The sequence below is a fragment of the Onychomys torridus genome, chromosome 7 (genome assembly GCF_903995425.1).
Source record: "Onychomys torridus chromosome 7, mOncTor1.1, whole genome shotgun sequence".
Classification (NCBI taxonomy): Eukaryota; Metazoa; Chordata; class Mammalia; order Rodentia; family Cricetidae; genus Onychomys; species Onychomys torridus.
Genome location: NC_050449.1, coordinates 32,501,749 through 32,571,749, shown reverse-complemented (window position 1 = coordinate 32,571,749; position 70,001 = coordinate 32,501,749). Strand labels below are relative to the sequence as shown.

The following is a 70,001-nucleotide window of genomic DNA, read 5'->3' as shown; positions in this document are numbered from 1 at the left end:
ATCATTCAAAATCCAGATAAGCTTACCAAGTATGTATACAAGGATGATATTTAAGTCTAAGACTCCTAGCACCAGTGGACAAGGTGCCTGAACTGGACTTCTCATGTAATTAATTAGTCACTACCCTAATTGTCATCATAGAACCTACATGCAGTAATTGATGGAAGCAGATGCAGTGATCCACAGCCAAGCACTGGGCTGAGCTCCTGGAAATCAGTTGAAGAGAGAGAAAGAGGGGAAGGGCCATATGAGCAAGGAAGGGTCAAAATCATGATGGAGAAAACCACAGAGACAGCTGACCTGAGTTAGTGGGAACTCAAGGTCTCAGAAATGACAGCTGGGGAAATTGCATGGGACTGAACTAGGCTCTCTGAATGTAGATGATAGATGTGTGGCTTGATCTGTTTGTGGGGCCCCTGGCAGTGAGACTAGGACATATCCTGGGTACAGGAACTGGCTTTTAGAGCTCATTCCCTATGCTCAGCCTTGATGCAGGCAGGAGGGGCTTGGTCCTGCCCAGCTTGGTATGCTAGCCTGTGTTGACTCCTCAAGGGAGGTCTTACCCCCTATGAGAAGTGGATGGGAGTGGGGTAGAGATTTGGAAAGGGATGGAAGAATGGGAGGGGTAGGGAACTGTGGTTGGCATATAAAATGAAAATAATATTTAAATAAAAATTACCATAAAAGGTCATAAAATTTTAAAATAATCAGATATAAAATTCAATCTAAAAATCCACACAAAATCTGATCAACTTGAGAGTTAAACAAGACCAGCGGAGGAACTAGCAAGGTGAGATAGCCGTGGCTTGTTCTGTGTCTCTGATCTTCCAGAGTTCACCCCAATAACTGATCTCAGGTTTGATTTTATTAATAAGACCTTTAAGATTCCTATTACAAACATTTTACACACAGAGATTTCATATTTCTTGAATCTTTGACCTGTACCTTTAACTTCTATTCCTTCCCAGGACCTTATCTTAATGCTTCTTAAAATATTTTGAGCCATTTCCCCCAAAGAAGTCAGATACCAGCTTGAATCAAAAATCTTCAACTTTACCAGAAAAATATGTATCATATGTTTTTTAAAAAAGAAAGAGCTAGCAAACAGTTTTACTGAATAAATATGGCTGCTGCCAAAAAAAAAATTCCTAAGGTGAATTTATAGATCACCATCAAAGAAAATAAGAATACATAAGAAATAAGTCATCATATTTCATTTTAGATGGAGGGTATACTAAACAGGGTGGTAGGTTTGAAATCAAGAGTCCAAATGTTCATGAACTTTAAGAATCTTGTGTCATTATGTAAACTAATAATCTCATGAGCTTCAATATTATATGTTTGTAATAATGTATTTTAACAACAAAATATGCTTGATAATATTTAAAAGGCAAACATCAAACATGTATTAAAACAATGTTCTATGCACCATCAATACACCTGCAATGTACCCACATTAGACAATGGTCAATAAAGAAATATCTACACCTATTAAATACTGGCATTAGAGGTTAATACATTCTTGTCCAGTGGAAGATCGAAATACACAAACACAGAAACACAAAGAGGATCTTATATTTCCTTTCACACTGAAAATATGGCCAGTTCTCTACATATTCATGCAGACAAAACTTAATATTTTAATCAATTTGGGAAAACTGTCCAATAACAGTCTATAATAACAAAAACAGAAGAGAAGAACTACTTAACGAATGTTGTTCTAAAAGAGGTACAAAAGCATCAATTCTACACACAGTGAAAAAACAAAACATATATAAAAGAAAATGATGAAGATAACTTCCAATTTAATGAATATAAAAGGAAGCAAAACTGATGTTAAAATATTTTAAACAAAACATACTAAATATAATATGATAAACCACATTAAATACAAAAATATCATATCAAAAATAGCAAACAGACAGGCTCAGAGAGATTTGGTGTCTGATCAATACATTCTCCTTCTCAAGGTTTTTCTCAGAGCCACTTTAACATCTTTGTTCCTCAAGCTGTAGATTAAAGGGTTCATCATGGGGACCACAATGGTATAAAAAATGGAAGAGAATTTTCCCTCATCCATAGATACAGCTGAGGTAGGTTTGAGATACATGAATGCACCTGATCCAAAGAATAGACAAACAGCAAGTATATGGGAACTGCAGGTGCTGAAGGCCTTAGACCTGCTTTCAGTGGATCTTATTTTGAGGATGCTGGAAAGGATGAAACTGTAAGAGGTAAAGATAATGACTGTGGGCACAATGATGTCTTTTCCTGTTACAATGAACAGCTCTATCTCATTGGCATAGGTGCTGGTGCAGGAGAGCTGCATCAAAGGGAGGACATCACAGAAATAGTGGTTGATGGTGTTTCCATCACAGAAGGTCAGTCTCAGGATGCATCCAGTGTGGATCATGGCACCAGAAAACCCCATCAAATATGAACCAAGCATTAGATAGGAACACACCTTGGGGGACATTGCAATATTATACAAGAGTGGATTGCAGATGGCCACATAGCAATCATAGTCCATTGAAGTCAGCACATAGCACTCAGAAATGACAAAAAAACAAAAGAAGTAGAGCTGGGTCATACATGCCATGTAAGAGATCACATTCTTTTTTTGTATAAAGTTCATCAGCATTTTGGGTGTAATCACAGAAGAATAACAGAGATCAATGCAAGATAAGTTAAACAGGCAAAAGTACATGGGTGTATGGAGGTGAGAATTCAACACAATTAGAATTATCAAGGTCAAATTCCCTAATGCAGTGATCATGTATATTACCAGAAAAAGGAGGAACAATGGTATTTTGAGGACAGGTTGGTCTGTTATCCCCAAGAGAATGAATTCAGTAACCAAAGAATCATTTTCAAAAGCCATTCTTCTCTCAGAGAATCTGTGGAAACAGAAAAATAAGTGAAATTTCAAGGGGAAAAAAGGAATTTAAAAACACATCTGCCCCTTCAAATGTCAGTTTCTTGTTTGAATGTCAAAAAAAAAAAAAAAAAAAAAAAAAAACAAATAGCTTCAAAGTATTTAGCCCACCTTTCAAGCTACCAGAATAAGTAACAGCATTGTCTTCCTCAATTAGCATCTCATGGATACAGTACAGAGTTTCACTAGTACACCTCAGAGTTTAGCCCAGTGACCTAATATGCTAATTTGACAACTTGAAAATTCAAGGGCAAAAGATAAACTCGGTGTACAAGGACATAATTATCCTTCTTTCTTCTAACCCTTTATTTCTTCTGTCTGTTCTTGATACAGGGAAATGTTTCAGCAATCTTGTGGTAATCTATATCCAGATTGGACTTTAGTATACTTAGAATCTTAAGTGATAGTTCCAATATCAAGCAGAAGAAAGTGAGTCTGTGACTGGTTATGATACAGCCAGTGAACACCAAAATTCTTAAGTCTAGAGAAATTGCCATGTGTAATGGAAATGCAGCATATTGAATAAGACACTGCAACTTGTATATCTACAGATTCTGACCATTCTTTGTATAACTAGGACATTTTTCTCCAAATTTCTCTTGAAACTTAAAATTGCTTTTCATAGATAGGAAAGTACATATTATTAATTGGTGGACTCATTTTGATACAATGTTACTATAAAAACATAAAAACAAAAATAATAACAATAGGAAAACCTCACTTTAGAAGAAATACTGCATCATCTCCTCTATTAACATTTATATTCACATAACTGACAGAAAAAAATGTTGATTTCTGGAGCTAGTGGGAAAGAAAAAGACCCCAGTTAAGAAAGTTCAATTTTGCAAAATAAAAAGTGTTTAGGAACCTAATGTTCAACATATTAACATCAATTAATGGTGATTTGGTAAGAAAATTTACCATATCTTCTTATTGTAGGTATAATTACACAAACACACAAATGTGTATCAACATATAGGAGAGGCATATGTGAATCAGCCTCAATAATGCTTGTTTTCATCCAGGATATATGGTCAAAATGAGTATCATAAACCTTTTTACATAATATTTACTTCTCAGTAAATATGTTCAATAAAATTTGTGATTTTAGTATGAATAGATTTTAAAACTTACCCTATTTTAGAGAGAAATCTTATGGACCCCTTTCGTTGGTAAATGTACCTATTATTCAAGAAAGACTGTATCAGGCTCCAAAGTACTCAGTTTTTTTATTCAAAAACAATGCTTCATAAAATTAATTTCTGATGTGCTCTGAACACTTTTTGAATCGCTGTTTATATTTAATAAGTATAGCCATGATCCACTAGAGGCAAATAAGAAAAACTAAACCTCGTTCATTTTTATCATCCTCAACTCTTAAGGAAACACCACACATTTCATATAAGATTGATTCCATAAAGAAATTAGTTATAAGCAAGATAGGGTCTTTCTTAGTGTCTTCCTAAGAAACATATTGCAGATATGAGAAGGAGATGAGGTGATGGCATTTAGATGCTTACCCATGATGGGCCTTTACTTCCCTGGGGACTCAATATATCATTCAGGTGTGCCCTTCTCTTTGGGGATTAGGCATCCTCCATACTTGAGCCAATACTGAACTCCCATCTTCCAGCTACCTTCTCTTCGGGGAAAAGAGTTGTTTTGGTTATTTTCCATTTTTTCACCATGTCTTTAATGTTAATATTTCATAGAGTCTATTCCTGGAGTTTCTTAAACCTTGATGTAATTATTTACATAGTATGTCATTACATGCTTCAGATATTCTTTTTTTTACATTGTAATGCATTCCAATTATTCTTTTTTATATATATTTTTATTATTATATTTGTGTTTTAATTTTACACATCAGCCATGGGTTCCCCTGTCCTCCCCCCTCCTGCCCCTACCCTCACCTTCCCCCCATCCACTCCCCTCCATTCACAAAAGAATGGAAGCACATAAATTATGAACCAAAGTCTGTAGAGCCCCCAGCTGGATCAGGCCCTCTGGATAAGTGAGACAATTGAACAGCTTGAACTGTTTGGGAGGCATTCAGGCTGTGGGACCCAGACCTGTCCTTAGTGCATGAGCTGGCTGTTTGGAACCTTGGGCTTACACAGGGACACTTTGCTCAGCCTGTAAAGAGGGGACTGGACCTGTCTGTACTGCTTCAGATATTCTTACAAGAATTTCTTGCAAATATATTTTTAAACATCTTTCTGCTTGTTTTATTTTTGTTTTTGTTGGTTGGTTGGTTGGTTATAGCACTGTGGATGTATATGCATGTACCTTAGACTAGTTCTGAACCACAGAGCTGCTTTCTTTAGACCTTTAATACTATCAGCTTTCAGGTGGGATAGATTAAGACAAATGCTTAAAACATCTGGGGTGCATAGGAAACACACCTAGGACGCTGTCACTGAAGGGTTAATGACTAAAAGCCTCAGGTAGCCAGGGAATTTCTGGACAGGAAAGTTGACTTCATTAATGACACCTGCGGACTAGTAGGATCCAGGGAGCTTCTCTCCATGGGTATCTATAACTTTGACACTGATGGGAACTGGCCTACAGACAGAGTCTCCCATCACAACCTTTTTCCACTGCATAAAACCCTCAATGTCCTTGTGCCGTGTGCCAGCAGTCACTGCACCTACAGAAAGACTATGGCCCCTAGGTTGTTCTGATTTAAGGAAAATTTCTTTTTCTGTATATGTTTGTCTGTTCTTTTATTTCCAAAATGCTTCCAGGGATGCTGATCTAACAGTCACTGGAGATTTTCATTTTGCTACTTGTGTTCTTAGTGCCTGTGTGCTTGGATACTTGACTTTCACAACATTTGAATGTTTTTTAGGGATTGTATATGATCACCCAGGTCCTCTTAACATTTCAGTGTGTTGTATAAAACATATTAAAATTCCATCAAATTACACAACGTTGTAATGATAATCTTCAAGAGGTTAGGGCCAGAAGATTGTAAGTTTCAGGTCAGCATGGCCAGTCCCGCCACTCCCAGGATAGCCTGAACTATACAATGATACCATAATTATAGAAACATCAAAACATTATTTAAAAAGTAAAATAAATTACAAATTGTGTCAAATGATATTCAACATACCAAATTAAAATTTGTCAAAGTTCTTTTTTCTTTTTTTTTTTTGGCAAAGTATCCAGTTTGTAAATATTTCATACTTTGTGGACCATAGGATGCTGTTGCTATCTTGTGAAGTGTGTGTGTGTGTGTGTGTGTGTGTGTGTGTGTGTGTGTGTGTAAGTGTTTGTGTTTGTGTGTTTAGTAAATAAGAGATAATTCATTCTGGAGCCATGTGTGCTGTGGATCGGTGCCTGGAATCAAAGATTTAGGTCTCAGCAGATACAATTTTATAATGTGGAAGCAGATTCATAGAGTATTTATGGTAACAGAACAAGTTATCATTCAAGGCATTTAAAATATATATTGATAGAAACATTAAATAGATTATAAAAGCAGGCAGAAGAATCTACACTATAAGTCTCATGCGCTAACTGCTGTCATTTTTGGCCCTTGCATCGGTGGAGAGTAGAGTTTTGTTAAGTTAATACATTCCAGGGGTTTTTAAGTTCATCAAGGATGTGTCTAGTGATGGCTCTTTGGGGATCTGAAGATAACCTCAAAGATATTGTAATTAGGCTGTCAGATCAGCAACATTCCAAACTTTCCATAGTCATAGAAGCTTTTATTAGTTTATCAGCTGAGCAGGCAGCTTCTTTGTGGGAGTTCTCCTTTAAGGAGCAGTCAATCACTGGATGGCCTTGAAGCTGCTCATCCCTGTCTAGCTACCTTAAAATCTCAAAAACTAGCTTACATTCTCAAAATCAGCTCTGTTGTGGAATATTTAACTATGTAAATGTGTGTTACAATTGTTTGTGCCTGAAAATATTACTTTTAACTGTGTAAAGGTGTGTTAGCATTTTTTTCTGCTGCCTTTAAGGATATAAAGATGCATTACTTTTGTTGTTGCTGCATTTGTTTAATTATGTAATGTAATGATGTGTTGCATTTGTTTCACCTTGTCTGTGTAAGGCACCTGATTGTTCTGATAAAAAGGTGCATGGCCAATAGCTACAAAGGAGAGGGATAGGTGGGACTAGAAGGCAGAGAGAATTAACAGAAGAAGAAAGGAGGAGATAATGAGGAGAAAGAGAGGGAGATGTTCCAAGACTAGCCAGCCAGCAGACACAGTATGACATATAGAAAGAAAAGGAAAATCCCCAAGGCAAAACATAAAGAGAAACAGATTACAATAAGAGCTAAGAAAAGGCCAAGTATTCATAATTAATAAGTCTCTATGTCTTGATTTGGGAACTGGCTAGTAGTCCAAAAGAAAAAGCCTGGTATGCAGGTCTGTAGCTAGCTCATGAGTCCATAGCTTAACTAACTAGAAAAATCAAGTATTTGTGTATTCTGTACAATTCCTAACATGAGGGAGAGAGAGAGAGAGATTACCATACAGAATATGAATGAAAAATCAGGAATGCAGAAGAGACTGAAGTATGTTTTTTATCAATAAGTGATATAGATAAATTCTCATTAAAATTAGTAGAGGGATGAGGGTATATATTAGTGATATCATGTGTTGATAGACAAGAGGTCCTGAGAAGGAGATCCAGAAGAAAATGAGAGGGCAGAGAGAGAAGGAGAAAAAGAGGAAGAAAAGAGAGAGAGACAGAGAGAAGTGACTTAGACCCAGACACTGTGGCTGCCAGGTATTCATGTAATAATCCTTGTACAAACACCAAGGATTGATGACCGCAATATTCTTTTTATACATATGTCATTGTGAAACGTATTTTCCTGGAAGAAAACTATGTTTTCAAAGGTTCACTGATTGAAACTGCAGTGACTGGTCAGGTTGAAATTAGTAAGCCCAGATGTTAACTACCTTATCTTGGGCTAGCGTTTGTCTCACTCTCCAAAAGACATTCCTTGCCCAGCTCTGTGTAAAAATAACATCATGTGCTTAATAAATAAAAACTGTGGAACTGACTAACTTAGGCAGACCACAAATTTCCACCACCCTAAAAGCTAAGACTGTCATCAGAAACATCTTACGCCTATAGTCCCCCCCCCCCATCTTCTGTAACTGCCTTTCTGATGTACCGACTAACCTTTTCTAAACTCACCTTGATATATGACTTCCTTGGTTCTGTAAACTATAAAACTTCATGAAACTACTCCCACACTGAAAATGGGATTTGATATAACTTCAATCTGTTTTCCCGGAGCATGGTCATTCAAAATGGTTCAAGAATGAAGTCTTTTTTTTCCCTTTAAGGTAAGATAAAGGGAAAAAATGATTTCATTTTATAAGTTGAACTTTTCCAAATTGCATGTGAGATCACTATGGATGTGATTGATGTGGTCTGTCTAAGCACCTTTATCTCTTACTAACAGTTGGATATCACAAGGATAAGACAGCTGTAAAAAATTAAACACTCGAGAGGCAGAGCCAGGTGGATCTCTGTTAGCTTGAGGCCAGCCTGTTCTACAGAGGAAGATGCAGGATAGGCACTAAAACTACACCGAGAAACCCTGTCTCAAAAACAAAAACAAAAACAAAAGGAAAAGAAAAAGAAAGTGTGGTCTTTTTAAGATATACTTGGAAAGATATTTTATTTAAGTTTTATAGTAATCATAAAATGGAAATCTATAGCAAATGTCAAAATGGAAATGGAAAAGATTCAAATGGAATCATCCCTGAGAACTAAAACATTGCCAGAACATAACAATCCTCAAAAGAATATACCAAGTTGAGAAAAAAACTGTCACAAAGCTACAAAATAGAGAAGTGAAACAGCATCAATAGATCCTCAACTATCAATGATCACATAGGAGAAAAATGAACTAATCCTTTTATAAAAGACTTAGGGTGACTCACTGAAGCAAAATAAGAAGCAAACATATTCTATCTACATGAGACTCACTTTAATTTTAAGGAAACACATAATGAAAGTGAGGAGATGGAAAAAGAAATCCTGTGTAAACTTAATATGATGAGAGTATGAATAAGAAAAGTGATATCTGTCAAAATGGATGTTAGGTCAGAAGATGTGAGCTGAAACAAAGAAGACATTATATAGTGAAAAATCTGGCAATTCATTAGGTTTTTACATTTAAAAAAAGACACTATTTTGAAAGGAAGGTGGTGGTACTGGGGGCATTTGTCCAAAGGCAGCTGTGGCAAAGAATGGGAATGTATATTACCAAGATACATTCTATACATTTATACATACTTCAAAACATTTTATTTTAATGTTTTGAATTTCATACAAGAATATTTTATTTAAATTATTTCCACCTGTCCCTTTCCTTTTTTTCTATCTCTCAAGTTCATGACCTTTTACTATTCATTGTTACATACATACATAGGCATATACATACACATACACCTCAATGAATTCATTTATGGTACTCTTATGTTAATGTATTTGTGGAAGAACAATTAGGACAGACTATCAATTGCATTCTCTTTATGTCTGTCCTTCTCTCATCTCTTTCTCTGTCTCTGTCTCTCTCTCTCTCTCTCTGTTTCCCTCATGAACACTGATGCAAAAATACTCAATAAAGTACTGGCAAACAGACTCCAAGAACACATCAAAACAATTATCGATCATGATCAAGTAGGCTTCATGCCACAGATGCAAGGGTGGTCCAACATACAAAAGTCCATCAATGTAATACACCATAAAAAAAAAAACTCAAAGAAAAAAACCACATGATCATCTCACTAGATGCAGAAAAGGCTTTTGACAAAATCCAACACCCCTTCATGAAAAAGGTCTTGGAGCGATCAGGAATACAGAGAACCTACCTAACAATAATAAAGGCAATTTACAGCAAGCCAACAGCCAACATCAAATTAAATGGAGAGAAACTCAAAGTGATTCCACTAAATCAGGAACAAGGCAAGGCTGTTCCCTCTCCCATAATTATTCAATATAGTATTTGAAGTTCTAGCCAGAGCAATTAGACAACATAAGGAGATTAAGGGGATACAAATTGAAAGGAAGAAGTCAAGCTTTCCCTATTTGCAGCTGACATGATAGTATACATGAGTGACCACAAACATTCAACCAAGGAACTGGTACAGCTTATAAACACCTTCAGCAACATAGCAGGATGCAAGATCAACTCAAAAAATCAGTAGCCCTCCTATATACAATAGAAAAAGAGGCTGAGAAGGAAATCAGAGATACATCACCATTTATAATAGCCACAAATGATATAAAATAGCTTGGGGTTACTCTAACTAAGCAAATGAAAGACCTATATGACAAGGACTTTAAGTCCCTGAATAAAGAAATTGAGGAAGATGTCAGAACATGGAAAGATCTCCCATGCTCATGGATAGGCAGGATTAACATAGTAAAAATGGCGGTCTTACCAAAAGCAATCTAAAGATGCAATGCAATCCCCATTAAATTACCAACACAATTCTTCACAGACCTGGAAAGAATAATATTCAACTTCATATGGAAAATCAAAAAACCCAGGATAGCCAAAAGAATCCTGTAAGATAAAACAACCTCTGGAGGCATCACAATCCCCAACTTCAAGCTCTACTATAGAGCTACTGTAATAACTACAACTTCGTACTGGCATAAAAACCAACATGTAGACCAATGGAATCGAATTGAAGACTCTGACATTAACCTGCACACCTATGAACATATAATTTTTGACAAAGAAACCAAAAAAGTACAATGGAAAAAAGAAAGCATCCTCAACAAATGGTGCTGGCATAACAGGATGTCAATGTGTAGAAGGCTGCAAATAGATCCATATATGTCACTGTAAACAAAACTTAAGTCCAAGTGGATCAAAGACCTCAACATAAATCCAGCTACTCTGAACCTGATAGAAGAGTAAGTAGGAAGTAGTCTTGAACACATTGGCACAGGAGATCACTTCCTAAATATAACACCAGTAGCACAGACACTGAGAGAAACAATCAATCAATGGAACCTGTAGAAACTGAGAAGCTTTTGTAGAGCAAAGGACACAGTCAACAAGACAAAGTAACAACCTACAGAATGGGAAAAGGTCTTCACCAACTCCACATCTGACAGAGGGCTGATATCCAGAATATATAAAGAACTCAAGAAATTAAACATCAAAATGCCCAACAGTCCAATTCAGAAATGGGCTATAGTACTAAACAGAGAATTCTTAACAGAGGAAGTTCAAATGGCTGAAAGACATTTAAGGAATTGTTCAACATCACTAGTTATCTGGGAAATGCAAATCAAAACGACTCTGAGATACCACCTTACACCTGTCAGAATGGCTAAGATCAAAAACACAGAAGACAGCTTATGCTGGACAGGATGTGGATCAAGGGGAACACTCCTCCACTGCTGGTGGGAATGCAAGCTTGTACAGCTACTTTGGAAATCAATATGGTGCTTCCTTAGAAAATTGGGAATCCATCTCCCCCAAGACCCAGCTATAGCACTCCTGGGCATATACCCAAGGAATGCTCAATCATACCACAAGGGCTTTGTCTCAGCTCTGTTCGTATCAGCATTGTTTGTAATAGCCAGAACCTAGATGCCCTTCAACTAAAGAATGGATAAAGAAAATATGGTACATATACACAATGGAGTACTACTCAACAGAGAAAAACAATGGCATCATGAGGTTTGCAGGCAAATGGATGGATCTAGGAAAAATCATCCTGAGTGAGGTAACCCAGACTCAGAAAGACAAACATGGTATGTACTCACTCATAGTAGGATACTAGGTGTAAAACAAAGATGACTAGACTGCTACAGAACTCCAGCGAGGCTACCTAGAAAACAGGACACTAGGAAAGACACAGGGATTGCCCAATGACAGAGAAATTGTTGAGATCTACCTGAACAACCTGGACAACAGTGGAAGTAATGAAGGGCAAGGTTTGAGGGATAGAGAGCTTAGGGCAGCAGGAGATCTCAAATGGATCAAGAACAGAAAGAGAGAACAAGGAATAACAGATCATGATAAATGATGACCACATGAGAACATGAAGAGGCAGAGTGCTGGAGAGGTCCCCAGAAATCCACAATGATACATACTATGTAGACTGCTGGCAATGGTCATCAGAAAGCCTGATATGACCTAGTCTGGTGATCAGATGGCCAAACACACTCATCCAATAACTGATGGAAATGGATGCAGAGATCCTGGGTCAGGCCCCAGGTGGAGCTCCAGGAGTCCAATCGGTGAGAAAAAGGAGGGATTGTATGAGCAAGAATTGTTGAGACCAATATTGGAAAAGCACAGAGACAAATAGCCAAACTAATGGAAACACATGAATTATGAACCAAAAGCTGTGCAGCCCCTAGCTAGATCAGGCCCTCTGGAGAAGTGAGACAATTGAATAGCTTGATCTGTTTGGGAGGCACACAGGCAGTGGGACCTGGACCTGTCCTTAGTGCATGAGCTGGCTGTTTGGAACCTTGGGCTTACTTTGCTCAGCCTGGAAGGAGGGGACTGGAGATGCCTGTACTGAATCCACCAGGTTGAATTGAATTTCGAGGGGAGTCTTGGCCCTGGAGAACATGGGAATGGAGGGGAGGTGGAGCTTGGGGAGGGAGGGGGTAGGATGGGGTAACCCATGGCTGATATGTAAAATTAAAACACAAATGTAATAAATAAAAAAAAAATATTTTGGTTATTTTTACTCTCATCACCCACTCTTATTTTACTTCCAACTGTTCTGAAACATTCTTGTTCTCAACAGGTCCCTGTTCTGTTTTCATGTTACTTCCCCCCTAGACTTGAATTTTGTTTGTGACTCACTAAGTTTATGTATAGTTGTTTTATGAACATGGGAAGGGGTTGTTTACTAGAACATGGAAAACTTACCAGTTGCTATACCACTGGAAAAAAAAATGACTCCTCTAACAGCCAATAACTGCCAATTATTCTTCAGGAAGTGGTTGGTTCTCACATTGTCCCCCATTATGATGACAAAATGATGATGAGCCAGTTTTGTTCAGATCATTTGGGGGTCACCATAATTACTGTAAGTTCATGAATGCAATGGTTATGTTGTATCCTGATGACAACACTTCACATCACACCTCTCATCACATGTTTTCCTGACTCTCTTCCATGATGTTTTCTGAGACACGGGGGTAATACAGAGATGAGCACTCAACTCTCTCCTATTCTATGTGTTTTGGCCAATTTTACCTGTCTCTACATTAACTCTGCTACTCACTACTAAGAAAAACTTATCTCTGGGACTAAGAGAACCTAATTTACTGATAGAAGCATGCATTTAAAACTGCAATTTAATATCATGTTCATTAGCAAAATAGAATTAGTTAGTAGGTTTCCCTGCTATGGTTTATGGCCACACATTCCATGGGCTTCTGTGACATAAACATCAAACATATAGTGTTAGGGTACTCCTGGAATAGTCATTCTACTATTGGGCTAATGATTATATTATACCTGACAGAAAGATATTACAGCTTATAGGGTTCACATTGGGGTGAGAGTGTTGATAACTTTTTCAGCCAGCATCCTGCATGACATATTCTGCTGTCAGAAAAGCTAGTCAAAAGGGTAGAAGCTTCTAGCTCAGTTCTAGCCTGATTTATCTGTATCCTATCCTTAAAGTTCATGGTGCATTCAGCAATAGGATCTAGCTTTTGTTGACCAGCAAGAACAACTACAATGCCCTTTATTTTATATCTAACCACAAGTCATAAAGACGTATTGCACAACTGGCAACAATATGTGTTTTTTTTTTTTCTGGAAGTTCTGTTGTCTACTCCTGCATGGTGTCTTACCACAGTTTCTGTTGGTGTAGTAGAATATCATGACTAAAGGCCACTTGAGAAGAAAATGTTTATTTTAGCTTGCATCTCTACAACACAGTCCGTCATTAAAGGGATTCAGAGAAGCACCATGAAGAAGAAACCTAGTGTCAGGAACTGAAGCAGAGGCCATGGAGGAACACTGGCTTCCTGACCCAATTTCATTATAGAATTCAGGACAACCTGCCCATGAGTGGCATTACCCCTACTGGGCTAGGCCATGTAACAACAATCATCAATAACATAAAGGCCCCACAAAACAATCTTATGGATCCATTTTCTCAACTAAGGTTTCCTTTTCCCAGATAACCCTAGCCTAGGTCAATGTTACATAAAAACTAGCCAGCAAAAAGATTGTCTCCATTGAAATTCTCTTTAAATTATATTTTTGAACATATCTTCCTGTTTAGCATACCAAAAAACAGTGAATCTGTTAATATTTGAGAGGAGCAACAATAATGTAGCCATTAATGTACCTTCAGCTACATTATCTTATCTTTATTAGTTTACCAGGAAATTTATAGATTCTCTTAATGGCAAATATTAGTCCACACACTAAATATATTAATTCATGTACACTACAAGCCCTGAACAAATCTAACAACAAGTTATCCATTATCTCCAATGCATCCCATGGGAAATGAGTTGGTGAAGTCATGATAAACAGCAAATTGGAGGTTGTTCAAAAGCTAAAAGTATGTCTACTAAGTGATCTAGCTATCTCACTAAGAGGCATACAGCCAAAGGACAGATGATTTTGAAATTGTGGTATGTAAAAGAAACTCAGTTTGTCTTCAAGAATATATTGTTTTACCAAAACAAAATGATTTCCCCCAATTTTTACAAATGCCATGGAACATACATCAGAGATACAGACATGGGTCCAGGAGGTCATCTTTATTCTTGAAAATCACTACTCTGTAGGAGTCCTGTGACTTTATATTTTCTATTATCTAAAAAAAAAAGAATAATAATATGCTTTTTGAAAATTTCCTTAAGCAAAACAGACCAGCAAATGTAAGTAAAATACATTAAAATACTTAGTGAGTTCATGACCAGCCAAAACTACATAGTAAGCTTAAAAGAAAGAAGAAAGGAAGGAAAGAAGGAAGTAAGGAAGGGAGGGATGAAGGAAGGAAGGAAGGAATCTCAGGTTGCCTTAAGAATCTTCACAACTATATGTGTATCTATCTATCTATCTATCTATCTATCTATCTATCTATCTATCTATCTATCTATCTATCTATTTATTTTTTTGTTTAGCAGCCCAGGGAAAGCTTCCCCTCTCTCTGTTCCTCCTAGTCCTTTCCCACGCCCTTTCTCTGTCCCAACCCCCAACTCCACTCCTCCTCTGTTTCTGTTTAGGAAAGTACAGGATTTCCATGGATATGAGAGGATCAGGACTTCAAGTTATTCTTCATTATCTAGTTTGTGACAATCTGGGATACATGTGATCTTGTCTCCACAGATAAAAGCACAGCAGTAATACAAAAGATACATTGAGGCTGGCAAAACTGGATATCCACATAAAAAGAAACAGAAGTATATCATCTTATCCCATATAAAATTGAAATTCATGGAAAAAGTTTTAATGAAACACTTGAAAGTTTGAAGATACTGTGAAAATATGAGATGAAATACTCCAAGACAGACACAGAGTCAATGAATTTCTGAATCAGAAATTTTACAATCATTTCTTTATTTTTTGAGATTGTAAGAACTCTCTCTCTCTCCCTCTCCCCCCTCTCTCTATATATACATATGTGTGTGTGTCTGTGTGTCTGTGTGTCTGTGTGTCTGTGTCTATGTGTGTGTCTGTGTGTGTATATCTGCCTACAATTTTTCTAGCCATATTATTTTCATTGCAGTTATCTTCCGTTTACTGTCATGAATTTATTCCAAGGTATCTACATTTTGTTGATTATAATAGAATTACATCATTGCCCCCAACCCTTTCCTCTCTCTAAACCCTTCCAAATATTGTTTCTTGCTTCCTTTCCAATTCATGGGGTTCTTTCTTCATTAATAGATATTTAACGATTGGATTATTGGGAAATTAGCATTTTTTAGTCCATTGTCATTATGGCTCAAGGCAGGAAGTGTGGTAGCATGTATCAGACATGGTAATGGAGAAGGAGCTAGGAACTCTACACACTAATTGGCAGGCAGCAGGAAAATACTGTGAGCCACAAGGCAGACTTGAGCTTCTAAGACATCAAAGCCCACCCACCTAGTAAAGCACTTACTCCAACAAAGCCACATGTACTCCAGCTAGTTCACACCTCCTAATAATATCACTTCCTGTGAATCTATGGGGCCATTTCCTTTCAAACCACCACCACAACAACAACAAAAAAAAGATGAATAGGATTGTATCAAAAAAGTGTTTCCCAAGGGGTTGGTGATTTAGCTCAGTGGTAGAATGCTTGCCTAGCAAGCACAAGGCCCTGGGTTCGATCCTCAGCTCTGAAAAAAAAAGTGTTTCCCCACAGCAAAAGAAACATGAATAATAAATAGAGCAATGTGTTAACCAGCTCTTCCTTCAACAAGAACTCAATAACTGGAGTATATTAAAGAACTCAACATGTTAATCACCCAAAGACCCAATATAGTCACTAAATGTGCAAAATAAGCGAATACTTATCACAATAATACATATAAGAGGCACATACACACAATTCAACACCTGTAGCCATCAGAATAGAAAACAAAATTACATTGATCTACCATCACAATCTAACAATGGGTATAATCAAGAAAAATAAATTATAAGCAATAGCAAAGCTGTGATAAAAATAACCCATCTGCCTTGCAGCACAAAATGTAACTGTGGAAATAAGTAGAGAGATTACTCAAAACATAAAAATGCACTAACATGGGTGTTAGATGTTTAAGGAATCAAATTCAGTACACAATATAGTTAGAGACAGATTCATGATTATTATAGCACTATTCACAATAACACATTTTGGCATAGGAATCCATCACTTAAGTTTCAACTACAACTCATTACATTAGCTCCTAGAATTGTCCCCACTCTCCTCCCAAAATAAAAATAGGTCCACATTATTAATCATTCTCCAACCTGATGTTAGATGACATTACTTAAGGATAAAAAATTCTACCAAAGCTTTATAAAGAGTGGAGAGGAAATATAATCCTTACAGTTCTATACTGCACATATATAAAATACATAGCTCATAAAATAGCTGGTTAATATTTATGAAATAAATATAACAGAAATGACGGACATAAAAAGGTCAAATGCATATTATTTATAGTTGCAATGCAGGTTGTATTTAATAGCCAGTTAATAAAAACACATGGATCATGAATCACTTGCCTTTCAAAGGGACACCGTGATGTCCAAGAAAGGAAAAAAATTAATCAAATTCACACTTCATTACATTGACAAATGAGAGCCATCTTGCCACGGGATACATGGACAATGCAGAATTACTTTGTGTAACCATAGACAGATCTTTTTTTTTTTTTTTGATACATTCCATAAAAAGAATGACAAAAGGGGTTTAACTAATTACTGCTATTCTTAATTAAAATGATGAGAGATTTTCCCAATAATAAAAAAAACAAAAGGAAATTTATAATAAAATCATCTGTGAGAGCAAAAATATTCTAATATTCTACAAATGATCAGAATTTTTTCCTGGGGCTTACACAGGGACACTTTGCTCAGCCTGGAAGGAGGGGACTGGACCTGTCTGTACTGAATCCACCAAGTTTAAATGAATCCCCAGGGGAGTCTTGGCCCTGGAGGAGATGGGAATGGAGGGGAGGGGATGGGGGAAAGGTGGGGATGGGGGCAGGAGGGGGGAGGAGAGGGGAACCCATGGCTGATGTGTAAAATTAAAACACAAATATAATTTTAAAAAGGGAAAAAATAATGGATTGGAAAAAAATAGATAAAAAGGTGGTTTTTGATTAAAGCTCCAGAGATACTTATTGACAAAACTGTACTGATAAATGTTTTCATTTGGTCAAAGCCTCCTCCTGCTAAAGGTTTTTCTCAGGGCGACTTTAACATCCTTGTTTCTCAAGCTATAAATTAAAGGGTTCATCATGGGAACCACAATGGTATAAAAGACAGAAGATATTTTTCCCTGATCCATAGATCCAGGTGAAGAGGGTTGAAGATACATAAATGCACATGATCCAAAGAATAGAGAAACAGCAAGAATGTGGGAGCTGCATGTGCTAAAGGCTTTGGCTATGCCTGCAGTGGATCTCATTCGAAGTATGTTAGAGAGAATGAAGCCATAGGAGGTAAAGATAATGACACTGGGCACAATGATATCTTTCCCACCTACAATAAGAATTTCTATTTCATTGATATAAGTGTTGGTGCAGGAGAGCTGCAGCAAAGGGAAAAGGTCACAGAAATAGTGGTTGATGGTGTTCCTGTCACAGAAGGTCAGTCTTAGGATGCATCCAGTGTGGATCATGGCACCAGAAAATCCCATTATGTATGAACCAAGCATAAGATAGGAACATACCTTGGGGGACATAGTAACATTATACAAGAGTGGGTTACAGATAGCCACATAACGGTCATAGGCCATTGACGTCAGAACACAACATTCACAAATGGCAAAAAAACAGAAGAAATACAGCTGGGTCATGCATCCCATGTAGGAGATAACATTCTTCCTTACTAAGAAGTTCATCAGCATTTTGGGTGTAATCACAGAGGAATAACAGAGGTCAATGCAGGACAAGTTTAAAAGGAAAAAGTACATGGGTGTGTGGAGGTGAGAATTCAGCACAATTAAAATGATCAAAGCTGCATTCCCCAGTGCTGTGGTTGTATATATTAGCAGAAAGAGTAAGAAGAGGGGTAACTGGAGATCGGGGTCATTTGTTAATCCCTGTAGAATGAATTCAGTCACCAGAGAACCGTTTTCCAAACCCATTCTTCTTTAAGATAATCTGTAAATACAAAAGTATATTGTGACATTATAAGACCATAAAAAATTACTGCCACTGCTTGTATTACATTTGTAAAGTACATGATGGGAATGCCTACATATATGAGCTCAAGAAATTACTGTCCATGCTATCAGGATGTAGAGTGATATTTACCCATTTAGAACATTAAAAGCTAAATAGAGTAAATTAATCACCAGAAATCTAAAACTCTGTCATCATTGCTCTCACTTGTTATCATAACTACTCAGATATCCAAATAAGAGGAGACAAGACAAGTAGAGAATTCCAATCCCTCATCTCATCATGTTGTCATTGCTTCAGCCCTAGGTAGATACATGGAGAACCTGTTGCAACCTAGAGCTAACCTCAACCAAATATAACTGTGGTGGCATCAAGACCAACATTTTTTTTTTAAATACAAACCTAGTTTAGATTTAGTCAGAGTCTAGGAATGATTATAATCTCATGCTTGCTACTAGAAAAAATATTAATCTAGAAAGATTTGAGATGGTCCTCAAGATGAAACTTTCTGACTTTGACATTGTAATACTCATGTCTTCTGAAACCTTCAACACTCTGTACTGTATTTTCAAGGATTCTCTTTAGGGAATTTCATTGTGTCATAGAATTGCACAATATGAAAGGAAAAGGCACACATGAGATTCTTGGAACTCAATGTCAAGCTACTTCACAAGACTAAAGGCAATGACACTAAATGGAATGCTGTGTCTTCTTTCCAGTTACATTCATGAAAAGAGATTATTCATGACTGGGTCCATGGGATTGGAAATCAAGCAGTGCATGATAATTGCAGCATAGTTCAAGTGAGAAATATAGTTAAGTCTGGAGATATAATTTTCAACAAGTTAAAACAATTAAGAATGGGTATATGCTTCAATTTTCTACAAATGAAAGAGTATTTTAAATTATAATTACCACTATCTCTATATACATTCAAAGCTCAAACAGCAAGCCTATATAGGAAAAATACATGTATGAATAATCTCAATTTAAGAGAATGTTACAATTAATAAATGTTTCAAAGCATTTATAAAATGTAACTTTATTGAGTAGGATCTTAAAAGAGTCAATGCAGGAAGTTATCTGCAGAGTTGAGAATGAAAACTGGGTTCAGATTGACTTTGTCAACCTGGATCACACTTTGGCAGTTAATTGTCAGCATATTTAAAACACAATAGGGAAGAGGCTTCCAGCCAACAATCATTCCAATTCCAGGTGCACAATGAAGCTTAAAGTGTGATTACTTAGAAATTCCTTTACAAAGTACCCATGATGGGCTCTACAGCTAAAGGGCATAGAATCTAGTGTGGTCTTTGACCAAGATAGTGTAGAGGTCAGCAAGCTATAAAATACATATAACATCCTCTCTAACAAATGGATTCTATTAACTGAAAGATAGACAGAGAAGAGTCTGGGATAAACATTCTGGGGTATTGTGTATAGTCTGCCTCTATAGTAAAAGGTGGATGAGTTCTGCCTCCACAGATTGCCAAAAGGTCACCAGGTCGTTAACAATATCCAACAACAGCCTACAGAACAGAATACATTTATGTTTAATTCCTCTACTTGGGAGAGGCCCCTGCATATTTAACATCCCTAGTGTTCCTAGTAATTTGTGATGCAAGAACCATCACACAATTTGTCATTTATAGATGTTGGAGATATATCAATAAAGGTGTTAAGAAAAAAATGAGGACACCAGCATAAAGAAAAATCAACTTACCTCATCATGAGAGAAAAGCTTTTATGCCATTTCTTCATGCTTGTTGTATTACAGGGATCTATCAATCTCTGGGGGTTTCAAACCTTTGATTCTAAGAGAACACAAAACAAAATTTTTTCATATACATTGAAATCTCCATTAATTTGTCTTAATTTATCAAATACCCCTTAATCATTTGCAGTGCTATCTTCTTTTTATTACACTTACCACCAGATGAGACACCAGAAATTTTGCATACTTCACTAGCATGATATACTTGGCTATAAACAAGGTAGAGGCTTTCTCATTCTCCTCTCAGGGCACAGACACCAGATATAAAAAAGACATGAAGTGATGGTGTTCACATGCTCGACTAGGATCTGTCTTTTGTTCCTTAGAGACTCAGAATTTAAGAAACACATGCACTTCTCTATAGGGACTGTACTTCTGTGCTTGAGCCAACATTGAACCCCAACTCCCAATAACCTTCATATCTTAGGGGAAATCTATTGTGTAGCTCCCTTTTCTCATTGTTCTTCCATCCTTAATGGTGGCTTCCACAGATTCTATTCCCAGTATTCCTCATTACCTTATATATATATATATATATATTTTTTTATCCATAGAGTTCACCAAAATACCTAAGGTGTCATCTATCCTGAGAGTTCCCCAAATCACTTTAAAAATAATTTATTGTTGCTGTGCTTTATCTTCAGTGCCCAAGATCAATTTCAGGAAGTTCTTGATACCAAGCATGAGTTCTTCCATTGAGCAACACCCATAGATACCCAAGACATCTTTAAAATTTTGCATCATCACCAAGTCATTCCAATACTTACTGAGAATATCTGCTTGAGTTTTCTGTTTAGTACTTACATGTAGCACTTTATAGATGAGTTCAACAACATCTATATATACTTTATAAAAATTATGGAACCAAGCTATTTCACTAATTTACTCATTTTTCCTATAATTGGAATTATAAAAAGATCACATCTTCAGTTCTATTGTTGTGGAGATAAAAGTAAAAAAAAAATCATAAAACTAGTTGCAATAAATCCCTGCCTAATAGAAAATAGTGAAATGTCAGCTATGAATATAAATTCTGTTGTCTTTATGAAGGAGTCATTTCTTGATTTATTTATCATTCTCTTAAAATATCCTATGTCAAATGTGTTTTTTCGTCTCAAAGCAGAGAGTAGCTTTTTTTTTCCCAGAGATTACTAGACAAAGGAGAGTATCTTTGGAAGGAGGTAGGTCACAGCTATTTATTGGAACATGCATGGATGCCTATTGGTGAATGAATAAATGAGGTGAAGTGATCTTTATGAACACACAGAGATGATTAAACTTCAGTAATAAAGAACACTGTGCAATTAATATATGTCACAGCAAAGGAAAAGTCTGTTAATTGTTGATGGAGTTAGGCCTGGTGGTGTATGCCTATAACATCCTCACTTGGGAGGCTGAGATGGAGATGAGAGGAGGAGGAATTCAAACTGGTTTTGGCTTCCTAGTTTGAGGCCAATATAAGCTAAATATCTTTTCTTTAAAATTTTTAAAAGATAAAAAAGATAACAATAAGAACAAGAAACATATAGATGCCATCAAGACTAGTTATCCACAAGTAAATAAAGGAATATATCCTAACTTCCCATCCTATAATAAAAAAAGATGATCTAATCAAAGATCTAAATTAAACACTTGAAAGCCTGAAGGTAATAGAGAAACATGAGGGGAAAACTCCAAGGCAGACACAGAATCAATGAATTTCTAACCAGGTATTTTTATTTTTTGAAATCATAATTACATCATAAACATCTTTTCTTTCCTCTTTCTGAACCCACTCATGAACTTCTCTGTGTTTTCTTTCAAATTCAAGTTCTCCATTTACATATAGGTCTTTAATTACATAGGCAGTGAAAATAAAACTGACCAATAGGTTTGAATCAAATAAATGCTTCTCCATAGCAAGAGAAATACTTATAAAGAATAGGAGAGGTATGTTTGACGGCTTTCCTTCAAGAGGAGATCAGTATTTGGAGTATATAAAGAAATTAACTATGTCTTAGCCATTCTGAAAGATGTACAGCCATTTTGGAAATCAGTATGTTCACTTCTCAGAAAATTGGGAATCAATCAACCTTAAGACCCAAGGGATGCTCAATCATACCACAGAACACTTGTCAACTATGCATTATTCATAATAGCCAGAACCTGTAAACCACCTGGATGCCCCTCAGCTGAAGAATGGATTGGAAAATGTGGTAAACATACATAATGAAGTATTACTAAGCTGTGGATGGAACTAGAAAATATGATCCTTAGTGAGGTAACTCAGAAAGACAAACATGATATGTACTCACTCATAAGTGGTTACTAGATGGAAAGCGAAGGATAATCAGACCACGGCTCCAGAGAAGATAGGAAACAAGGAGGACTCTAAGAGGGATGCATGGATTGCCCTGGAAAGGGGAAATAGTTGAGATCTCCATGAGTAAACTAGGGATGAGGGGAGGAAATAGAAGGGAGGGGATGGGAAATGAGAACATAAGGGAACAGGATGGTCGAGCTGGAGGAGGGAAGGAGGGGGAGAGCAATGAAAGAGATATCTGGACAGAGGGAGACATTATGGGGTAAGGGAGAAACCTGGTGCTAGGAAAATTCCCAGGAATCCACAAGGATGACCCCAGATTAGACTACTAGTAAGACTGGAGAGGATGCTGAACTGCCCTATCCCGGTAATCAGATTGATGAATAATTGTCATCATAGAGCCTTCATCCAGTAAATGATGGAAGCAGATGCAGAGATCCACAGCCAAGCACCAGGCCAAGCTCTAGGAGTCCAGTCGAAGATAGGGGAGAGGGATTATATGAGCAAGGAGGGTCAAGATCATGATGGGGAAATCTACAGAGACAACTGAACCAAGCTCATAAGAACTCAGGGACTTTTTAGACTGACAACTGTGGAACCTGTATGGGACCGAACTAGGTCCTCTGCATACAGGAGACAGTTGTGTAGCTTGGTCCGTTTGAGGGGCCCTGGCAATGTGATCAGGATCTATCCATGGTGTATGAGTTGGCTATTTGGAGCTCATTACCTATGGTGGGACAGTTTGCTCAGCCTTGATGCAGGGGGGAGGAACTTGGTTCTTCCTCAATTGAATGTACTAGGCTTACCCTTTTGGAGGAGGGCATGGAGCATGAATCGGGGTGGGGAGGGAGGAAAGAGGAAGGAGGGATGAGAGGGGAATGGTTCATACATAAAATGAATATTTTTAAAATAAAAAAGAAATCAACTATGTTAATCACCAAAAGAAGTGAAAATGGCTAACATAAACACACACACACACACACACACACACACACACACACACACACACACACACTTCAACACCTATATTCTTGATAAAATCCAAATCCAAACTGCATAATATTCCAAGTCATCTAACTCTAAATGGATATCATCAAGAAAAATAAATCAAAAAAACAGCAGCAAGAATGTTATCAAACCAACACATCTGAACTGCTACAGGAAAGGTAACTATGGAAATCAGAACACTGACTACCCAATTTTTTTTAAGAGCAACCACTTTACTGGGTATAAGATAACTAAGGAAATCAACCCTACCATAGAACATTTATAGATACACACCCATGATTGTTACAGCACTATTCACATTAATAAATTCTGGAATTAGCATAGGATCTCATCAATGGGTAAAGGACTAAAGTGCAATATATATGAATGATGGGTGATTTTACCTAAAAGAATAAAGACACCATTTCCTTACAGGAAAATGCACTTAACTATATATGATCATGTTAGCACATATAAGCAAGAAACAAAAGAAAAGATAATGAATGTTTTGTATCATATGTGGGATAAAAAGACACAAAGGGGCCAGGCAGCAGTGGTACACACCTTTAATCCCAGAACTCAGGAGGCAGAGCCAGGAGGATATCTGTGAGTTCGAGGCCAGCCTGGTAAATCACACAGAAAAACCCTGTCCCAAAAACGGAAAAAAAAAAAAAAAAAGACACAAAGGTGCTAGGGTGATTTCCTCAAATTAATGAGGAGGAAGATATGAGGATATTTAAAGGAGGTACTGTTAACAAACTACTAAACATGAGTTCATTCAGATGTTACAATGAAACATTTTTCTGTATAACTAGTTTACATTAATGATAAGATTTAAAGATTGCAAGTTCACTTAAGCATCTAGAATAAAAGATTTAAGATAGCAAAGTAGATTTTCAAAGAAGGTGACTATTTCTGGAAAGTAACTGCAGGGTGTGTGTGTATATATGCTTATGTTGCCTTTTGTGCTGCTTAGAACAAAATTATTCTATCTTATCTAATTCACTGATAGTAACTAAAAGAATAATGAAATTTACTTGGAATAGCAACACCCTAAAAATTTCACCAGCCACACTCTGCAGTGCTTGAAATGTGTCCCATATAAACTTGCTCTCTTCTCAGGGAAGCAGTACCTTAGTTGATTCAGGAAACCATGTTAGCCAAAGAAACCGTATGTAGAGGAAAAACTAAATTTTCCCAAGCAAACTGAGCTCTTCTATGAGAAGAGAACATTTTGAATAACACCACAAGAATCTGTGCCCTGAAGAAATGCCTCATTAGTTAAGAGCTCTTGATGCTCCCACAGAGAAGAATTAGGGTTACATTCCTAGTACCCACATCATGTCTCACAACTACCTGTAACAACAGTTTCAGGGCATCTGACATCCTCTCTGACCTCTGAAGACAATTTATGAAAGTGATACACATGCCTACGTGCAAATAAAACTCTCCAACATGCAAAAAAAATGTCTTTTTTAAATTTTATATGAGATTTTCTAGTCATTTTAAAGTGCCAAAATTTGATATATTGAGTCATCAGGAGGTCGAATGGTCACTTCAAAGTAAGAGGAAATTAAATTAAAAACATCTAAAGTCAAACAAACAAGCAAAAATTACTTTGAACAAACATCCAAACACTTAAAATTGAATGAGATGTAGATAAAAAAAAATTGTTTATATCATTAAAGTTATCATATAACATAAGCAAATTGTCACTTGGTAACAGATTATTAATTTTTCTGCTAAAATATTTGGCCATTTCTCTCAGATGAAAATATTATTGTTGCATTGCTAGGGGAAGTATTTTGTCACAGTTTATTCTGTATTAAACAGTACTTTTAAATTATTCTTGTCTCTCATCTTAGTAGAGAGTTTTCAATTTCTTAATTTCCACATACCACTAATACATAACACCCATCAAAGACAAGGGTGATTTAGTTGTATATAAGCAATATTGGCCTGTATATTTTTTCTTTATTATTTTATTTATTTGTGAACTTTATTTGCATTTTATTTAGGTCTGGTGAAATTTTATTGAGCTTTTTTATTTGAAATTACCTTTTATCTCCATTCTTGAAGACTATTTTGCTAGATTTAGATTTAGGAGAGGGGCAGATTGGGGGAATACTGGGGAGAAGTGGAAGGAGGGAAGAGAGGGGAATCTGTGATTGGTATGTAAAATCAATAAAATATTCTTAATAAAGAAAATATTAAAACTAGAAGATGATGGACTACCATTAAATCAGTCATTAGACTTTTCCTCTTTATTTTGTAACTTCATGTTAAATAATATTATTCAGTATGGTAATCATAAAATCCCATATCCTTAAATATTTCTAGGACCTTCTATAAAAGAGAAGAGAAGATGACATGCCACTTGCCCATGCTTTTAATTCGCAAATTTCTTCCTTCCTTGAGTTTCTACTACAAATCATTGTTCTAACTCCTGTGGTTGTACTAGCTCTATTCCCAACATAAAAATGAGTCTACATTTTCAATCATTCTCCATGTGCTGGTATATTCATCAGCGATCAGGAGTTCTGCCAAAGCTTTATGAAGTGTAGATGGAAAGTACAATAACTAAGGCTCTGTGCTGTATGTATATAATACTTATATTCCTCATAAATTCTTCAGTTTTATCTTCAAAAAGTAAATATAGCACACCTAACACAAGAAAAGTCAAATGCATATTGCTTGCAGCTACAATGTGTGTTGTATTCAATGGCCAGTTAATAAAAACACACAGATCATAAAGCACTGAGATTTCCAAGGGATACAGTGATACCCCAAAAAGGATAAAACACAATCTGATTCACACTTTATTACATAGATAAACAAGAGCCATGTTGCCAAAGAATACATAGACAATGCAATATTACTTCATATGACCACTGACAGATCATTTGTTATTTTAAGATACATCCCATAATGATAAAGAGACTTAAGTACTTACTACTACCTTAGTAAAAATGCTGAAAGAGTTTGACAATTATACAAAATCAAAGGAAATTTATATTAAACAAAAATATTCCAATATCCTACCAATGATCAAAATTTTTAAATTTATTTTATTATTATTATGTGTTTTAATTTTATACATCAGCCATGGGTTCCCCTGTCCTCCCCCTCCCGCCCCCACACCCACCTTCGCCCCAACCCCCCCCATCCATTCCCATCTCCTCCAGGACCAAGGCACCCCTGGGGATTCATTTAAACCTGGTGGATTCAGTACAGGCAGGTCCTGTCCCCCCCTTCCAGACTGAGTAAAGTGTCCCTGTGTAAGCCCAAGGTTTCAAACAGCCAGCTCATGCACTAAGGACAGGTCCTGGTCCCACAGCCTGGGTGCCTCCCAAACAGATCAAGCTATTCAATTGTCTCACTTATCCAGAGGGCCTTATCCAGCTGGGGGCTCCACAGCCTTTGGTTCATAATTCATGTGCTTCCATTCAATTGGCTATTTGTCCCTGTGCTTTTTGCAATCTTGGATTCAACAATTCACGCTCTTGCAGTCCCTCCTCTTTCTTGACAGTTGGACACCTGGAGCTCCACCTGGGGCCTGGCTGAGGATCTCTGCATCCACTTCCATCAGCTATTGGATGAGAGTCTGGATGGCTCAGAGGTTAAGAGCACTGACTTCTCTTCCAGAGGTCCTGGAGTTCAATTCCCAGCAACCACATGGTGGCTTACAACCATCTGTAAAGAGATCTGGCGCCCTCTTCTGGCCTACAGTCACACATGCTGTATACATTATAAACAAATTTTTTAAAGTAGATAAAAAAGGTGTTTGGGTTAATAATAGAAATTCTTAATAACATAGGTACAGAGTTGAACATATTAATTTTTTTTTATCAAAACAACCTCCTGCAAAAGGTTTTTCTAAGGGCAGCTTTAACATCTTTGTTCCTCAAGCTATAGATTAAGGGGTTCATCATAGGAACCAATATGGTATAAAAAATGGAAGACCTTTTTCCTTGATCCATAGACCCAACTGAGGAGGGCTGAAGATACATAAATGCACCTGAAACAAAGAATAGAGACACAGCAATCATGTGGGAGCTGCAGGTGCTAAAAGCTTTAGATCTGCCCTCAGTGGATCTCATTTGAAAAATGGTAGAGAGAATGAATCCATAAGAGGTAAAGATAATAACACTGGGTACAATGATATCTATCCCACCTACAACAATAATCTCTATCTCATTGGCAAAAGTGTTGGTGCATGAGAGCTGCAACAAAGGAAGCAGATCACAGAAATAGTGGTTGATGGTGTTCCTGAAACAGAAGGTCAGTCTAAGCATCCATCCAGTGTGGATCATGGCACCAGAAAATCCCATTATGTATGAACCAAGCATAAGATAGGAACATACCTTAGGGGACATAGTAACATTATACAAGAGTGGGTTACAGATAGCCACATAACGGTCATAGGCCATCGATGTCAGAACACAGCATTCACTGACAGCAAAAAAGCAAAAGAAATATAGCTGGGTCATACATCCCACATAAGAGATAACGTTCTTCCTTACTAAGAAGTTCATCAGCATTTTGGGTGTAATCACAGAGGAATAACAGAGGTCAATGCAGGACAAGTTTAAAAGGAAAAAGTACATGGGGGTGTGGAGGTGAGAATTCAGCACAATTAAAGTGATCAAAGCTGCATTCCCCAGTGCTGTGGTTGTATATATTAGCAGAAAGAGTAAGAAGAGGGGTAACTGGAGATCGGGGTCATTTGTTAATCCCTGTAGAATGAATTCAGTCACCAGAGAACCATTTTCCAGACCCATTCTTTTTTAAGATAATCTGTAAACACACAAAAAATATTGTGACATTATAAGACGACAAAAAAAAAAAAAATTACTGCCACAGCTTCTATCTCACTTGTGAGGTACCTGGTGGAAATGACTTATGTCTACCTATTTGAGTTCATGGAATTTGCTATCAACATGTAGAGTGATATTTTCCTATGTTTGTGCATAAAGTCTAAATGGAGTAAAGTCAATGACCCACAGTCTAAAATGCCATGACCACTGGTGTCATTTGATAGCAGGACTGCTCAGATATCCAAATAAGAGGTGGTAGGACGAGTAGTTCCTCATCCCTCGTCTTCATCTTGCCATTGCTTCAGCCCTGGGCAGATGCATAGAGAACCTGTGACAACCTGGAGTTACCCCATCCAGATACAACTGTGGTGGCATCAGGACTATCTACATTGTTTCAAATATAAACGTTAGATTTTCCAGAGTTTAGGATAGTTGGACCTGTGCTTGCTATGGGAAAGCATGAATCTAGAAGGATTTGAGAGATGGCCTTCAATATGTAATTTACTGAATGTAACATTGTATCCCTTTCCTCTACAGAACCTCTCAACATTCCATGCTGCCTTTTCCAGAATATTCTCCTGGTAATTTCTTTTTATTCTTAGAATTACATGATATAATATGAAAGGAATCTCATGAGGTTCTTGTACTTTGATGTGAAGCTACTTCACAAGCCAAATGCCCAAGACACTAAAGGGAAATAGTGCATCACCTCTCCTATGTGTGCAATAAAAAAAAACAGTTACTTTTATCAATAGAGGGTAGAGGATTCATGGCTGGGGCCCATAGGATTAGAAATCAAGTGCTGCTGGCTGATTTACAAAATGATTCAAATGAGAATCATAGTTAAGTCTGGATAGCTAATTTTAACAAATTAACAAAGTTAACAATGATGTGTGCTTTGAATTTCTAACAAAAAAAAGCAACAATTTTAATTATATCTACCTGTGTGTACATTCCAATGTAGGACAAAGACATGAATAAACTGCATTTTGGAGAACTTTACAACTAAAAAATGGATCAAAAATTGTTAATTATGTTTGTCATTTTAGATGTTGTATCTAAACATGTTAAAGGAAAACCAAAACACCAGCAAAAAGAAATTTCAACCTACCTCATCATGAAAGAAAGGGTTTTATTTCATTCCTTTACCCTTGCTGTGTGACAGGGCTCCATAAATCTCTGAGGGTTTCAAACCTTTGATTCTAAGAGGACACAAAACAAAATTTTTTTCATATACATTGAAATCTCCATTAATTTGTCTTAATTTATCAAATACCCCTTAATCATTTGCAGTGCTATCTTCTTTTTATTACACTTACCACCAGATGAGACACCAGAAATTTTGCATACTTCACTAGCATGATATACTTGGCTATAAACAAGGTAGAGGCTTTCTCATTCTCCTCTCAGGGCACAGACACCAGATATAAAAAAGACATGAAGTGATGGTGTTCACATGCTCGACCAGGATCTGTCTTTTGTTCCTTAGAGACTCGGAATTTAAGAAACACATGCACTTCTCTATAGGGACTGTACTTCTGTGCTTGAGCCAACATTGAACCCCATCTCCCAACAACCTTCATATCTTAGGGGAAATCTATTGTGTAGCTTCCTTTTCTCATTGTTCTTCCATCCTTAATGGTGGCTTCCACAGATTCTATTCCCAGGATTCCTCATTACCTTATATTTTTTTTTATCCATAGAGTTCACCCAAATATCTAAGGTGTTATCTATCCTGAGAGTTCCCCAAATCACTTTAAAAATAATTTATTGTTGCTGTGCTTTATCTTCAGTGCCCAAGATCAATTTCAGGAAGTCGTTGATACCAAGCATGAGTTCTTCCATTGAGCAGCATCCCTAGACCTCCCAAGTCATCTTTAAATATTACATCTTTACTAAGTCATTTCAATACTTCCATGACATTTCTGCTTTACTTTCCAGTTTTGTTCTTACATTGTAGTACTTTACAGATGAGTTTAACAATATCTAAACACATTTTAGAAAAAGTATGGAGTCCAGGGAGTTACTGATATAAGCTATTTAACTAATTTATGTATTTTCATAAAATAGGAATTATAAAAAGATAACATGTATTGTTGTGGTGATTAAATAGAAAAAAAGTCATAAAACTACTTACAATAAATCCCTGCCTAATAGAAAATAGTGAAATGTAAGCTATGAATATAAATCCTATTAGGTTTATGAAGGAGTCATTTCTAATTTATTTATTAGTTTAAAATATCCAATGTCAAATGTATTTTTATCTCAAAGCAAAGGTTAGCTTATTCATTTCCCAGAGATTATTAGACACAGGAGGGTTTATTTGAAGTAGCTTATACTACAGCTACTCACTGAACTGGGGTTAGTTATTAGGGAATAAGCATGTTATGCATATTTTTAACACCTGTGAGTTGCCAAATAAATTGTCCAGTTTCATTCTGTCACTCTCCATTCTTACTTTGCTTTATTTATTTATTTTGTTCCTAAAGCAAGTGTGGTCAAATATTAGTACAAGTAGACCAATTTATGGGCTTTCACGTCTTCTCAATTGTTTAATTTACTGAGTAAAACTTATTAAACATTTTTTCTATTCCTCTGTGATAGACTATAGTGAAAAAGTAGGAAGTCTGAACCAGGAGGATTATAAGTTACAATGTCTTTAGACTATGCAGCAAGTTTCAGGAAAGGCCTTAGGTGCAACCAAGTTCTTGACTCAAAAGCCATAAAAACAGAAAAATAAAACAAAACAAAACAGGAATTGAACCAAAAGTTTAAATTAAATGAGAAACTGCAAATTTACCCTTGTTTTGTTTTTGTTTTTTTTTATATAAAAATATACATAAGACTTTGTGGACAATGACAAGTGTTTTATTATTTGAAAATCTCTTTTAGCGAATAATAATTTAAGTAACTTGTAATAAAATTGATTTGCAGAGTCTAAAAGTACAGGTACATGGTATAGTTCTTGGCTAGCATACACATACATAGAAGCACACAACACTTTTCTGAATCTAAGCAGCCTGGAATTATGTCATTGAGTAATTATCTTGCTAGTGAGGCAGGTGTCTAAGTGGTTTTTTAAAAACAGAGTCTTAGAAACTTAGGTTTGAAGTTTGGTAAAACTAGAGACTTGATCTAGCTGTTAGTCCAAGTCTCTGTTTTGTAAGAAATGGCTAGTCTAGCCTGGTTCGTGGGAACTCAGAGTCTGAACCAACAACCAGGGATCCTGCATGGGACTGCATATATGTGACAGTTGTGTAGCTTGCTCTATTAGTGAGACTCCTAGCAATGGAAGCATGGCTGTCCCTGGTCCTTTTGCTGGCTCTTGAGAACCTATTTGTAATGCTGGATTGCCTTGCCCAGGCTGAATAGAGGGGAAGGTACTTAGGCTTATGACAGCTTGATATGCCATGATTTGCTGATGCCCACAGGAGGACTGTCACTTTCTGAGAGAATACAGAAGAGGTGTGGATTGAGAGGATGGATGGAAGGGAGGTGGAGGAGAGAGTGAAAGGAGAGGAGGGAGGGGAGGTAGTGTTTAGGAAGTAAAACAAATAAATTAATTTAAAAAATAACCAGAGACTTAGAAAGCCCATGATTCTGGTCATTAGAACAGAGGATGTGAAACAGTACATTATCACTGACCCCAAGTTTTCCTGGCAGTGAAGTGGAGGGGAGAATGTGATTGATGTCATAGGGAAAAATGGACAGGGAAACATGCAAAATAAAAATGCTGACTGAACATAACTAATTTGGGAGCTATATTTTAGGCTACTACTTGAGAAGAAGTACTCTGCCTTTCTCAATATGAAAACCAGCTTCCACAAGGAGCCATTGTGTGAAAGATGTGCCTACGGTATCTGTTTTCAGAAACAAGTATATTACAGACTTTTCTTACTTTTGGAATTTACAGAAAAAGTTACTATACCATTTTGATGGCATCTACTTTGTGGTCAAGTGTGGTTCTGGCAGATTTTAACTGAATGAAGATCATAAAGAATCTATAAAATGAGACTGGTTTCAGAAGTGGGTTATCCTCAGAGCAAGATCCTATAAGGATGAGACAACCAATGAGCTCTGGGTTCAGTTGAGCAACCTTGACTCAATAAATAAAGCAAAGAAAGATCACAGCAATGAAGATATCAGACATTAATTCAAGCTTCCACATACAAATGTACATGTGTACATGTGCATTCACATATATGTATTGACACATACACTATACACACACACACACACACACACACACACACACACACACACACACATATATAATGCCCATGCTATTTTAATTGGCATTGAAAGTTTAAGTCATGTTAAATTCTTCTGGTGAAATATATTTCTGTAAAATATTTTCTTTAAGCCTCATGGTAATCATAAAGGGGTTGGCTCTCCTCAGTTGAGATGCACAACCATATACAAAAACACACATATGTAAATAATATTTAGATCTTTATTTTAAAAAGTCAAATTATCTCATATCATGCCATCTTACATAAAAGACATCTCTGTAAATATCTCTGTAAAACTTGTAGAACTGATACCTCCTTTTAGGGAAGTAGCTGCATAAAAACATGTTATCCCAAAGTAATATTGTTTTCTATATACAAGTAAGAAACATAATTACCAATAAAGAAATTAGGAAAAATTTACCATTCATATCAACTTCAGAAATGACTAAGAATAAACCAAAGTGAAGACCTGAGGACTCTATATTCCCCATTCATATCAACTTCAGAATTGTCTAGAATAAACCTAGTGAGGTTAAAAAATAAGTGAGGACCTAAGAACCCTACAATTGGGACTTTAAATTTATGGATAAAATATTAGAGTATGGGAAGACTAATGATCATGGATTAGAAGAATTAGTATCACCAAAATGGCTGTGTTACCAATAAAGAAATGCAGATTCATTATAAGTATCATAAAAATCTCAATAATATTTTCACAGAAATAAAAAATTCCTTAAATTGGTATCGAAACATGAAAGACTCTAAATATCCAATGAAAAACCTAAAAAGATAGTGTGTAAATTGATTTAATAAAATCAGTAGCCAAGAAGGAAGTATAGGCGGGGTAACCTGTAGAGCAAACCTGGGTATAGAGAAAGAAGAGCTTAGAAGAAAATATGAAGGTGACTATTACAAATACCCAGAAGAATGTGGAAGACCAGCAGATAGGATGCAAGGAGAAACAAAAAAAACAAACAAACAAAAAACAGTAACATGTGAGCACACATGTGTAAACAATTCAAATAAGAACTGAAGTAAAAGTGTATATATATATATATATATATATATATATATATATATTATAATTTCATCCCTGGTACATGGCAGAAAACAAACTTAATGTTTGCTTTTTTTAAAGTCTCATTCATTTCTACATGTTAAATGTTGAAAATACTATCTTTTTTACAATCTATTATATATCAACTAAATGTATTATTGAATAATAAATAAATATGTCATGCACCACACCCACGCCATAAATATAACTCAGGTTTCAGTCAGATAACAAGTTATCAGAGTCCTTCAGTTTAAATTCTTAATTGTAGAAGATGCTGACTAGAAGGGAAAGCTACATCTACAACAACCTCCAAGCCTGCTAATACCTAAATAGGGACATAATACACTTTTCTATGTACTCAGAAGAATCAAAGACACAGAGCCCTTTGTACATCCAAGTTTATTACAGTACTAGGTACAAGAATCAACAAATTGAACATGCTTAGATGCCCATCAGTGATTAATAATTGCAGAAAATGTATTTATAAACTCAATGGAACTAATTAACCTGTAACAAAGAACACTGTGTTAGGTGCAGGAATATAAATAGACCTGGAAATCCTCTGGTTACATTAAATAAATGAAGTTCAGAAAGACAAATTGCACATATTTCTGTGACGTTCAGGATCATGTCATATATATATATATGACATGAAACTGAAAGAAATAGTATATGACTGAGAAAGAAAAATAATGGGTTGGGGCAGAGAAGAAATGGAGTATAATGTAAGGAAAAAACACAAACAGCATGTTTCATCACATTTGCAGAATCTAATATTAAATATATATGTATCTGTATATTTGTACAGTAAAATTCCATGACATCAAAGAAGATAGACGAGGATCTGTGGGGACAATGCTGATTAGCAGGAGGCAAGTGAAATGATACCTGTTTATGAAAATTAAGTATTTTAAGCCATTATTTTGTTTGATACATAAATAATACAAATAAAAAAGTATGACTATGGATAAATGATAAACTTGAAAACTCACTAAACAGATTAATTGCATATGAACTATCAACTATAAACACAAACATGGCTGTCTTGAGTAGTTAATTAAAATGTCTTTCTCTGCGAGGAAGTTATCATTCAGTTAAGTTTCTTCCATAAAAGACATTGTAGCCATAGATAATATTGTTGGTAATTCTATCAGAAGTCTATTATTTAACTGAAAGTCTTCTACAGTGGGTATATAAAAAAAAAATCACAATCATCACGTAAAGCTGATATCTTCCTGACACAAAATCATATAGAAACAGTACTCACAAGGGCTACAATTCTACCTTTGGCAAAAGAGCAGCTAATAAATGACAGCTATACTGCAAAGGACAGAATAGGTAAAGCTTTTTTAATTAATTAATTAATTAGTTAATTAGGTTTACATCCTGGCTTCAATTTCTCCTCCTTCCTCTCCTCCCAGTCCCTCCTCTCATTTCCACCCGTCTATTCCCACCCCAATCCACTCCCCCTCTGTTTCTATTTAGGAAAGGGCAGGTCTCCCACAAGTATCAACAAAACATGGCATATAAAGCTACAGTAAGACTAAGCACCTCCCATGTATTAAGGCTGGGAAAGGCAACCCAGTATGAGGAATAGAGTCCCAAAAGCCAGTACGAGTGTTGGCGATAGGCACTGTTCCCACTGTTAGGAGTCCCACAAGAGGACCAAGCTATACAACTCTGCATAGATGTAGCTCTCTTAACAGCAGGTATGACTCAGAAAATGCACTCAAAAACCAATCTTCACTACAAGCTATTACATAATTTATAATAGTATCGTCTATAAAATATATAATTTCACAATTTGTTGCTCTATCAGCATTCCATAGAATAAATAACCAAGAGGGCAGCAGCTCACAGTTCTCAGTGTCACACAGTCCCCACAGTCAAGTTGTCTGAATGTGGTCTGGGCCTTCCTGAAGCAGCATCTTATGTCAGAAGAAGACAGGCTGAGAACAAGAGTCACGATGAAAGGAGGAGAATGAGCAGTAAAGGGGTAAATGTATTCTTTTGTAAGGATTCCATGTCCATAAGAATGAATCCAGTTCTGCAAGAGCTTCACCAGTGCAACCAGGCCAACAGCTGCCCTGCACCGACCTTCTCTTAGAAGCACTCACATAGTACTTTACACTGGCAATTACATTTGGAAACATCTTGGAAGGGAGAGAGAGGTTTAAACATGGTGAAGCCAACATTATTTGCTCTTAACATCAAGGAATATTTGAAAATTAAAAAATTTAAAAGCTGTTATCAGACAATAGCATCCAAAACCCAATCCTCAGGAATATCTCAAAAAAATGTGTCAGAGCTTTTGTTGTCTATTCAAAATTGTTTCATGACATCATCTTTAAAGCTTATTTATTTATTTGTATATGCTTTTTGTTATTTGCATGTGTGTACAAGTGTGTGTGTGTGTGTGTGTGTGTGTATGTACTAGAGTTCAACATCAAGTTTACTTCCTTTGGCACTATTCAGCTTGCTGTTTCACATAATATCTCTCTTTGGCCAGGAACTCAATGATTAGACTAAGCGCACGCAGTGAGCTTAAGGATCTGTCTGTCTCTGATTGTCCAGTACTGGCATTAGAAATGTCTTCCATCACACTTAGCTTTTTTCAGGGGAGTGAGTTCAGTCAGGTTCTCAGGCTTGCATGCCCTTTGCCAATGGCACTCCCTCTACAATCTCATCTTCAGTTTAGAATGAGTGAGCAGCAGAACATTTGCAGCATACTTCTTATAGTGAATGGAGAACATGGATTTTGAAATTTGAATATTAGAAATATTTAGAAGAGCAAAAAGGAAGGTTATTACCTTAAAATTAATGGTGGAGGTTCTATTGACTTCCCATATTGGCTTTTTGTGATTGAAATTAATTTAAAGTTTTATGTTTAAAATGTCCATTTTTTTAAGAAAACTGTGATACCTTCCACTTTAGTGATTGAGTCATTTAAAGGGTGCTTTCCAGGTCATTGATCGTCTCATTTGAACACACACAAACACACACACACACACACACACACACACACACACACACACACACCAAAAAATTAACAAAAACAAAAAACCCCACTAAAACAAATGTTTTTAGTTTGTCTTTACAAAATAAATGCATAATTACTGACAAAAATAAATTTAAGTGCATTGTATCAGAGCTGTGATGTGGGTTAATAGCCAATGGTGAAAGAATGTTACCATGGAGGACTGTCATATCAAAATGGCATATGGTCATCTAAGAAAGGAAAATAAGAGCAGAGACAGATTATCTGAGTCACAACTAAAATCAATGACAAATAAGAACTGCACTGCCCAATGACATGCTGGCAACATTTGTTACTTATGCAGTCTCTTTTAGGACTTGTTAGAACCATCAATACTTTTTTTTAAATTTATTATATTTATGTTTTAATTTTACACATCAGCCATGGGTTCCCCTGTCCTTCCCCCTCCCACCCCTGCCCCTACCTTTTCCCCAGCCCCTCCCCTCCATTCCCATCTCCTCTAGGGCCAAGACTCCCCTGGGGATTCATTTAAACCTGGTGGATTTAGTATAGGCAGGTCCAGTGCACTCCTTCCAGGCTGAGCAAAGTGTCCCTGTGTAAACTCAAGGTTCCAAACAGCCAGCTCATGCACTAAGGACAGGTCCAGGTCCCACTGCCTGGGTGCCTTCCAAACATTTCAAGCGATTCAATTGGCTCACTTATCCAGAGGGCCTGATCCAGCTGGGGTCTCCAAAGCCTTTGGTTCATAATTCAGGTGCTTCCATTTGTTTGGCTGTTTGTCCTTGTGCTTTTCGAATGTTGGTCTCAACAATTCACACTCTTACACTCTTACCATCAATACTTTTGAGAATGTAGTTTGATGGCAGTGAATGGGGGAAAGTTATTTTTTTTACTGCTCTTCTCAAACTGCTAAAATGCTGAAGGACAACAGTTTCCTAACATTGGAGAGCAAAGAAATCCTACTGAAAATGAAACAACTTACAAATTCTCCTCTCTGTGATAGGAAAAAACAAAACAATACAATGAGGAATGTAGGAAAATATATTGACCAATACATACTAAATCTTGGTGATGTTCCCACAGGTAAAAAGATATCAAGTTCTGACTAAAACTTTCTTTTGGTTAGAGTTTTTTTCAGAGCAATATTAACATCTTTGTTCCTAAGGCTGTAGATTAATGGGTTCATCATAGGGACCACAATGTTGTAAAAGACAGAAGATATTTTTCCCTGATCCATAGACCCAGATGAGGAGGGTTTTAGATACATAAAGGCACATGATCCAAAGAAGAGAGAAACAGCAATTATGTGGGAGCTACAAGTGCTGAAGGCTTTGGACCTGCCTTTACTAGAATTTATTTTGAGGATGCTGGAAAGGATGAAGCCATAAGAGGTAAAGATGATGGCTGTGGGCACAATTATGTCTTTTCCTGCTACAATGAAGAGCTCTATCTCATTGACATAAGTGCTGGTGCAGGAGAGCTGCAGCAGAGGGAGGAGGTCACAGAAATAGTGATTGATGGTGTTCCCATCACAGAAGGTCAGTCTCAGGACACAACCCGTGTGGATCATGGCACCAGAAAAGCCCATCAAATATGAACCGAGCATTAGATAGGAACACACCTTAGGAGACATAGCAATGTTATATAAGAGTGGATTGCAAATGGCCACATATCGATCATAGGCCATTGCTGTCAATACATAACACTCAGAAATGACAAAAAAACAAAAGAAATAGAATTGGGTTATACATCCCTCATAAGAAATAACATTCTTCTTTACTGTGAAATTCATTAGCATTTTGGGTGTTATGACTGAACAATAGCAAAGGTCTACACAGGACAAATTAAATAGGAAAAAGTACATGGGGGTGTGAAGGTGAGAATTCAGCACAATTAGCATGATCAAAGCCAAATTCCCCAATGTTGTTATCATGTACATCACAAGAAAGATGAGGAACAAGGGTATCTGAAGGTCATGTTGGTCTGTTAACCCCACCAAGATGAATTCAGTAACCACGGAAGCATTTTCCAAAGCCATTCTTTTATAAGAAAATCTGTAGGAACAGAAACAACAAAGATGAAATCAGGTAACATAAAAGAACACACCACCGACATTTCTCCTACATAAGTGAGGTGTCTAGCAGAAATGACTGAAATTGATCAATTTGAAACCAAAGAGCCACCTTGCATGGTACCACATTACTCAGTGTCATGATCTTCACCATATCAGACTTTAAACACTAAATGCATTATAGAGCAACAACAGTGTATACAAGTTGACTGTGGTACTGTCATACCAAATATGACTATTAGAAACACTAACAGAGAAGAGACAAGCTAGTTGTGTGAAGACAAATTGCCCTTTCTTTTTTTACTATTGTTTCCCTGAGTCAGCCTCTACTTTAGGCTAGAAGAAGCTATAGCAACATGATACTGAACTTCATCTAAATTGGACCCTTATAGAATTGGAAACTTAAACAAAAAAAAGAACCTAATTCAGGAGGAGATAATGTAGTTAACACTGCATCTACTCTTGTAGTTTAAAGGGGACCATCAGGTGTTGATGGCTTAATTTCTTAGAAGGAAACCAATGGTTTAACAATTATACTTCAAAATATAGCAAGCCTCAACCAGCCAATAACTGGAGAATTGCCTATTCTCTAGTTAAATGTGAAAAGCACTTTCACATTTTAAAGTGCTTTTATGGTGTACCTGAGTCTCTCTGTCTCTCTGTCTCTGTCTCTGTCTCTCTCACTCTGTGTGTGTGTGTGTGTGTGTGTGTGTGTGTGTGTGTGTATGTATGTGTTTGTGCCCACATGTATACATGTATTTTCCAATCATCTGATTCATACCAAAATAAAGAGAACAGGCTAAACTGAAAAGTGAATGGCTTCTGGGAGGTTATCGTGAATCACATTTCAAATAGTAATCTCCAGTTGGATTATCTCTGTCAAGCAAATAGGGACCATGCTAATAAGGGCCATCCAAAGAACGACCCCCATGGTCTTATGGTCAGGGACTGGGGTTAGGCTGAAGTTCCTTGAAGTCAGCTGCAGCAATCCTGATATTAATCCCAGACCTTTCTTGTAAAAACTTCCTTAGAAGGGACTACCTTCATTTTGTCATCTCTTATGTATGGATCCCTCTCTGGTTTAGATACCAGCCTGTCACAACAAAATCCATAAATTCAGAAGTGATATATATATCTGTTGAAATAGAACTTGTTATTTAAAAGACACCACAAGCAATTCCTGTTGTGACCACAAACATTTTCTGCCCAGTTTGCAGGACATTTCCCAGTGAATTTTGGTTAAATTTTATGACTGCACAAATTTGGGAAAGGAAGATAGTGGATGCTGGACTTTAGGTCAGCAGGAAGCCATTCTACAAACATAATAAGATCAAAGCTTAAAATGGAAAACTCGTCATGACCTCTATGATATGTGTAATCTAAAATAGCTATGTCCACATGATCAGGAAATAGAATGTTGTTTACTAGAGCAAATGGAGCAAAAAAGAAGGTTTTTTTTAAAAGGATGGAGTGATGTCAAAGGTCACTGTATAAACTGCTGAAAAGAAAAAGAAAAGTTCAAATACAAGATGTTGGTTTTAAACATATAGGGACTCTATGCCAAAAAGAAATTCATTCAATTGGGAAAGATGCCTAGACCCGGAGAACTACTGTTCAATATGTTAACAGAAATATTGCTCCATTGTCAAATTGAATTTGGTAAGAGGATATATCTCCAGGTCATCTTCTCACTACATGTATAAACGATAATACCAAATAAAAGTAGGTCTATGTGCAAGAAAGCTATATTTGAATTAGCTTCATTGATGGGAATTTCACAAATAACAAATGGGCCAAAAAAATTTCTTCTCTCACATTATCATTTTAGAGTTTAAAATATCTCAGTGAAGGTGTCAATTACAAATCAGCATAGAATTCAAAACTTACCCTCTTTTGGTAAGAAAACTTTTTTACTTACCAATTTTATTTACCCTGAAGTCCTGAAGAGGACTTAAATTTCCTTGATTCCAAGATGATGAAGCACAGAATTAATACCCCATACTGTGTTGAAATCTTTCTGAGCTACTGATCATAATTCATAAAGCTACTCCCAAACACTGAAGAATCACAGGGAAGCATACAGCTTTTCCTTTTATCACGTTAACCACTGGGTGAGACACCAGAATATTTTACACAACTTATCACTATTCTACACTTGCCTATGGGTAATGAAGAGGCTTTCTCGGTCTCTTTTCTGGCACAGAGCCCAGATTTAAAGAGGAAATGGATTACTGCTTTTACATGCTAGGCAATGGTGTATGTCTAGATCTTTGGGGACCAGTTCTCTACGTAGGTACACCTTCTTCTTTAGGGACTGTACTTCTTCCTTGATTGAACCAATAATGAACTCCCATCTGCCAGTCATCTTTCATCTCTTAAGGGAAATCTGCTGCTTTTGATATTTTTCTCATTTCCCACATTCTTTCATGGTAATGTTCCACAGGGTCTACTTCCATTATCATCTACTACTTTATTATTACTTTTAAGTTTTTTAAGGAAGTCACATTTTGGAAATTATTTTTCTCATGGTCATGTATTGGTTAAATTATTAAGGCCACTCCACGTAGTTAAAAGGGAGGTTTATTTTGTGGGGTAACTTACAAATGAAGGGGTAGGTTACAGGGTCTGGCAAGGGTATAGCGCAGTCCGGCGGTGTTCTCTGGAGAACTCTGCTCGGTCTACCTCCAGGGTCCAGAGTCCGGGAACCAAGAGCCAGAGCTCTTCCCGATCCTTCATCTTCCGCTTCCTCCTCTGCCCCACCTTGTGGGCGTGACCATTACCGAAGCCTCAGTGGGGGTTGGAACTTCCAGGCCAATGCTGGGATGGCTATCCACTACATCTCCCCCTTTTGTCTAAATAAGAAAGCTCTAACCTAATACAAGACTATATACAAAGAGATGCTTATCAAATATTGTCTAGGAGTAATGAGGGATAATGACCTAGATAAGTTGGAATTACAATAAGTACAAACAATATCAAGCAAAAAACACATAGTAAAATCCAGGGAAGTCTAGGGCAAGGGTAGGTGGCGTGTTACAAAGATCATTCCAAAAGGTGTCCTATTCTAAAGAACCTGAGTCTAATACTTAATATATCCTATCTAAGATATTATATATGTATATATACTAAGTTGTAACTATACCTGCTAATCTCCAACCTCATCAAAGACCTGAGAAGGAATATAATAATACCTGAGAAATGGGAGAAGGACGCAAGCAACTTTCGGGAGTCTTGCAAGAGTAGACAGAGACAGCTAGCAGCCTGGACAGTCACCTAATGTTTCTCAGCATCGTTGGTGCATTCAAATTGGCTACAGGCCTAGAGTACCTGACAGACCATTTTCAGAAGCAGGAATTCTGAAAGACCATCTTACCCTGTCTTGGCAAAGTATAGTGGTCGCTTTCCTTGTGTCCCGCTTGTCCAGAAAGGACAGCATTTGTACTGTCAGCAGTTGAGGCAAGGGCAGTTCTTTGCCCAGTAGGCCATTTTGTGCCAAGAAGACAAACTTCCAAATGGAAATGTCTTAGAAGCCCAACATTCTCTCGGGAGCAAATTGGTGCTGCCAGGAGCAATTATGTCTCACGTCAACAGAATTCTAAGTTATTTAAATGCCATATTCTCTAGGTCCATGAAGTGTTTGAAGATTACCTGTCCATCTGACCTATGTATTTATAAATCTGGATAACCAAACTAACATAATTATAGAGATGACAAGCATAGGTGACAATAACTATGTAAGTCTTATCTACCTAAACAACCTAAGGACTAAGCTTCCTATAAATAAGGCAAACAGTCTGTGAGCAAATGCACAGTAAAAGGACAATGACTTTAAATTGTGACAATACACAAAATATCTTTAACAGAGGTAGGAATGTATAGTGCAATATGCAATATGATAATAATCCTAAATATATATCAGTATACAGAATATCTTAAACAGAAGTAGAACATACATACAGTATGACAGATATAAATTCACATTTGTATCAATATACAAATATTTCACATAAGAGTAAAAATATATGTACAATATAACAAACATAGTTCTGTATTTGTATCAATATACAAATTATCTTAAATAGGAATGTAAAAAGTTTATATTTGTATCAACATATAAGAATTCGTAACAGTGCAAAGGCTGGTATATTACTAAATTTGTTTACTAATGTATATGACAGTCTACCATAATATCTTATACCTATCCATTCCATTTCTTCTTTTCCCTTTTTTTTTTGAGACATATTTTCTTTTCTTAAGGAGAGCACTGTGTTTAACAGTTTCTTCCACCCCCAACCCTAGAACCATTATCCATAACCCTGAGAAATATGAAACCTTGGGGAGAAGGGGCGTCGTTTTCTTAGAATTGCTTCCTGCTGTTGAGGAAGCGATGGTATCTCTGTTGGGTATTGTGAGAAAGCTCAGATAGTTAAATCTCAGTTAGACTAACTGTAGATTCTGCAGCAACTCTCAGAGTAATGGGTAAGATTGTCTGAAATTTTGGCAAGAAGTGTAATATGATGATGATTACCATGGCATCATTCTGGATTGGGTAGAGTTGTTGTTGTTGGGGCCCCATCTTCCTTCTGGAGACTTCAGAGATTGCTATTGGAAAAAACTTATTTTTTTATCAGAATGGAAGGTTTGGATTTAAAGATGTCATGACATGTAAGAAAGGATTCCAAGAAATCAAGAGTAAGCATGGAGAGAATTAGAATCTTGAAGATAATGGTCCCTTATAATTGGTTTCCTTCTGTCTCACACCAGAGGGCTCTTCTGATATGGGACTGAAGAATCTCTCAACCTTTACTTTTATCAATATGCTTGGGTTTAGAGAAGGAGTGAGCCAGTTCCATCTCCAAAGCCAGCTTGGTTTATAATTAAATTAGAACCACAACTATTCTAGATTGATAGAGATATAGATGTTAGACAGTGATATCTTACCCTGTGTAGATTGGTACCAATAGATTCTTTCTTTCTGCTGTAAACATCTGGATATCCAAGGCCTTATGATTTCTGGAAGATGGGTATTTCCATTATCCTGGAAAGACAAAAACAGAACGCTACCCCAACCTTTGATTGTTAAATTTTTCTTACAACCTGAAGAGATGTCACATTGGTGGATGATCTTTTACTTCTCCTCATCAAGGGGTTTCTCCTGTTCGAATCAAATTTTTATTAATTTTGTTGGTATCCATAGCTTTTCTTCTCCTGTGGAAACAAAAGCAAAACCCCTTCCCCAATGTAGGACATATCCAGGTTTCCATTCTGAGGTCAACACATCTTTGAAATAAACAGGTTGGTTTAGCTCAGGAGTTTTGTCTGTCGTCCAATGTCTCTCCGTAGCTGTTGTTCCTTTCTCATCAGCATTGAGAAAATTCAAGGTTAATAAAGCACTATGCAATCTATTTCTAGGAGTCATTGTTACCTGTTGCTGTTTATTTAGCATATCCTTTAAAGTTCGATTGGATCTTTCTATGACTGCTTGGCCTGTGGGATTGTGTGGTATACCTGTAACATGCTTTATATTGTAATAAGCAAAGAACTGTCTCATTTTATTGGAGACATATGCTGGGGCATTGTCTGTCTTAATTTGTACAGGTATTCCCATGATGGCCATAACTTCTAATAGGTGTGTAATCACAGAATCAGCCTTTTCGGAACTCATAGGAGTTGCCCACTGAAATCCTGAATAGGTGTCAATGGTATGGTGTACATACTTTAATCTTCCAAATTCTGCAAAATGAAACACATCCATCTGCCAAATTTCATTTCTTTGTATAACCTTTGGATTGCTTCCTGCAGGTAATGGAGTTTGGTTATAGAAGGGACAAGTAGGACTTTTTTCACAATATCCTTAGCTTGTTGCCAAGTAATGGAGAAATCCTTCTTCAAACCTTTGCTATTTACATGGTGTTTCTTATGAAATTCTGAGGCTTCTAGCACATTACCTATTAGTAACTGATCAATCTCATCATTACCTTGTGCTAGAGGTCCTGGCAGACCTGTATGGGATCTGATATGTGTTATATATATAGGATGTTCCCTTTTTCTGATGATTTCCTGCAATTGTATGAATAATGAAGTTAATTCTGTATTAGCAGAAATAAATTCAGCAGTTTCAATGTGTAAAACAACTCTCTCTGCATATTGAGAGTCAGTGACTATATTGAGGGGTTCTGTGAAGTCCATTAGTACCATAAGAACGGCATACAGTTCTGCCTTTTGTACAGAGCTGTATGGACTTTGTACTACTTTACTTAAGTCTCCTGATTTGTATCCTGCTTTCCCTGATTTATTTGCATCTGTATAGAATGTGAGGACTCCAGAAATTGGCTTGTGTCATACAATGTGAGGAAGGACCCATTCAGTCTTCTTTATGAATTCTATTCTCTTGCTTTTGGGATAATGGTTGTTAATCTCTCCCAAAAAGTTACTGCAGGCTCTCTGCCAGTATTCATTATCTTTCCATAGTGACAAAATTTCCTCATTAGTTAAAGGTACTACAATTTCTGCTGGGTCCATTCCTGTCAACTGACGAAGTCTTAATTTACCTTTTTGAATCAAATCACAGATCTTTTCTATATAAGTCTTTAATTTCTTATTTGGTTTACGTGGTAGGAATATCCATTCCAATATAATATCTTCCCTCTGCATCAAAATACCTGTGGGGGAATGTCTGGAGGGGAATATGACAAGAATACATTTAAGTTCTGGATTGACACGATCCACATGTGCTTCTCGAATTGTCTTTTCTACTAGAGCCAATTCCTTCTCAGCTTCGGCTGATAATTCTCTTGGACTATTTAATTCTTTGTCCCATTCTAGAGTATTAGCCAAATTTTGTAGTCCATCTTTGGGTATTCCCATGATACCCAATAAGTTGGAAATGCTTCCTAACAACTTTTGAAAATCATTAAGAGTCTTTAATCGATCTCTCCTCAGTTGTACCTTTTGGGGTCTAATTTTTTGTAACTCTATCTTATATCCTAAGTAATTAATAGAATATCCTCTTTGTATTTTTTCAGGAGCAATTTGCAGTCCCCAGCGAGGCAAAACTTTTTTTACTTCTTCAAACATGCTTTCTAATGTGTCTAACTTTGGATCTGCTAATAGGATATCATCCATATAGTGATAAATTATGGATTGTGGAAACTTTACACGAATTATCTCCAATGGTTTTTGCACAAAGTATTGGCATAAGGTAGGGCTGTTTAACATTCCCTGTGGGAGGACCTTCCATTGATATCTCTTGACTGGCTGAGAATTGTTATAATTAGGAACTGTGAAGGCAAATTTTTCTCTATCATTTTCTTGTAAGGGTATGGTAAAGAAACAGTCTTTTAAGTCAATAACTATTATAGGCCATTCTTTGGGTAGCAGAGAGGGCAAGGGCATCCCAGTCTGTAGGGAGCCCATTGGCTGAATTACTTTATTAATAGCTCTCAGATCTGTCAGCATTCTTCAATTACCAGACTTTTTTTTAATAATACAGGAGAATTCCAAGGGCTGGTAGATTCTTTAATGTGTTGAGCATTTAACTGCTCTTGAACCAGCTGTTCTAAAGCTTGTAGCTTCTCTTTTGTCAAAGGCCACTGTCCAACCCAGACAGGTTTATTAGTTAGCCATTTTAAAGGTAAGGCAGTTGGTACTTCTGAGAGTTCAACAGCAGTTGTGCTCTGTTTGTGTACAGCCTGAATGGTTGGTGACTGTTTTTTATAGCATTTTATGATATTATTCCTAGAAACATGCATTGGCCTGTATTCCTTTACTTAGAGTGTAGGAATTTTAATCTGGGTATTCCACTGTTCTAACAGATCTCGGCCCCATAGATTTACTGCTACATTTGCTACATATGGCTTCAGCCTTCCTCTCTGTCCTTCTGGCCCTATGCATTCAACCCATCTCAAACTCTGTTTTATCTGAGATAGGGTGCCAATTCCTAAAAGTTGGACATCTACCTCTTGAAGAGGCCAATTTGGCTGCCATGATTTTGGTGTAATTACAGTCACATCCGCACCTGTGTCTACCAGGCCCTCCAGAACCAAGCCATTAATTCGAATTCTAAGCTTTGGCCTTTGTTCATTTATGGAAGTCTTCCAAAATATTTGTTTTATTGTGTTCTTTGTAAACTGTGATTCATCTATCAGAGCTGTTTTATCATCCATTGCAGTATTGGTTTTTACATTAGGCATTGGTTTATTCAGTTGTCCTGGAGAGGAATGTCTTCCACAGTGGCTGGGAATGTTCTTACCACGTTTGATTTGGGGGCCTGCAAGAGGCCCCCTGAGGCATTTCCCGCTCGTAAAGGGTTGCCTCGTGTATCTATTTTTGATCTGCACTCACTGGTCCAATGTCGGCCTTTGCCACATCTTCTACATAATCCAGGAGGTGGTTGGGGTCTTCTGTTTAGGCTATTCCTAGAAGGAGTATTACTTCTAGGATTACCCCATGTACAGTTTTTACTTATATGACCTGGTGTACCACATTTAAAACATTTGGTACCACGGGGCCTTCTTACACCTCTGGGATTTGTCTCTCCTATCCAAGCCTCATTACTGTAGTTAAGAGATTCAACACTATTAGTATACTGAATCCATTCTTCCAAAGGAGCTGATCTGATCTTTAATGGTGTAAGTATTCTTTTGCATTCTGCATTAGCATTGTCGAATGCCAAGGACTCAGTTAATACTTTTCTTAATTCTTTATCTGATACAGCTTTTGTTATAGCTGTGTTCAGCCTTTGTAAAAAATCAGTGAAGGGTTCATGTGGTCCCTGAAATATCTTTGTGTATACCTCAGTTGCTTTTCCAGGTTCTGGAATTTTTTCCCAAGCATTTAGAGCTGCTGTACGGCATAGGGATATTGTATGCTCATCATAAATGGCTTGTACATTCCTGTCAGCGAAACATCCCTCACCAAGTATTTGATCTTGGGATATCTCAAAACCTCTGAGTTTACCTTGTTGTTCTAAATTTCTTGCCTCTTCTCTCAACTAGCTTTTCCACTGTAACTGCTGGCTATATTCTAGAACACCTGAAATTAACTGATGCCAGTCATCTGGAATGATTCTATGTGAGGTAGACCATGAATTTAACATCTGTTTTACGTATGTGGAGTGTATCCCATATGTAATTACTGCTTCCTTTATATTTTTAAAGTCCCTTGTTGAAATTGGTTGTAATGTATATGTCGTATATGGCTCGGGGTGTGTGTCATCTGCTGGCTTCTCATGGATGATAACAGGATAAGCCATTGTATGAGAGCCATTTGGAGATGTTACAATCTGTATGGTCTTGCCCTTCTGCTTATTAGGTCCCTTGTCATGTTTATTTAGAGTTTCCTCCAGGGCTTGTAAACGAGCACTTAGGGTCTGTTCCAGGGAGTAAACCTCCTCTCTTGTAAGGGATTCCAGATTTTTCATGGAATCATGGAAGTTTTTATGTTCTTCTGAAACACATGATTCCATGGACCTTATCTTATCAAGTAATGATAACTTTTCTTCCTTATATATTGTCTGAGTAGCCACAACTTCACTCTGGAGAGTTAGTGTTCTATCCATTAAATACTCATATTTATTATCAATAAAAGCAATTTTGGGTACAAGCTTGTTTTGTAAATTCTGGTTAGCAGATTCCAGAGAGAGAATCTTTTTATGTAAGTCCTGGCCAGCAGATTCCAGAGAAAGAATCTTTTTCTGTAAGCCTTCATTGCTATCTTTTAAAACCTGTAATTCCTGGTTAGCAGATTCCAGAAAGAGAATCTTTTTATGTAAGTCCTGGTCAGCAGATTCCATAGACAGAATCTTTTTCTGTAAGCCTTCATTGCTAACTTTTAAAGCCTGTAAATCCTGGTTAGCAGATTCCAGAAAGAGAATCTTTTTCTGTAAGCCTTCATTGCTATCTTTTAAAACCTGTAATTCCTGGTTAGCAGATTCCAGAAAGAGAATCTTTTTATGTAAGTCCTGGTCAGCAGATTCCATAGACAGAATCTTTTTCTGTAAGCTTTCATTGCTAACTTTTAAAGCCTGTAAATCCTGGTTAGCAGATTCCAGAAAGAGAATCTTTTTATGTAAGTCCTGGTCAGCAGATTCCATAGACAGAATCTTTTTCTGTAAGCCTTCATTGTTATCTTTTAAAGCCTGTATCAGTCCCAATAATGACTCATCTTTGTTCTTATTATTAAACCAGTGTTTGAACACTGTGTGAATTATTACAATGAATGTCAAAATGGTACAGGCCAGATATGTCTTAGGGAGGTCGTATATTTCCAGGAAAATGTCATTCAGCATACAGGCAAAAAGGTTATTAAATTCTTGTGAGGTAATGTTGTCAGCCATATTACAAGAATTACTCAAAATTTGTTAGTCAGTTTTAAAGTGTAAAATCATCAAGTACTTTTACTTGAAAGAAGCTTACCTTTCCGTGGTTTTCGGGGGTGCAATAGCACTTTTCAGCCAGCAGGAGGCATTGATATAGCTCCAAAGCAGGGCCTGCTGGCAACCTTGGCTGGTGGCAGCTGAAGGCAGGAGCCAAGATGGCGGGGAAACGGCACTCGGAGGAGTGGGAAGATCTCACTCACAGCGGTTTTCGCTGGTCTGGGGGATAAGCTAGGGAACTGAGACTGGACTAGCTGTTCCCTTTTTCGGGAATGGAACCGTGTAGGTGTCCCCTGGTTAAATGGAACTTTGCAGGCTGTTTTAGGTACCCGCCAGCCGGGGAGGAGGCTGAGGGAGGGAGCCGCCTAGGCCTTTGGAATTTGCCCCACGTGAGCGCCAGATATTGGTTAAATTATTAAGGCCTCTCCACGTAGTTAAAAGGGAGGTTTATTTTGTGGGGTAACTTACAAATGAAGGGGTAGGTTACAGGGTCTGGCAAGGGTATAGCGCAGTCCGGCGGTGTTCTCTGGAGAACTCTGCTCGGTCTACCTCCAGCGTCCAGAGTCCGGGAACCAAGAGCCAGAGCTCTTCCCAATCCTTCGTCTTCCGCTTCCTCCTCCGCCCCGCCTTGTGGGTGTGACCATTACCGAAGCCTCAGTGGGGGTTGGAACTTCCAGACCAATGCTGGGATGGCTATCCACTATAGTCATGTTTTGTTTTTAAAGATCATATCAAATTCAGGAATTCACCCATGCTAGGCATGGGCAATATCACCAGACCTCCAACTTCACTGTTACTATTCTGTATGTTGTGGTGCACTCTTTTAATTCCATTACTCATGAGGTGGAAGCAAGCACATCTCTGTGTGTTCATGGCTAAACTAGTTCCACATATTGAAATGCAGGACAGCTTGGGCTACATAATAAGACATTCTCTCAAAAAAATACCAAACAAAAAACTAAAGCCAAATCACATTTATGGTGTTGCAACTTGTTATTATTTTTTAATAATTACTGAAAATTTCCCAGTGGGTGCCCTGCTTGGTCATTAACAATTTATTAATGAGATGAACATTTTTCCTAATAAAACATTGTTGATTTGTAGTTATCCAAATAAAAAGAATAAACAATAATATTAAATGTAATACATAAATGCAATATCTACATATTAATGATAATTTAATTTCATGCAAAAGTTTGATATCTTCTTTTATTTGTGTTTGTTTTCTTTTTTTCTATTTTCACCATTTTTATATTGCTATAGCCTAACAGATTGCTCAAAAATCAAGGTAGAAATAATGACATAAATGATCATCAAAATAATACAATTAAAAATATGTTCAACATGGTTAGCCAGCAGAAAATGCAAACTAAAACCAATTTGATATTCCATCTCACCCCAGTCAGATTGAGTAGCATCAGGTAATCAAATGACAAGAAATGCTGGTGAGGATGTTAAGAAAATGAACTCTTATTCAGTATGGTGGCATATAAGCTGGTGCAACCACTATAGAAATCAGTGTGGTGTTCTTCAAAAAGCTGGAAGCAAATCTACCATGACTGAGCTACACGATCCCTGAACACATGGCCAAAGGACTATATATCCTACTTCAATTATGTGTGCTCATGTATATTTATCACTGCTCTATTCACAAGAGCTAAAAAATGGAATAGGCCTGGAAGTGAATAAAGAATTAATGAATGAGGAGATAACCATGTAATTCTCATCCTAGACTCTCTTAATGCATAATATTATTCTACTGAATTTCATTGACCAACCCTTTCTTAGTGTAATATTCTTATATAGATAGTTGGTCATGGTTAATGATCTTTTGAATACATTGTTGAATTACTTATAATAGACTATCCTTGCATTCTTCGAATGAAGCACAACTTGTTACTGTGAAAGTATTAGGGGATGTGTTGTAATTTTGATATTCCAATACACAATTTATTAGCAAAATGGATCCATAATTTTATTTCCTATTTATTTGTTATATCCAGTTTTAGAATTAGAATACTCTTTTAGATTTTCTATTTTACTGTAATACAGGATTTTATAATATGACATAAAGATACTCTGAATTTCATACATCAGCCATGGGTTCCCCTGTCCTCCCCCTCCCGCCCCCACATCCACCTTCCCCCCAGTCCCTCCCCTCCATTCCCATCTCCTCCAGGGCCAAGACTCGCCTGGGGATTCATTTAAATCTGGTGGATTCAGTACAGGCAGGTCCTGCCCCCTCCTTCCAGACTGAGCATGTGTCCCTGTGTAAGCCCAAGGTTCCAAACAGCCAGCTCATGCACTAAGGACAGGTCCTGGTCCCACAGCCTGGGTGCCTCCCAAACAGATCAAGTTATTCAATGGTCTCATTTATCCAGAGGGCCTGATTTAGCTGGGGGCTCCACAGCCTTTGGTTCATAATTCATGTACTTTCTTTCCATTGGCTATTTGTCCCTGTACTTTTTTCAATCTTGGATACAACAATTCACGCTCTTGCAGTACCTCCTCTTTCTCGACAGTTGGACACCTGGAGCTCCATCTGACGCCTGGCTGAGGATCTCTGCATCCACTTCCATCAGTTATTGGATGAGAGTTCCAAGGCGACTGTTAGGGTGTTTAGTCATCTTATCACTAGACTAGGTCAGATCAGGCTTTCTCTCGACCATTGCCAGCAGTCTACAGAGGATATATCATTGTGGATTTCTGGTAACCTCTCCATCACTCTGCCTATTCCTGTTCTCATGTGGGAGATAGACTGGCTCAAGGCTGGGGCCCCAGGCATGAGGCTCCACTTTCACCAATCCAAAGGGGCAGAGCTAACCAACACGCCATGTGCTAAGTGGAGCCACGCTGTGGAGGGCCCAGCAACTGCTTAGTAGCTTACAGTTTGGCTCATAGAGAAGGTTTCAGACATGCAAAAAGTCAAGTCCAGACCAAGAAAACCTCTAAACAGATGTAATATGCTTAAAAATATGGATAAATGCTAAAGAAAGAAAATGGATATAGACAATCATAGAAAAACAAGTAGTTTAAAAATAATGAAGACTTTAAAGAGAGTAAAGTAAGATAAGAGAAAAGAGCCACATAAAGGTGGGAAATACACAATGTGTCTGGATCATGTATGGTGTTTTGTTGACTTTAATTTTTTTTAATGCTAATGAACAAAAACAATAGTTGCTGACGGACATTGGACTATGGGCACTGCTAAACTAAACCAGCTTAAATAACTGAAAAATGTCTGAACTCCAAAATGGAAGTGAAAAAATATGTTGCTTGGGGGAGAGGTTATGCCTTTGTTTCCACAGGAAACAAAAAGTTATGGTTCTCTTCAAAATTAATGAAGATTAAATTTGATTTGGGGAGACCCTCTGAAAATCTTGTTTACAGACATAAAGAAAAAAGCCAGGGGAGACTACAGAACAGGTGACATGTATGTCAATCCTTCAACATGGGAACAGTTCTGAGACTGGATGGGACATGATGAATCTTGTTAACAGAGTCTTCATGACTTATCATTGCATGCCATCCTTTCATATGGCACAGATAAAGGTCTGGTTATCCAGTCCCAACAAACTTATAAAGTTAACAGATGCCTTTTACTTGCTCAAACATAGAACAACAACAACCAAAAAAATCATCTTTAGCTGACTTGTACACACAGCACATTCCATACTTGTGTTAATACAGGTACATTTGCTGCCTTGAAAAGTTTGTGTTTTCAGAAAAAAAGGACCAGACACCAATAAACACAAGTAGCCCAGGTGATCCAGCCTTTCAGAATGACTCTGTTTCAGTTTCCTCAAAATTCTGCATTCAGAACAACATCAAAGCTGCTAGTGGAGATGGTTCTACTTCACAGACTATCCAGCCAAGACTTCAGATAAGCTCTATACTTTTCCGTCACACAGAGTCCAAACAAAAAATAATACAACTAGTTCTCCCAGGACTTTACTATTATCCCAATTTTCTCAGGATCCTTTAAAGATACCATTGCCCACAGATAACAAGAAGCACTCTAGAGAACACAACATCCACATTCTCAAGAGGTGGGATGGGTGGTTAAAAAAAAAATAAGATACTCTGAATTTCATCAGTCTATTGCAATGTCTCCTTTTTATCTTTCATGTTATGAATTTGAGTCTTTTCTTTATTTTGGTCAAAATGGATAAGAAATAGGCAGTCCTGGCTATCTTTAAAATAACCTTATATCATTATTTTTTATTTCTATTTTCATTTCCATATTCTCTGCTTTAATTGTTATAATTTCTTTCTAACTACTTAATTGGAGTTTAATTCATTTTTACTTTTCTAACACTTTAAAATATACTATTAAGTTATATTTTCAAATTTTTCTTTTTGCAAAATATATTTCAGCTCTTATCTTCTATAAATAATTTTAGAACCATTTTCCTTGTATTCACAAGTTCCAGTATGTTATGCTTTCATTTCATTTCATACCGCTCTAGAGATATTGTCTTTTCTTTCTTTTTCTTTTCTTTTTTTTGTGGGGGGGGGGTTCAAGTGTAGCTTTGTGCCTTTCCTGGAAATCACAGAGATCCGCCTGGCTCTGCCTCCCGAGTGCTGGGATTACAGGTGTGCGCTGCAACCTCTCAGCTGATATTTTACTTTCTTCCTGCTGTATTGGATAGAATTATTTGTCATTAAGAAGCATGCATTTTTCAGTCTCTGGCTTAATATATTCCTATACTCTTGGTTTCAGTTTTATCCACTGTAGTCATATAGACAACAAAAAGTCACTTCAGGTTTTTTATTTGTTTTTAATGAAACTCATGTTATGTCCCAAAATATGATTTATTTTAGAGACATTCCACAAGATGTTGAAAAGAATGTGTATTTTGTTTAGTTTTTACATGGATATTCCTTTGATGTTTGCTAAACCTTTTTGATCCATATATCATTTAATTCTGATATTTATTTTTGCCTGGACACCTCACATTTTGTTAAAAATTGGGTTTTGAAATTATCTAGTGCTATTGTTCTGAGGTTAGTTGTTTCATGAATTTGGATGTGCTAATGCTAGATGAATTTATATTTAGAAATGTAATGTCCCCTAGATTGATGATTGTCTTCATCAGAATGATTTGATCTTCCCTATATCCCTCTGAATAATCTTGCATTGAAGTCCGTTTTTAAGATATTGGTACTAGTAAACTAGCTTCCTTTCTAGTTGCATTTGTTTGGAATTCATATTTCTAGGCCATCACTCAACGCTTTTTTTTTGGTCTTTACTATTGATGTACATTCCTTGGATGCAAGATGTGCACATTTTAACCCAGTCTTCTAACATGTGTCTTTAATTGAGACTACCAAATTAGTAATTAATTTTGAAAGTCATATTTTTATTCTGTTGTGCTTTTCAAGACAAGGGTTCTCTGTGAAACAGCTCTGGTTGTCCGGAACTGAAAGTCATATTTTAATTGCTGTAATTTTCTTGTTTTATAATGTTTGACACATTCCTGATGCTCATTTGTCTTTTTACTTTTCTAGTACAGTTTATTCTTTTCCATAGTCTTATATATGTGTTTATCTTTCTCATCAATATGCAGGATCTCTTTAGGTACCTCTTAGTTTTGTGACCATAAGTTACTTTGCTTTGTATTACTGTCTTTCTGTGCATTCGATGCAGCAGTATGGTACATTGTGGATGTCTATCTTTCCTCTTTTCTTTTACTGAACTTTAGTTATATTGGCGTTGTAAGGGACATTGCCCATCAGTCACTAGTTACATAGCTAGTACAGAATGTTTTGAAGGGGAATTATATAAAAGAAATGCAAAATGATGTTTCAAAAAGAATAGATGAGACAATCCCTGACCTCAAGCTCTACTATAGAGCTACCATAATAAAAACAGCTTGGTACTGGCATAAAAACCAACATGTGGACCAATTGAATTGAATTGAAGACCCTGACATTAACCTGCACACCTATGAACATATAATTTTTGACAAAGGAGCCAAAAAATGTACAATGGAAAAAAGAAAGCATCTTCAACAAATGGTGCTGGCATAACTGAATGTTAGAAAGCTGCAAATAGATCCATATCTGTCACCATGCACAAAACTTAAATCCAAGTGGATCAAAGACATCAACATAAATCCAGTTACTCTGAACCCAATAGAAGAGAAAGTAGGAAGTACTCTTGAATGCATTGGCACCAGAGATCACTTTCTCAATATCACACCAGTAGCACAGACACTGAGAGAAACATTCAATCAATGGGACCTGTTGAAACTGAGATGCTTTTGTAGAGCAAAGGACACAGTCAACAAGACAAAGCGACAGCCTACAGAATGGGAAAAGGTCTTCACCAACCGCACATCTGACAGAGGGCTGATATCCAGAATATATAAAGAAATCAAGATATTAAACATCAAAATGCCCAACAGTCCAATTAAGAAATGGGCTATAGAACTAAACAGAGAATTCTCCACAGAGGAAGTTCAAATGGCTGAAAGACATTTAAGGAACTGTTCAACATCCCTAATTATCTGGGAAATGCAAATCAAAACGACTCTGAGATACCACCTTACACCTGTCAGAACGGCTAAGATCAAAAGCACAGAAGACAGCTTATGCTGAAGAGGATGTGGATCAAGGGGAACTCTCCTCCACTGCTGGTGGGAATGCAAGCTTGTACAGCCACATTGCAAATCAATATGGTGCTTCCTTAGAAAATTGGGAATCCATCTCCCCCAAGACCCAGCTATAGCACTCTTGGACATATACCCAAGGAATGCTCAATCATACCACAAGGGCATTTGCTCAGCTATGTTCGTATCAGCTTTGTTTGTAATAGCCTGAACCTGGAAACAACCTAGATGGCCTTCAACTGAAGAATGGATAAAGAAAATATGGTACATATACACAATGGAGTACTACTCAGCAGAGAAAAACAATGACATCATGAGGTTTGCAGGCAAATGGATAGATCTAGAAAAAAATCATCCTGAGTGAGGTAACCCAGACTCAGAAGGACAAACACAGTATGTATTCACTCATAGGAGGATACTAGATGTAAAACAAAGATGACTAGACTGCTACACAACTCCAGGGAGGCTACCTAGAAAACGGGACCCTAGGAAAGACCCAAGGATCACCCAATGACAGAAAAATGAATGAGATCTACATGAACAACCTGGATGACAGTGGGAGTAATGAAGGGCAAGTTTTGAGGGAAAGAAAGCTTAGGGGAGCAGGAGATCCCAGCTGGATCAAGAACAGAAAGGGAGAATGAGGAATCACAGACCATGATAAATGAAGACCACATGAGAACAGGAATAGGCAGAGTGCTGGAGAGGTCCCCAAAAATCCACAATGACATATCCTCTGCTGGCAATGGTCGAGAGAAAGCCTGATCTGATCTAGTCTGGTGATCAGATGGCCAAACACCCTACCAGTCGTCTTGGAACTCTCATCCAATAACTGATAGAAGTGGATGCAGAGATCCTCAGCCAGGCCCCAGGTGGAGCTCCAGGTGTCCAACTGTCGAGAAAGAGGAGGGTCTGCAAGAGTGTGAATTGTTGAATCCAAGATTGCAAAAAGCACAGGGACAAATAGCCAAATTAATGGAAGCACATGAATTATGAACCAAAGGCTGTGGAGCCCCCAGCTGGATCAGGCCCTCTGGATAAGTGAGACCATTGAATTGCTTGATCTTTTTGGGAGGCATCCAGTCTGTGGGACCAGGATCTGTCCTTAGTGCATGAGCTGGCTGTTTGAAACCTTGGGCTTACACAGGGACACTTGGCTCAGTCTGGAAGGAAGTGACAGGACCTGCCTGTACTGAATTTACCAGGTTTAAATGAATCCCCAGGGGTGCCTTGATCCTGGAGGTCATGGGAATGGAGGGGAGGAGATGGGGGGAAGGTGGATGTGGGGATGGGAGGGGGGAGGGCAGGGGAACCCATGGCTGATGTATAAAATTTAAACCACATAATAATAAAGAAAAAATTATTTATTAAAAAATGGGAAACGCTATTAAAAATAAATAAATAAATAACAATGACAAAAAACACAATTAAAAAAAAGAATAGATGAGAAAAAAAAAGGCTGCAGCTAAAAACTCCATTTACACTTTTGTAAGCTCTTAACCAGAATATACCCTGAGCACATTTATTTCAAACTGTGCTAGCAGTTTACTTGTTAGAAGTTTATATGAAGTGAGTTCAAGGTAAAACCACCAAATATCCCCTGTGTTTATTAAGAAGGAAACTAGTTTTCTATCTTATTCTGGATGTCCAAGTTTTTGTATTGTGTTATAAATACGTTCCTTATTAATAGTAGGAAAAAGTGAACCCCATGCTTTGTTTGTAGTTTAATTCTTAGCTGTAACAATTACATATCTCTCTCTGTCTCTGTCTCTGTCTCTCTCTGTCTCTCTCTCTCTGTCTCTCTCTCTCTGTCTCTCTCTGTCTCTCTCTGTGTGTGTGTGTGTGTGTGTGTGTGTGTGTGTGTGTGCTTTTGAGTATTGTTTAAAAGTGTAATGTCTGCACATGTGTACCACAGGAGAGTGTCAAGTATCCTGCTTTATCACTATCATCCTAGGTCCTTTGAAACAGTATCTCACTAAATCTGGAGGTAGTATCTGGCCAGCATCATCCATTATTACTCCTGTCTCCACACACTACAGCTCCTATGTTATAAGCATACTCATGAAAAACACTGGATTTATTTTATTGTGGTTGCTGAGCTCCACACTTAGACCTTATGCTTGTTCAGGAAATATTTGTACTAAATGAAATACCTCTCCATCCCCAGCTCTGAGCATTTCAATACCATAATTTTTTTTCAGTGCTTTCCCTCTTTGAAAAGAAAATGAAATAAGCACATCTTAAAGTCAATGAAAAAAAAGTTATCAAGTATATCATCTGTAATAATTGTAGTAGTCTTAAATATAAAAAATTATTATTTAAATATTATCTTTTCCAAATTTTCTTAAATGACAAGAAATATCAAAACAAATGTATTTTCTAATGTCGTAACAAGTTTTATTTATATTTTGATATTTGTTGGATGAGAAATTTGTGAAATAATTTAATATGGATACTCCAATTAGTAATAAAATTTGTAACAGTGTAAGCACACCCCTTCTCTGGAAAATTAGAAAGAATGGAAATGTTATTTAATCTAGAAGAAAAGTCTTTTATTCAAAAGTAGGAAACCTGCCAGTGAAAGAAAAAATGAAAGCTCAGCTGTGTTACATAAATATAAACTTCAGAGTGAGACTTGGTGATGCTGATGGCCACCATCTAATCACAGTACACAAATCAACAGCCACTTACAGTAAATTTCACAGCACTTGAATACAAAGTTATGATTAAAAAAAAAAACACCAAAAGAGTGAATGTTTTGGTAGCACAAAGCTTTCTACTGTTCTTTGGTTGTTTTGGTTGTTCAGCTCTGTTTTCTTCGGTTTGTTTCCTCAGAGAGAAAGAATGCAAACTCTAGGAGAGAAGTATAATAATGTTCGACCACAAACTTCTCTCAATTGCTTGGTTTATTCATTGGTTTAACATTTGATGTTTACATTTTCCCAGCTGAAACAGGAGGTTTTAGTGACTACAGAACTATAAAGAATCAGCAAATAAAAGTCCAGAGATCAGAAAACTTTAATTGTCCCCAGATATTCTGACCTTCAGGAATTAATATTTCTTTGTGATCAATAACTTAAATCTATCCTACTTAGGGAAATTTAGAAATTTCAATACATTTAGGGCCTTTTAATTTGGAGATTTGAATAGTGGGGTGCTTTAATTTTCATTTTATTTCCAAATTCCTAACTTGATCTACAATTATCATTCCTCTTTTATTCTTTTTAATTTTATTCTTTTTAATTTAAACACAATTAATTTGCTTATGTGTGGTGTGTACATACCACAGTACATGTGGGTAAGTACATGGGGGACAACAATGGGAATCAGCTTTTTTCCTTCTGTCATGTGAGTTCTAGGGATTGAACATAGATCATCAGGCTTGGGAACAATTGTCTGATGAACCATCTCATCTGACCATTATGGTATTGTTTGATTCCACCCAGATGTAGCCATTCCCTTTTCACAGCCCAACATCATTAGCCTATGCCTGTTTTGGACTGTAGCTTTTCACACAACTTTGAAAGTGGAAGATGTATTTACATGGAAATGTATCTTCTAAGCCCTGTTAGAGAGGGAAATCATATTCTTGCTTTGCGTCTGAGAGCATGGAGGAATGTTGCTAGGCTCTTTTCTTTCCTATACTGGTCTTCTTAAATATCAAACACATGAAACATCTCAAATTTATATTTTTATTGTTTTTGTACAAAATCTGGACTTTTGAGCCAATCACCTCTAAACTACCTTAAATCACAACAAAAAGTGCCACTAAGTTATTTTCTGGTGGAAAGTAAGTCAACATTTAACCTGAGAAATGTGTTAATCATCTAAAAACAAAGTCAGTTAGCTTTCAAAACGGAATTGTTTTTTTTTCCTTCACATTTACTGACTCAAAAATAGCAAGTGCATTGAAAAATACTTGAGATATTTTATTAGAATAACTATGACGCTTTAATTATCAACCTTGCTGCACATTAGTATATTATCCATTTCATAAATATATATGACAAATCTAGTGTGAGTTTTGGTACAATGATAAATATTAAAGAACTGTAACAAGAAAGCTCAATGTTTACAACAGCAAAATGAGTTGTATTTAACAGTCTTTGTCAAATTGTATATACCTGAGTTATTCATTTTTGAAGTTTGAAGACAGAAATAGAACCATTTGTGTGTTCAGTGAAACATAATAAATGAATCACAAACCCCATTCATTAGCAAAATATCATCATAGCATTTGCTTGATAGTTTAATGAATAATTTTTCTTCCTAAAAGAAAAATATCAATAATAACAATAAAATGCATTGTATTAAGTTTTTAATATAATAAAATATATGTACTAAATGATGAGGGGAAAGGAATAGCTATTATTAACAAAACCTGAAAACAAATTGAGAACATACCTAATAATTACATGATAAAATAGGAAAACATTTAATCTAATATTTTAATAAAAACATAAACTTCCACAAAGCTACAGGGAAGTAGAGATGCTGTTTCTAACATAATTTCCACCTGCTGAGGGTTTTCCTAAGGGCAACTTTAACATCTTTGTTCCTCAAGCTGTAAATTAATGGATTCAGCATGGGAACCACATTGGTATAAAAGACAGAAGAGATTTTTCCTTTATTCATAGACCCAGCTGAGGAGGGTTTAAGATACATAAATGCACCTGATCCAAAGAACAGAGAAACAGCAATTATGTGGGAACTGCAGGTGCTGAAGGCCTTGGACCTACCCTCAACAGAGTTTATATGGCAGATACTGGAGACAATGAAACTGTAAGAAATAAAGATGGTGATGCTGGGCACAATGATGTTGATGCCCACCACAATGAAAACTTCCAATTCATTGACATAGGTGCTGGTGCAAGAGAGCTGCATCACAGGGAGGAGGTCACAGAAGTAGTGACTGATGGTGTTTGCATCACAGAAGGTCAGTCTCAGCATGCATCCTGTGTGAGCCATGGCACCAGAAAATGCCATCAAATATGAACCAAGCATTAGGTAGGAACATATTTTAGGGGACATAACAATATTATATAAGAGCGGGTTACAGATGGCCACATAGCGATCATAGGCCATTGACATTAACACATAACACTCAGAAATAACAAAAAATGAATAAAAATAGAGTTGGGTCATACAACCTATATAAGAGATAATATTCTTATTTAATATGAAGTTCAACAGCATTTTGGGTGTAAACACTGAAGAGTAGCAGAAGTCTATCAAAGACAAGTTAAAGAGAAAAAAGTACATGGGTGTATGAAGATGTGAATTCAGTCCAATTAGAATTAGCAAACCCAAATTCCCCATCATAGTCACCAAATACATTAGAAGAAACAGGAAGAACAGAGGGAGTTGGAGACTAGGCTGGTCTGTTAAGCCAATCAGGATAAATTCAGTCACAAAAGACCTATTTCCAACAGCCATTATTTTCCTATTGGAATGTGTAGGCATTGGACAACATATTACACTGTAAGACAAAATATCTCTTTCCCCATTATATTTAATTCCACCAATGTATATTCACAGGAAATTTTCAAGTCTACCCCAGGCTCAAACTGTAGAATCTGCCTTTCTCATGCCAGTGATTGCCATAGAGTTTCCCTTATTACAGTCTTTCCAAGCTAAACATGTCAATGTATCTCACCTTCTTAAATACTGAATGAAGGTGGGGTCATTTCATGTAAATATGATTGTTTACAAACCAAGGTATAACGAAAGTGTGACTGGACAGAAATACCTTTATCTCATCTTATTACTTCTTCTTTTACTTGATTAAATTGCTTTCTAGAAAAAAAAAGCAATATGAAGTTTAACAATTAATGTTACATTTGTTCGGATTAGATAAAGGTAAAATGAAAAATCAAAACATAATCCATGCACAAGTAAGGACTCTGAATAGAGGCAAGGTTAGTAACTACTGTATGACACAGAATCAAATTTCTAAGTCTACTTTTAAAAGTTCTGTACTTGAAGAAGGAATTTATTTGCACTGTGTTTAAAAAATATCTCCACTTTCTATCTGGAACATGTTCATATCAGCTTTACTTATATCTCTGGGTTTCAAAAATGAGAAAATTGGACCTGTCATATATTCCTGAACTCCTATCATAAACAAAGACATTAAGTTACATAGAGTTTATAAACTCACCATTGTTGAGCCAGAAAATATTGATGTTTTCTTATTGTTACTTGAAATGAAAATTTCAGGACTTGTGTGTTATGAGGCTTTTTTTGTTTTTACTAACAATTTCCAAAAGTGCCTTGGAAATATTTATGGATTGTAGCTCACATTTGCTGATTATGATCTTTCACTACTTTTTCATAACAGTAAAAGTCTTCATATTGGTCTGCTTGTCACTTTACAACATGGGGAAGTTTCAATGTAAGTCTAATGATATTAATATAATATGCCAGGCTTCAAATGGAATCAAACGTGCTAGTTTTCTTCCCTTGAGAATAGCATCTTGGTATAAGAAGGGCATAGGAGGATTTTATTTACACCCTGGACCAAGATCTCTCTTTAATACCCAAGGTACTCACAATTTTACAGAAGTTTTTAATTCACCCTTGGGCTTGTACAACTCCCAAGACAAACCACCAAACAAGATCCCATCTCCATATTATATTCATATCTGGAGGGAAACATGTTGCATTATTTCATTACTTTCCACATCCTTAATAGGAATGTTTCTACATGTTCTTATTCTATATTTCTTACTTCCTTTATCTGAAATATTTCAATAATTGCAGTAGCTCAGTTCAATAGTCTCTCATTGAATATTTCACTTTATAAAATTTCCCCTTTCAGAAGTTCTTACTTTTACAATGATTAGAAATTGCAAACTGGGAGTCCTTCTGAGAATTTAATATAATTAATTATGTCAGTTAAATTTACTTTGCTTTGCTTTGTGTTCACAATTTATAAAGTAGTAGACTGAGAGCACATATTTTTTCAGGTTGTTATGAAAGCTAAAAAAATACTGTGAGTTAATTTGTGATAATATGATGGCACATGGCAAATACCTAAACACAATATATTGCTATTGTTCTTGGCTGTCCACCATAACCAGGTGGAAAGACTATTTCTGAAGGATACATCTTGACTGAAGGATACAGAGAAATCAGTCTTGAAAAGAACAAGAAACTCACTCCCTCTCGCCCCCCCTCTTTCTCTCTGTCTCTCTCTCAACTAGCTTTCAGGGTTCTTGGAAGCACTATGCAGGACGATAGGTATAAAAAGATATATTACCCACTGATAGAACCTGCATACAGCAATACCAACCTGCAAGACAAGATGTCCACACTGGTGCAATAATGCAGAAACTGTTTAAGGGGGTGTTTGTTGGGCCTGAAAAATAGGTTTAGAAAAGAATTTAGGTACTCATTTCACACTGAGAAGACTCTTCTGCCAGAGCAGTTGCATTTCATGAATGAGTCACAAATTTGTGACCTACTATATTATCTGACTTACTTCTGCTCTCTCCTTGTCATGAGCCTCTCCCCTTTTTCTCCATGTGAATTCTTATGAATCTTCACACCTACATGCTGAGCAATATGTGCTGTTAGTATGTGTATGGCATATGGAAAATGACTACTATCCTGTTGAGCACATATGCTATTACTTCTATGTATCTTTTAGGACTGACCATTTGACACTGGACAACCAATTGGGGTTCTTTTACCTGGGGAGGATCATATTGCCCTCTCCCATCTTAAATCATTTGGCAGTAATTATTTCTGTAGGGCTGAGGTCTCATGGGGTTTTTCCCATTCATTCTGGCACATTATTGGGTCATTTTTGATCTGCTCACATTTGAGTGGTCATTTTGGTGGGACTGGTATAGATTTTGATACCTCACATAAGTGTAGTCTTTACCCATCATCAGGAAGTCTGGAAGTGAAATGTTTCGAGATCTAAAGACAATCGCAAATACTTATTACTCTACCTAGAAAAATTGTTTGTCATAATTGAGGACAAAATAAATATTCCAAGGATGGAAACAGGCTAAAGGAATCTATGGTCACTAAGTCATCTCTACAGAATATAAATGAAGGAATCTATTTCAAATGAAAGAAAAGATAAAACATCTGTAAGTATATAGGAAACAACAGGCCACATTAGGACATTAGTTAGTCAAATGAGAAAGAGCAAAACAACAAACAACATGAATCAGTTGAAAGAGAGGCATCAGAACACATCTTTTACCAATGGTCTCAATTTTCCAATCAAAATATATTGATGAGCAAAATGAGTGAAAAAGGGGCCAGTCTATTTGTTACCACCAAGAAATGCACTTTGATTGTCAGTATATTGAATACGAGAAGAATCAATCAAGGTAACATTTTAATTTAAACACACACACACACACACACACACACACACACACACACACACACGAAACATTAATCTACTCAATTTCATAAAACAAATATTGCTAGATATAAAGACAGAGGCTAAATCCCAAACAGTAATAGTGGGTAATTTTAATACCCTATATTTATCAGTAGAAAAGTCATCCTAACAAAAATTAAACAGAGAAACATTTGAGTTAAATGAAGGTTATGAACTTAGGTACCCCCCCGCTGGTAGTGCTGTTTGGGAAAGCTGTAAAACCTTTGGGAAACAGAACAGTGACAGGTGATAATGCTCTCTGGAGGGAGATCTTGAGGTTTTATGTACAGGCTCCATTTCCCATCAACACTCTACTTCCTGACATTGGGTATCATTAAGCTATGTGAATGCAAATGAGTCCATAATCTTTTCAGGAAGCTGACTATTGGTTTATGGAAAGGTACTTATTTTTATAAGTTGATTTTGTATTCTGGCACTTTGTTAAAAAATATTTTGGTCATTTCCATAGGTTTTCTATTAGAATTTTTGGAATTTCCTATGTATAATAACCTTATCTTCAATTAGAGATAATTTGGCTTCCTTCCTTCCTGTTTGTATCCATTTAGTATCCTATTCTGATCTTATTGCTTTAGCTAGTGCCTCAAGCACTGTACTAAAAAGGAGGGGAGACAGTGGATATTTCCAACTCACTCCTCATTTTAATGAGACTGCCTCCATTTTTTTCTCCATTTTGGATGATAGTGACTATGGGTTTGTTGTATATAGACTTTCTTATGTGTAGGTATGTTTCCTCTAGTCATATTCTCTAAGACATTTATCATTTATTTTCACAGAGGTTTTTCTGGAATGATCTTGTAATCTTTTAAAGTTTACTTATTGCATATATTGACTTACATGTGTTGAATCATCCTTGTATATAGAGTACAACACCAGCTTGATTGTGATGCATTTTTGTTTTTGTTGTTTTGTTTTTATTTGTTTGTTTTTGTTTTATATGCTTGTATTTAATTTGTGAACATTTAACTGAGGATTATTCATCTATGTTCATCAGAAATATTAGTTTGTAGTTTTCTTTTTGTTTTGTCTTTATCTGTTATGAATATTAAGATAATATTGGCTTATAGAAGGAATTTGGAAGGTTTCTCTTATTTATTATTTTAGAATAATTTTTAAAATTATTAGTTGTACATGCACTTATATAACTCACCTTACAAATGCTACTGCTCTGTTTCATTGGAGAAATTTTCATAGATTTACATTTGATAAATACCACCATCACTAAAAATTTGTACAAAAACTTGAAATGCTCTTTTTCCAAGACCACAGGCAGACCCTGCAGTCTCCACACCCTGCCCTCACACCCATTTTCCCCAGACCCCAGCCACTTCCTGAGACTCAGAGACCAGCCCCCAGCTCCGATCCACCCCAGAACTCCCATTTGGACCAAAGAGAGGTGGGTGCCTGGGGTTACAGCCAGAGAGGCAACCGCCCCTGGGTCCCACCCCTGGGCAACATCCTGGGAGGACCTGCACAGCTTGGCCCCATTTTCAGCCAATCAGTGGGACCGGTGGGAAGGCTCCACTTTTCCAAGACCACAGGCAGACCCCGCAGTCTCCACACCATGCCTCCACACCCATTTGCCCAAGACCCCAGCCACTTCCTGAGACTCAGAGACCAGCCCCCAGCTCCCATCCACCCTGGAACTCCCATCTGGACCAGAGAAATCCTCTGGTGGACACTACAACCTCAACCCCTTGCCCCCACACCCATCTGCTGGGGACCCCAGCCACTTCTGGAGACTTAGAAACCAGTGTCCAGCATTCCATCCTGCCCCGGAAATCCCATCTGGACCAGAGCTTCCATCCTGTCCCGGATCTCCCATCTGGACAAGAGGAGCTCCAATCTGGAGACCCCAGGGACTTCTTGAGACTCAAAGTCCAGCCCCCCAGCTCCTATCTGGCCAGCACTCTCATATGGACCAGAGAGAGGATCCCTAAATCTGTCAGGTCTTTCTAGACCAAGTATACTGATAAGACCAAGAATGAATCCACAGGGAGGTGGGCAGATGCCAAGGCAGAAATACATACAACAAAATAAAGAGCAATACAGCATCAGCAGAACCTAGCCCTTCTGCAACAGCTAGACCTGAACATCACGGAATGGAAGAAGAAGAAGAAAACAACCATATAAGTAACATCATGAACAAGCTAGAGCCTTATATAGAATAAATCAAAAATAAAGTGGAGAAAGAGACAAACAAAAAATGGGAGGAATGCTATAAAAAGCTAGAGGAAAGGACAATTAAAGCAGAAAAAAAAACAACAACATTAAGTCCCTGAAAGAAAATCATGAAAAACAAGGGAAAGAGTCCAAGAAGTGAAGAGGGAAATAGAAAAAAATGAAGAAGATACTAGCAGAAGGAATGCTGGAAATAGAAAATCTGAGTAAATGAACAGGAACTTCAGATGAAAATATAACCAACAGAATGCAAGAGATGGAAGAGAGGATCTCTGGTGTTGAAGATATGGTAGAAGAAATAGATTCATCAAAGAAAACACTAAAGCCAACAAAGTCATGACCCAAAATGTCAAAGAAATTTGGGACACCATGAAAAGACCAAACCTACAAATAATAGGGATAGAGGAAGGAGAAGAATACCAACTCAAAGACACAGAAAATATATTTAACAAGATCATAGAAGAAAACTTTTCCAACTTAAAGAAGGAAGTGCCTATGAAGATACAAGAAGCCTATAGAATATCAAACAGACTAGACCACCCAAAAAAGTCCCCTTGCCACATAATAATTAAACAACTAAACATACAGAATAAAGAAAGAATATTAAGGTCAGCAAAGAAAAAGGCCAAGTGACTTATAAAGGCAAACCCATCACAATAACACCCAATTTCTCAATGGAGACTGAAAGCCAGAAGGACCTGGACATATATAATGCAGACACTAAGAGACCATGGATGCCAGCCTAGACTAATATATCCAGCAAAATTTTCAATCATCATAGATGGAGTGAACAAGACCTTCTGAGAAAAAAAAAAAAACAGTTTTAAACAATACTTATCCACAAACACAGCCCTAAAGAAAGCACTACAAGGAAAATTCCAACCTAAGGAAGGCAGATACACCCATGTAAACACAGGCAATAGATAACACCACAGATAACACCACAGCAATAGACACCAAAGAAGAGAAGTACACACACACAACCACCAAAAAATAAAAATAACAACAGGAACGAAGAATCACTGGTCATTAATATCCCTTAATATCAATGGACTTAATTCACCTATAAAAAGACACAGACTAACAGAATGGATACGAAAACAGGACCCATCTTTCTGCTGCCTATAAGAAACACACCTCAAACTCAAAGATAGATACCTCCTAGGAATAAAAGGCTTGGAAAAGACTTTCCAATCAAATGGTCTTAAGAAGAAAGCTGGTGTAGCCATCTTAATATCCAGCAAAATAGACTTCAAACTAAAATCAATCAAAAGAGATGATGAAGGACATTACATACTCATCGCAGGAAAGATCCACCAAGATGAAGTCTCAATTCTGAACATTTATGCCCTAAACACAAGGGCACCCACATATGTAAAAGAAACATTACTAAAGCTTAAATCACATATAAACCCCAACACATTAATAGTGGGAGACTTCAACACCCCACTTTCACCTCTGGACAGAACTGCCAAATTGAAACTTAACAGAGACATAATGGTCTTAACTGATGTTATGGCCCAAATGGACTTATTCGATATCTACAGAGCATTCCACCCAGACAAAAAAAAAAAATATACCTTCTTCTAGGCACCCCATGGAACCTCCCCTAAAATCGACCACATACTTGGCCGCAAAGCAAGTCTCAACAGATGCAAAACAATTGGAATAACCTCCTGTGTTCTATCATACCACAAGTGTTGAAAGTTGGATTTCAACAACAGAAAAAACTACAGAAATCCTACAATTTCATGGAAACTGAATAATGCTCAACTGAATCACCAATGGGTTAAGGAAGAAATAAAGAAAGAAATTAAAGACTTCCTAGAGATCAATGAAAATGAATACACCATATACCCAAAATTATGGGACACTATAAAAGCAGTGCTAAGAGGGAAATTCATACCAGTAAATGCCCACATAAAGAAGCTGGACAAATCTCACACTAGTGACTTGACAGCACACCTGAAATCCCTTGAACAGGAAGAAGCAAAGTCTCCCAGGAGGTACAGACACCAGTAAATTACCAAACTGAGAGCTGGAATCAATAAAATAGAAATAAAGAGAACAATACAAAGGATTAATGAAACAAAGAGTTGGTTCTTTGAGAAGATCAACAAGATAGACAAGCCCTTATCCAAACTAACCAAAAGACAGAGAGAGAGCATCAAAATTAACAAAATCAGAAATGAAAAGGGGACATAACAACAGATAATGAGGAAATCCAGAGAATCATCAGTTCATACTTCAAAAACCTGTACTCCACAAAACTGGAAAATCTAAAAGAAATGGATAATTTTCTGGATTGGTACCACATACCTATGTTAAATCTAGACCAGATAAACCATTTAAATACTCCAATAAACCTGAAGGAAATAGAATAAGTCATTAAAAGTCTCCCAACCAAACAAAGGCCAGGACCAGATGGTTTCACTGGAGAATTCTACCACGTCTTCAAAGAAGACTTAATACCAATACTCTTTAAATTGTTCCACACAATAGACACAGTAGGAATATCACCAAATTCCTTCTATGAGGCTACAATTACCCTGGTTCCTAAACCAAACAAAGATGCAACAAAGAAAGAGAACTACAGACCCATCTCCTTCATGAACATTGATGCAAAAACACTCAATAAAATACTGGCAAGCAGACTCCAAGAACATATCAAAACAATTATCCACCATGATCAAGTAGGCTTCATTCCAGGGATACAAGCGTGGTTCAACATATGAAAGTCTGTCAATGTAATACACCATATAAACAAAATCAAAGAAAAAACCCACATGATCATCTCACTAGATGCAGAAAAGGCATTTGACAAAATCCAACACCCCTTCAGGATAAAGGTCTTGGAATGATCAGGAATACAGGGAACATACTTAAAGATAATAAAGGCAATCTACAGCAAGCCAACAGCCAACATGAAATTAAATGGAGAGAAACTCAAAGCAATACCACTAAAATCAGGAACAAGGCAAGGCTATCCCTTCTCCCCATACTTATTCAATATAGTACTTGAAGTTCTAGCCAGAGCTATAAGACAACATAAGGACATTAAGTGGAAACAAATTGGAAAGGAAGAAGTCAAGCTTTCCCTATTTGCAGATGACATGATAGTATACATGAGTGACCCCAAAATTTCAACCAAGGAACTGATACAGCTAATAAAAACCTTCAACGACAAAGCAGGATACAAGATGAACTCATAAAAAAAATCAGTAGCCCTCCTATATACAATAGACAAACAGGCTGAGAAGAAAATCAGAGGTACATCACCATTTACAATAGCCACAATGATATAAAATACTTTGGGGTTACTCTAACTAAGCATGTGAAGGACCTATATGACAAGAACTTTAAGTCCCTGAAAAAAGAAATTGAAGAAGATGTCAGAAAATGGAAAGACCTCCCATGCTC

General features: G+C 36.9%; 5 protein-coding genes across 5 annotated transcripts; all 5 read right to left on the bottom strand.

Moving 5' to 3' along the window:
* Window positions 1-1,948: 1,948 nt before the first annotated feature.
* On the bottom strand, window positions 1,949-2,887 carry LOC118587366 (olfactory receptor 145-like). The gene has a single exon (XM_036193295.1). It carries the CDS (start codon window positions 2,879-2,881, stop codon window positions 1,949-1,951), a length of 933 nt encoding a protein of 310 aa, XP_036049188.1. The 5' UTR covers window positions 2,882-2,887.
* Window positions 2,888-17,781: 14,894 nt separating this feature from the next.
* Window positions 17,782-18,714, bottom strand: LOC118587358 (olfactory receptor 8B3-like). The gene has a single exon (XM_036193285.1). It carries the CDS (start codon window positions 18,712-18,714, stop codon window positions 17,782-17,784), a length of 933 nt encoding a protein of 310 aa, XP_036049178.1.
* An 8,948-nt stretch (window positions 18,715-27,662) lies between these two features.
* On the bottom strand, window positions 27,663-28,595 carry LOC118587405 (olfactory receptor 145-like). The gene has a single exon (XM_036193337.1). The coding sequence runs from the start codon at window positions 28,593-28,595 to the stop codon at window positions 27,663-27,665; it is 933 nt and encodes a 310-aa protein (XP_036049230.1).
* A 9,428-nt stretch (window positions 28,596-38,023) lies between these two features.
* Window positions 38,024-38,962, bottom strand: LOC118587321 (olfactory receptor 145-like). The gene has a single exon (XM_036193209.1). It carries the CDS (start codon window positions 38,954-38,956, stop codon window positions 38,024-38,026), a length of 933 nt encoding a protein of 310 aa, XP_036049102.1. The 5' UTR covers window positions 38,957-38,962.
* Window positions 38,963-60,478: 21,516 nt separating this feature from the next.
* LOC118587264 (olfactory receptor 8B3-like) lies at window positions 60,479-66,919 on the bottom strand. The gene is made up of 2 exons (XM_036193087.1): window positions 66,912-66,919; window positions 60,479-61,421 (listed from the first exon to the last, which is right to left on the bottom strand). The coding sequence occupies exons 1-2, from the start codon at window positions 66,917-66,919 to the stop codon at window positions 60,479-60,481; spliced, it is 951 nt and encodes a 316-aa protein (XP_036048980.1).
* Between the last annotated feature and the right edge of the window lie 3,082 nt (window positions 66,920-70,001).

Bases quoted from the DNA above. Each gene is read 5' to 3' on its own strand.
- LOC118587321 (XM_036193209.1), bottom strand. From the start codon at position 38,956: ATGGCTTTGGAAAATGCTTCCGTGGTTACTGAATTCATCTTGGTGGGG.
- LOC118587405 (XM_036193337.1), bottom strand. From the start codon at position 28,595: ATGGGTCTGGAAAATGGTTCTCTGGTGACTGAATTCATTCTACAGGGA.
- LOC118587358 (XM_036193285.1), bottom strand. From the start codon at position 18,714: ATGGGTTTGGAAAACGGTTCTCTGGTGACTGAATTCATTCTACAGGGA.
- LOC118587366 (XM_036193295.1), bottom strand. From the start codon at position 2,881: ATGGCTTTTGAAAATGATTCTTTGGTTACTGAATTCATTCTCTTGGGG.